This window comes from Malania oleifera, chromosome 5 (genome assembly GCF_029873635.1).
Source record: "Malania oleifera isolate guangnan ecotype guangnan chromosome 5, ASM2987363v1, whole genome shotgun sequence".
In the NCBI taxonomy this organism is placed as follows: domain Eukaryota; kingdom Viridiplantae; phylum Streptophyta; class Magnoliopsida; order Santalales; family Ximeniaceae; genus Malania; species Malania oleifera.
In genome coordinates, this window is record NC_080421.1 from 103538905 (window position 1) to 103610993 (window position 72089).

The 72089-nt window shown below is 34.7% G+C and overlaps 2 protein-coding genes, 1 long non-coding RNA gene and 1 other non-coding gene across 4 annotated transcripts; 3 read left to right on the forward strand and 1 right to left on the reverse strand.

Annotated features, from left to right (window-relative positions):
* Window positions 1-31: 31 nt before the first annotated feature.
* Window positions 32-137, forward strand: LOC131156806 (small nucleolar RNA R71). The gene has a single exon (XR_009137078.1). It is a non-coding gene; the product is annotated as a small nucleolar RNA R71 (small nucleolar RNA).
* Window positions 138-9484: 9347 nt separating this feature from the next.
* Window positions 9485-9955, forward strand: LOC131156086 (secreted RxLR effector protein 161-like). Its single transcript, XM_058109535.1, has one exon. It carries the CDS (start codon window positions 9485-9487, stop codon window positions 9953-9955), a length of 471 nt encoding a protein of 156 aa, XP_057965518.1.
* Window positions 9956-11081: 1126 nt separating this feature from the next.
* On the reverse strand, window positions 11082-14430 carry LOC131156087 (pectinesterase 2-like). The gene is made up of 2 exons (XM_058109536.1): window positions 13542-14430; window positions 11082-11767 (listed from the first exon to the last, which is right to left on the reverse strand). The coding sequence occupies exons 1-2, from the start codon at window positions 14428-14430 to the stop codon at window positions 11082-11084; spliced, it is 1575 nt and encodes a 524-aa protein (XP_057965519.1).
* A 16947-nt stretch (window positions 14431-31377) lies between these two features.
* On the forward strand, window positions 31378-33053 carry LOC131155255 (uncharacterized). Its single transcript, XR_009136774.1, has 2 exons — window positions 31378-31835; window positions 32935-33053. It is a non-coding gene; the product is annotated as an uncharacterized LOC131155255 (long non-coding RNA).
* Window positions 33054-72089: the final 39036 nt, after the last annotated feature.

The following is a 72089-nucleotide window of genomic DNA, read 5'->3' on the forward strand; positions in this document are numbered from 1 at the left end:
ATAGAATGTTTGAGCTAACTGCCACCTAGGGACTTGATGGTGGGGACATTTATGCAAAAGGTCCCTAAAGCGCTCCCAAGTTTTGAAAAATTGTTTACCATCTATCTGTGAGAAATTGGTGATTGCTTTCCTAAACTGGTTAGTTTTCCCAATAAAGAAGTACTTTTTTAGGAACTTGTGTTGCATGGTGGCCCAGTTGCTCATCGAGTTTGGTTCTAAGGAATTTAACCAATATGTGGCTTTATCCTTCAAAGAGAATAGAAATAGCCTTAAATGGAGGGCATCATCGCCAAAGTTAGGTATACAGATGGTGGAAAAAATTTCAAGAAACTCATCAAGATGCTTGTATGGATTTTCGGTCGAATTCCTGCAGTAGTTGGGAGGCATTGAGATGGTAGAGGTCTTGATTTTGAATTGCGCCACCTCAACATCTAGGCATCGGATGCAAGATGGTGACATGTATACATTGGGTGTGAAATAGTCCCTAAGGGGCCAAAGATGTTTCTTCTCCATTGCAGGTCGACAGGGAGCAAGAGGTTCTAGGTTTTGGTTTTGTTAAAGAAAAACAAGAACCAGTTGATGTTCAGCCATAACTTTAGGTTCAAAGGACTCAACTAACTTTTGACTAGAAGTAGATTTCCAAATTGACCTGTGGGGTCTCCTAACCTCAAGGTCTATAGGCACTAAATTGAGATCCAAAGATTGCAAACCCAACACATACAATTTAGCACACAATCAAACCTTCAAATATATAAAAAAATGAAAATAAAATAAAATAAAGGAAAAAAAAATACGTAGTAAATTACACTAGAAACTGGCTCACTACCGTAACCGAGTCTCCGGCAATAGTGCCAAAATTTGGTAGGCTCGCAAAGGGTCCTTAACTACCAAAGAAAATATTCATAAAACCTAATTATTCCCAAGTTCAACAGAATGAGGAGTGAGTCGGGTGTCGATCTTGGGGACTCTAGTGCAACGGTAAACAAACTTTAATCTAGCTTACTACGATTGAACAATAATGAAAAAATGGAGTTTTGGGTTTTTCTATTAATTATGAAAGCAAGTAAATTGAATTAAATTATCTATGGAAAGCAAGTCTCTGGTTATGAATCCACTCTACCCTTGAGTGCGCAATACCTAGGTTCGGTCAATTATTTATATTAGGGGTTCCAGCATAAGTCATTCACTCGAGTAGCATAAGGTAGCCGGGTTCGCACTAATCATATGGAGTACGATTGGGAAAATGAGGCATACCTTATCTAGTGAACATGAATTCCTTTTTAGTGTCATCCACTTGAGTGGCATAGGGTAGTCGGGTTGCACCAATCGTCCGGAGTACGATCGGGAGACAGGGTATACCCTATCCAACGAACATGGATTACTTTGTCAACCCCAAACCCTTTCATGCACAATTGACTGAAACCTAGCTATTGGACTCTAGCCTAGGGTTTCATCACAACCAGAGAACTAAATATTTAGCTACTGATGTTGCATGAACTTAAAGACAAGGTATTAAAATATGGTATTGAAAGCATACTTTTTTTGAAACTTAGAATTGTAATACAAAGCAAGAACTAAAATTGCATTTGAAATTAAACAAAGCAGTAAATTGACAACTAAATGAAACCTAATCTAAATGGCACCATTTGGAGTTGAGGTTTGTCACTGGACCTTCGAAGAAACAAAAGAGAACAACGCTTGAAACTTACAACTTGGATATGAAACAAAGCAATGAACTGAAGATTGAAATTAAATATACTCTAAATGGCACCCAACAACACTCAAGGTTAGTCACTAACCAAAATGAGCCAAAGGGGAACTCTAATCACTATTTGAAGTTTTATTTTCTACCTAAAGGGGTTTACACACGATTGAATTCAAATTAGGAAAGTTTCGCCAAAAATATCACGTAGCAATTTCTAAATTCGATCACGGTCGAAATGGTCGCACCCAAGACATCTCCTGGTCGCACCCTGGTCAAGCTACTCTAGAAAATCTCCAATTAACTCTTGTTCAGCTAAAGGCTTCTTTGACTTGGTCGCACCTTCAAGGCATCTTGGTCATGCCATGGTTGAAGCATTTTGTGATTCTGCTTGTAAATCAGCACTTTGGAGTCCTCTTTTCATGACCTAGTTGCCCCCTTGTGACTGCCTGGTTGCACCACATGGTCAAATAGGGACATGTTTCTTTGGATGGAATAAGGTCTGGGAAACCTAGTCGAGCACTTGGTCAAGCCTTGTGGTTTCCAATTGCTTCCTTGGCTTCTTATATTGCTTAACTCCTTAGTTTAAGCTCCAATTTCCTGAAACATGAAACAAATCACATGCAACTCCGAACTAGGATAAAAGGGATAATTACCAAGAAAATGAGAACAAAGCATAGGCAAATGGGGGCCTAAAATAATACTTTTTAGGAACACATCACTTATCATCAAAATTAGTCCACGAAATCTTGGGGCTATCACATCATAGAATAACCATGGTAATCTTTGTAATTTGGGAATATTGAATGTTTAGATAAGACAACATAACTTACAAGACCAACCAACTAAATAAAATATGGCAGGATGACCAAGTCCTCCAACAAGCTAATTTGGCCCAAAAAGCCCACTTAACGATGCTTGACATAATGGCCAAGTTTAGTTGGTCAAGTCGGTTAGACATGCCCATGTAACCATGAAACTTGGAAAAATAGTCAAGATTAGTAGGTCAACTCAACTTAAATGGCCAACTTGATGAAGTTTGTAGAATGAAAAAGTTCAATAGGTCATTAGTTTGACTATGTTCACTTGGCCATATACTCCTACTTGATTAAGTTTTGGTAGAATTTCCAAGTCTTAAAGGTTCATTTGGCCAAATAACTAGGCCCAATTGATGAAGTTTGGTAGAATAACCAAGTCCAATATGTCTGCTCAACCAAAAAAGTCTACTTGGCAGGAAGCTTAGAAGAATGAGCGAATCTAATAGGTTAACTCAACTAGATATGCCCACTTGGTGAAACAAGATTGAATGTTCAAGTCCAATAAGTCAACTTGTTAGTTAGGCCTACTTGACAAAACTTGGTAGAATGGCCAATTCCAACATGTCATTTGGGCTCGCTGATTGCCAAGTCTTACAGGCCAGTTTGCATAAATAGATCCATTTGATGAAGCAAATAAAATTAAGTCTAAGAAGTTAGCTTGACCAAATAGCCCCACTAAATGAAACTTCGTTGAATTGCCAAGTTTTACAAATCAACTCAACTAAATAGTTCGAAGTAATGAAACTTAGTAGAATGGCCAAGCTATTAGCTTGATCGTATAGGCCACCTAATGTGTAACGACCTGCTTAATTTATCATATAGATTTTTTTTATTTTATTTTTTTTCACATAATGATAATATCTTGGTAAACTATAACCCACCTAAACCCAAGGGTACCAGGAGTAACCCGAAATTCATCACCATTACCTAAGCAACAAGAAACGTGAAATCACATACAGTCAAAAAATATACACATCTCAAAAAATATCCAAAATAGTCCTAGGGTTGCCACCCAAAAATCTGTCTGACCTAGTAAGTACTTATCCTTTAGGTAAGGTAGGACTATCAAACACTAGCGCTGTGGAGCTTTATCCGCTCTTCTATCTGGGCCCCCGGAAATGTTCATATAATATGGGGTGAGACACCTCTCAGTAAGGGAAAATAATCTAATATCAATGTGTAGCAACATGAGTATTTCCGTGTTATACATATAATCGTACATAAACATACTTGGTACAATTATTTATGTCATATCTGGGAAAAACATGTATATAATCATAACATGGTGGAACATACTGAATTTCCATAAATATATTTCATCTCATATAATAATAATAATAATAGAAAAAATCCTGGAAGGTTAGTTGGTTGGTGTCATGTCTTACCCCCACATGATTGGGTTGTGTGGCCCAAAGGCCGGATTCGACAATGGCTGGCCGACCATTGCCGAATCAAAAGCAAAAGTCTGTAAGTACGATGGGTTTGCCTCTACTGGTTCATACATTAGGGGCGCCAACACTACAATAAACCACATCGACTGCCGTTCTTCCGCTGCCCCGTACGGCTAGCGGTAGTACTAACATATCATGATCGTGATCATATAGTTACGATACCGTACTCCATGAAAGCCTAAACCAAGCCAACTAGTTTCTGATAACTTATAACATATTCCAAATAATAATACATGACTATTTCATAATAGTAATTTTCAAATTAATCTCATCATTAAAGTTTGCATCTCATATCATAAAAATCTTCGGTCCGTACGCCGACATTTCATATTTTATCAATCACGGCCTATACGTCGTATTACATATCGGATAAAATCCTCGACCCGTACTCCGACATATCATATAAAAGGCTCAGCCCATACGCCAGCATATCATATAAGAAAACTCTCGGATGTACGCCAGTATATCATAATAAAACCCTCGGCCCATATGCCGACATATCATATAAAAACTTTGTATCATTTAAACATTTTCCCAGAAACAATAAACCATAATAAATTTTACTCATGCCACACAAAAATGGGTATTACTCATATTTAAATCATATCATTATTTACAATAGTATTTTTCCAAACATAATGCTAATATATATATATATATATTTATTTATTTATTTTCCTGAAATTAAATGATGTAAGATTATACATATATTTTCATGAAAACAACTAACTTAGTTTATCCCCTTACTTGACTCCTGAAGAGCCCCTAAAATATACCAGTCCTGCACCCGCAGGGTTTCTCGTTCAACACCTTGAAATCAACATCTCCTAGAACAAAACTTCCGTACTTTTTAGACTACTACAATTTCTACAACTACAGGAAAGTCAAATACTGAATAAAAAGTCTTATCTTAAACTTGGGATGGAGTCCAAGCTAGCCCCACCAACGATCCATTCTAGTAAAACTAAAGAGAACTTCCCCAGAAGTGTCGTGGCGGCTTCAGATCTTCGATCTGACGAAGAACGGACCCAGAAACTTGGAGTGAAGGGTGGGGAATCGAAGAGGACAGAGAAAGAGAGGTTTGTGTGTGAATTTTCAACCAAAAATGAAGTTTAGGCCTATTTATACACTGACCTTTGTTGTTGAGCCACGTCACTTCGTTGACGAGGTCAAGAAGGAAATTTGTCGACGAATGCTTACTTCTCGTCGATGAAATTCAGAAGTGTAATACATCCTCTCAGTATATTCTCATCGACGAGACACGTCCCCATTGACGATCCCCTCATGTGTGCTCATCGACGAATTCCCTATGTTCGTTGCCGAGACCCTATTTAAATATTAAAATACAATTTCCTTTTCCCCATTCTTTCTTTATTTAAATATCATAATTTCTCCGAGTTACTACACAATGACATTTGAAAAAATGATCAAGCCTAACACATTGGCTTAGCCAAATGGGTTCACCTCACATATCTTGACAAAAGGCAACATCCAATAGAACAACTTGGCTAGGTAGACTACCTAGTAAAGCTTGATAGAATGGCTAAGCTCAACAAGTCAACTCCATCAATAAGGTCAACGTGAGAAAGGTTGATAAAATGGCTAAGTAGATCATCAAAGTTCTAAAGCCTTTGAGCAAGCATACATATGTTAGGTGATGAAGAAAATGCAATTGTTTTTTTAAATCTTAAAGCTTCACTCCAACGTCTAGAAGCAGATGGCAATTGATGAGGGTAAAATCAACCCTTCACCTTTGGTATTAATAAAAGAACTTTGACCACCCCCCCACCCGGGGGAAAAAATTGGAATTAGGATAACAATTTAGTGGAGCTAATTAGAAGATGTAATGATCCTTATAAGACAAGGGCAACTAATACATAGTACAAAGGCATTAATTCCTTGAAGTAATATATAAGAAGTAGATATGGGGAGGAAGAAGGTTAGCAACGTCTACTATGGCCATATTCATCCTATTCACTCATTTCCTATGTTAACATAAGCATAAAAAAAAAAAAAAGCACCCCAAAGGCATCTAGGGATCTGATAAGCTTTCTTTTCCCTTGGTTCTAGGTGATTACTAATGGGTTGTGGCGATGATAAGGATCAAAGAGCTGATTTTTTTTGCATAAATAATATCCCTATGTCATAATTTACCATACATCTGTGATAAAACCAACAATTATTTTATAAGAACTATTAAGAATCAAGGTTTGGGTGGTCACGTAGAAAAATAATTCTAGTTTAATGATAATGAGACACATATATATGACTAACCCTCATCCAAAGTTAACCGATTAAGGGGAATATAATTATGTTAGGAATTTTCAAAGATTAACTGATTAAATTAATTAAAAAATATAATTATATGGATATTATATTGATTTTAATATGAGTATATGTTGGTTTTAAATTTGAATATATGATTATATTATCAGGTATATGATTTTGCTGAGTGTTATTAAATTATGATTTTATTATTTAAATGTTTGGCATGAGATTATTTCAGATTATTGTATAAATTAAACCTATTGAGATCACGGGGATTGTTGATAGTAATGTAGGTAGACCTTTATGAATATGGTATCATGGTATTGTGCAATTGTATATCTGAGAGATATGTTTGGTGATATCAAAGCAAAGAGGGAAGCGATCTTGATTATGAGACCCTGATCCCAGGGACTTAGCCGAGGGCTTGCTAGTGGGGGACGGCAAGACATAACGCCTCACAGCGAGTGCCTGGATATGTACTTGATATGATTCAGGGAATGAGGAGATAAATATATTGATTTATGTGATTATTTTATGGTTTATTACACAGCATAGAATGTTATTTATATGAAGCATGTATTAAATGTTATATATATATGATACACTAAAACTCATTGGCCACCTACTGATAATAATTTATTCCATCCTTACTGAGAGGTGTCTCACCGTATCCATATCTAACATTTTTCAGATACAATGTGGAAATGACAGTAATCAAAGTGCGTAGTGGAAGTGTGAGTGAGATAGAAGGTCCTTGGTTAGAATTGTTAGTATTTTATTTATGTTTTTGATGACCTCAGAACGTTATTGTTGTATTGGGATTTTTATTGTAATAAAGATTAATTTTTAGTGCTCTCGTAATTGTTATGGACATCTTCTGTTGTTTTGCTATATAGTATCAGAAATTTATTTTAAATAACACTCTAGACCCCAGTTTCAGGTTCGGGGCATTACACTGAGTTTAGAAGTTTTATACTTTGGTATGATCGTTTTGGCCATCCTGGTTCAACTATGACACGATAAATCATTGAAAATACACACAAACATCCATTAAAGGATCAAAAAGTTCTTTTACCTAGTGATTATTTTTGTATTTCTTGTGCTAAAGGAAAACTACTTGTTAGACCTTCTCCATATAAATTACCTTTAGAATCTCCATCTTTCCGGCAAAGAACACAAGGAGATATTTGTTGCCCAATCCATCCATCTTGCGGACCATTTCAATATTTCATGATTTTAATTGATGCTTTGACTTGATGGTCACATGTTTGTCTACTTTCAACTCGTAATGTTGCTTTTACTAAATTTCTTACTCAAATAATAAAGTTAAGATCAAGTTTTTCTGATCATCCCATTCAAACTGTACATTTAGATAATGAGGTGAATTTTCTTTAAAAGCATTTTATGACTATTGCATATCAATAGGAATAAGCGTTGAACGTTCTATTGCACATGTTCATACACAAAATGGTTTAGAGGAATCCTTCATTAACCGTTTAATTTTATTGCTAGGCCTATGCTTATGCAATCAAAGCTTCCTGCATCTACTTGGGGTCATGCTATAGTGCATGTTGTGTCTTTGATTATAAATAGATCAACCGCATATCACAAGTTTTCACCTTCAAAGCTTGTGTTTAACCACCAACCTAATATATCTCATCTTAGAATTTTTGGTTGCGTAGTATATGTTCCTATTGCACCTATACAACGAAGTAAGATAGGACAAAAGCGTCGGCCTGGTATTTATGTTGGTTTTGATTCTCCTTCTATCATTAAATATCTTGAACCACTAAGAGATGATCTTTTTAGAGTAAGATTTCTAGATTGTCAATTTGATGAATCAGTTTTCCCATCATTAGGGGAAAGAAGAGGTAAAAGATTAAAAACACAAGAAATTTGTTGGAACACACCAACTTTGTCTAATCTTGATACACACACAAATCAATATGAACTTGAAGTTCAAAGATAAATTCATTTACAGAATGCTGCAAATCAATTACTAGATATTTTTACAGACACCAAAAGGGTCACTCAATCACATGTTCCGGCCGCAAATATACCTGCTAGATTGATTGTTCCTGAAGAACACCCAACGAGAATAGCATCTGATGAATCTAAAATATGCTAGAAGCATGGTAGACCAGTTGATGCAAATGATACTGTTCCTCGAAAGAAAAAAGAAATGAATAAAAGTAACATTCCAAAAGAGGTCATTAACACTCAAAAAAAGGTTAAAAGAATATAGATCAACAATCCAATATTTCCACAGAAGCAACACCAGAAGTGTTTTCGATATCGTAAAATTATGAGGTCTCATTAAAATTTTGAAATATGCGGAGAAGAAATGAAATTGTTGTTGACAATGTGTTTACATATGCGATGGCTTCAGAAATAATTAATGATAATAAGCTTGAGCCTCAAACTATAGAAGAATGTCAATATCAAAATAATTGGCCAAAATAAAAAGAAGCAATACAGGCCGAGTTAGACTCATTAGTCAAACGTAAGGTATTTGGACCAGTAGTCCAAACACCTGAGAATGTCAAACCTGTTGGGTGTAAATGAGTTTTGTATGTAAAAGAAATGAAATGAATGAAATTGTGAGATACAAGACGCGTCTTGTAGTACAAGGTTTCTCACAAATGTCTAGTATAGATTATAATGAGACCTATTCCTATGTTATGGATGCAGTTACTTACATATTTCTGATTAGTTTAATAGTTTCTGAAGGACTTGACATTCGCCTCATGGATGTAGTAACAACTTACTTGTATGACTCATTGGATAATGACATATATATGAAAATCCCTCAAGGATTTAAAATGCCTGAAGCATATAATCCAAAACAACAGCAAATGTATTCTGTTAAATTACAAAGATCCATGTATGGATTGAAACAATCTGGATGAATGTGGTACAATCGTCTAAGTGAATATTTGTTGAAAATTGGATATGAAAATAATCTTATATGTCATTGTGTTTTTATCAAGAAGATAAATTCTGAATTTGCTATAGTCGCAGTTTATGTTGATGAGGTAAACATAGTATGAACTCCAGAAAAGATCTTAATGACTACTGACTATTTAATGAAAGGATTTGAAATGAAGGATCTTGGGAAAACAAAATTTTGTCCTGGTTTTAAAGTTGAACATTTAACAAGTGGAATTCTTATTCACCAATTATCTTATGTATAAAAACTTTTGAAACATTTTTATATGGATAAATCTTAACAATTAAGCTCCTAGATGGTTGTTCGTTCACTTGATGTGAAAATGGATCTTTTTCAACCTCAAGAAGATGATGAAGAAATCATTGGTTCTGAAGTACCCTATTGTAGTGCAATAGGAGCACTCTTGTATCTTGCAAATTACACTAAACTAGATATAGCTTTTGCGGTAAATTTGCTGGCAAGATTTAGTTTTACACCAACTCAGAGACATTGGAATGGAGTAAAACATGTTCTTCGTTATCTTTGCGGCACATTTGATATGGGTTTGTTTTACCCAAAAGGAGTAAAGTTTGTGTTGAAAGGATATGCTGATGCTGGATATCTTTCTGATCCTCATAAAGTTCGATCACAAATAAACTATATCTTTACATGTGGTGATACTACTATCTCATGGCGATCTGTAAAGCAAATGATCACTGCTACTTCTTTAAACCATTTAGAAATATTGACAGTTCACGAAGTAAGTCGTGAATGTGTATGGTTATGAACTATAATCCAACACATTAAAGGGACAAGTGAATTATCACTGGAGAATGACAAGCCAACAATGTTGTACAAGGACAATGTAGCATGTATTGCACAAATCAAAGGTGGGTACATAAAATGTGATAGAATTAAACATATTTCACTAAAGTTCTTTTACACTCATGAACTTATGAAGAAAGGAGATGTTGACATTTGCAAAATTCATTCAAGTGACAACGCAACAGATCTATTCACAAAAACATTGCCAACTTCAATTTTAAAAAAGTATATACATAACATTGTAATGCGTCAACTTAAGAACATTTCTTAATTGATTGTATTTTTTAGGGGAAGTATGAATACTGCACTCTTTTTCCTTCGTTAAGGTTTTGTCCCACATGGTTTTCCTTAACGAAGGTTTTTAACGAGACATATTCATAGTGTATAGTCATCTGAAGGGAAGTGTTGTAAAACGTGTATATTATACATGTGGATAACTATTTTGAAAATAGATTATAACTTTTGATATGCCCACATAATGCTTCATTATGGATTTAACCTTTGGGGATGCCAATATAATTTTTGCCTATATAAGGACATATTTTACAATCAAAGTTGATATAGAGATAATTAGTAATATCTAATTCCTGAAGAATTAGAGCTGAATTTTTATAACTTCAAATTTCTTTACTTTAATATTTTCTATATTTCTCTCTTTATTTAATTTACTGCAATAATAATGAAGAGCAATTATATATTGTGATTGGGAGTATGAATTTTCGGTCTCATATTTGAATTTATGTAAATTTAGATATAGTTCAATGGGTGCAATTTTACATCATCTTTTATTTAAATCCGCAAATTTAAACCGAGGCTCAAACTCCAAGTTCCTGAACAAGAGAATAAAGAGATTCTAAGATTATTGAAAGAAAAGAAAATCCGATCAAAAATTCAGTCTTTTTACTCCACTGAAAATCCATTAGACCTCGCTTGCAGAAGAGAGGTAGCCATCTCCAATCTCATGTCCCCCGCCCTCTCCCAATGCTCAAATCCCAAACCTCCATTAATGTACATCAAAATCTCAAGCTCCAATCATTCGGATATCCCACAAGGACCGAACAAATCCATTCTCTAACAGAGAGCACACATCAAAGGCCCGGATTGAAATCTATATTGGTGGATGGCAGCCATGTTTTGCCAGAGATAAAGTTCTCGACGGTGAATGGGTCAGCTTCAATAGGGCTAGTTAAAATATGAAAGCCTTGCCATTTCACTCTATGCGTGGTTATTGACCGAGGTCCCTTGTTCCTGTACTCTGCATAATACAAGTGGCTAAGTGAAGAGCTTCCATCCCATTCCAGCCAGCCCGCCGGATTTACCAACTTATCAAGGAAACTTTCAAGAAACACAGTGCGTGAGAACAGGCGCCACGGTCTTCCGAGGTACGTTGGGGGGCATTGTTTTCCTTTTGCGAGGTCGGCGGCCGCCATGACACTGCAATTTTGTATAGAGATTCCGGTGTTCTGGTCAGGGTTAGACCTACCTTGGGCAGTGATAGTGTTGGTACTATGGCCTTTTCTTACGTAGATGTTACAGTTTTGGAAGACAACGGCAGCATTTCCGAATATGAAGTCTACGGTTCCGTATATGTCACATTCTCTGAAGAACTGTCTTTCGGAATGGACGCAGAGAGTGTCTTGGTACCCTTCGAAGCTGCAATGGTAGAACGCCGAGAGATCGGACATGGAAAGCAGAGCCACAGCTTGGCCATTATTTGGTCCAGCAGTGTTTCGGAATGTGATGTCTCGGCCAATGAATCCATCTCCAAAAACAGCTATGTAGAATTTTAAATGAAAAATTTGTTAATCAAAATCTAATTAAATAGTTTAAATATGATAAATGACGTGCATTCATAACCATTATGGAACTCACCTCACTTTGATAGTTGCCTCTGCCTTTTCAAGATTGGAAAATAGAAAAAATATCACTCTTATTTTTTATTTTTTCAACTTTAACATAGGAAAGTTGGACAAAAAGCAAAAAAAAGATACTCCACAACTCTCTAAAAAAATTTAAAAATAGGAAAAGAACATGACACTTTAATTCTTTAAAAAATTAGAAATAGAAGCTAAAATTATTTTATTTTCAGATGCTAAATATATAGCTCCTCAAATCATTTGAGATTTGTATATTAATCTTCCAATCCAATTAAATAAACTTATAAACTAATATATATATATATATATATATATATATATATAATGTTAAAGTTATTTCCCACAAACCATTTTTGGGGGTTTAACTTGAACTAAAATTTTTTCAAAAATCATTTTGCCCAGAATCTTGATCAAATTATCGTTAGTTGTGTACACGTTCATATTAATTTGATCTCATATTATCAACATTTGATGCAAATAGTAAAAAATAGTGCGAGATTTGAGTAATTTGATCAGTTTGAATTTATTTTAATTGATTAAATAAGAAAAATAAAAATTTTGATCTATATAATTGTTGCTCTATGATATTAATATGACATGATATAAAAGTGCAAATAAACAAATTATGAAAATTCTTTTGTTAAAAAAATCTGTATGTGTGCGTTTATGTCTACACATAATACAATATATGTATAATATCTTGCACACGTAAGCATACATTGTTATTGATTATGCAAATGTTTGTCATTTGAGAAATTAAATTTGAAATTGAATATTACAGTTTTCTGGTGGACTACTTAGTCGTAAATCGATCATATAAAACTCTAATTCATTTGAAATTCTTATATGTTTAAACCGCATGTGAAATGTATAAAAAAAATTAATATTTCATAATTTTAGAATCTTATAGTTGATTGTCTGGTTTAATACAGACACAGGTGCGCACTCACGAACACTGAGCAAGTTTTTTTTTATGGAGAGATGATATTGTAAGTAATAAACCTCTTTATTATTTAGATTAAGTAGAAGAGCTCGTGGATATATGGCACGAGATGCAATGAGTATTGGTTCATTACTTCATTTTTCTAAAGGCTTTTGGAATTTGAGAATAATAGAAAGATTTTTGATGATCGTCTTATATTACTTCATTTCGTTTCGTGTGCAAATACACGTGTGAAAAGACAACCCAATAGTTTCGGCACTAACAACACATGGAGGAGATGGTACAGTATAATTTCTCCCTAAAGTTAACTTTTTTACTAAATAAATACAAATCTTATTCAATATTTCTCTCACCAGCCACTTACAGGCACCACACCTCTTCCTGGTTTATTCGTATGTTTCATAACCACTATGATCGACATGTTAAAAAGGAAAGCCTCTTTTGCAATTTACTTCAAATTTTATGCCTTTTTACCGTTCTGTTCTTACAATTTTACGTGTAATGCAAAATGTTAATTAAATTTATGTGTCGTTTGGATCAGTAAAATATATATCTCAGCGTTGAACTAACGTTGGTGGTATATGCAGAATTTTTCCAAAGACAGTATAGAAACCTTGTATGGATGCATAAAAAAAGGATAGTTAATGAGCAAAATATTATCAATATATGCTATACTGTTTGCATGAATTCTCTAATTAACTTTATATATATATATGTAAGTTACTCACCAACTGTAGCTGAATTGAACGTTGTTGAACCTCCTCTTACGCTTAAGCTATTAGTGATTATTGTTTTCCCAATACCATCTCCCACCAGCATGATGTTCTTCAAGTCACTCCCTATCTCAACTTTTTCTTCATACACCCCAGCCTTCACATAAATCACAAACCTGCTGTCTCCCCTCCGCTGCGATGCCGCGGCAATCGCCTCGTTTATGGTCTTCCGATTCCCCGACCCGCCCTTTTCCACCACAATATTCGCCTGAAAAACTGGCAGGGAAGAACTCGGGGTGCCCTGCCCGTGCTTTCGGTTGCTAGATTTAGCCCAACTGGGAAACTCTTCTGGTTGATTGCCATCCACTGGGTGTGGAACTCTATTGAGTGCTAAGGTGTTGGAGATCAAGTTGGACACATTCTCAATTGACAGTAATGGCAATATGTTGTCGATGACCCCGACCTCGATGAAACCGGAGCGGCACGTCTCAAGGTTTGTAAGGGCGGTGCTGAGCCATGTTTGCGCGTCGCCCTGGGTGCTGTTGGTGGTCGAAATGGTTTGCTGGAGGCGGAAGACGGTGTAGTTGTAGAGTTTGAGACAATCTGCCCATGCAGCCTTTTCGCGATCGTTTCGACACTTGGAACCGAGCGAAACTACGAAGCCATTGGCATCGATGGCGCCTTTGAGAGCGAGCTGCAGGGCCAGTTTGTAGAAATCAGACTTTTGCATGGCCAGATTAGGGTTAAGGTTCTGGTGGCTCAAGGAATGCTTACAGGTTTCTGGGTATGGTGTTTGGCTGCACCACCAATCCGCATCGGCTCGCTGGTCACCGAAAATGGGCGCAAAAAGAAAGATACATGAGAATGATCCAAGCATTAGAAATGTATGAAGGACTACTGCCATTACTGCATACACGACTTAATTGCTGTACGTGACAGAAGCTGACGGAACACAACTATAAAGGATTTGGTTTTTTGAGGCTTAATTTGTATCGAGTTCTTATAAATTATAACTATTATTTTTAAATGGACGGGAAAGTGAGGATGAAGAGTTTACCGTATAATTATTTTTTTTTTTTGAAAGATGAGAGAGCTTTATTAGCTAAAAGAATGTACCCAAAGGGGATAGCACTCGCTGTATAAATATTCTTGTTCAATTATTCACGTGGATGCTCTACCATAGAACATGATGCAACCTCGAAAGAACAAACAATAGAACATGCACATAAGCTCATGTAGACAATTATTAATTAATTGCAATATAACCCTTTAAAATGTTTGTATTATAGTAGAAACCCATGTTTATTATGTTGAGAGCGATAATTAATTAAGGATGGCAGCCCATGTGTCTCTGAATTCCACTTGGGGTGAGTTGCACATACATTAATTTCCGCATTGGGGCTAACTTTTTGGGTCATTAAAGTCAAGGATTAGATTTATAAGTTTCTAAAGTCCGTAATTTTATACTTGGGGGTTTGAATTTTGCCAATGGTAATCTTCAAATTTGAATAATTTCTTAACTAATAAATTGTGCAATTTTCATGTATTTGTCAAAAGGCGCAAATATCATATACTAAAAAGCCTTTTAGAAGTATAGTCTGTAAAGATAATCACCACTTAACTAATTAGCCTTTTTCATATGAACCACATGGTAGACATTGTAAGGGCTTATTCACTTACAAAAACAGGTCTCCTTTTCATTGAAATAATTTTTATTTTTTGATGATTTTTAATTTTTTTTGGGCTGATTTAAACAAAATAATAGAAAAATAAATAAAGAATCTATAATTTTTTTTATTTTAATATAAACATGAACTCTTTTTCTCTTTTTGTATTTCCATTTTTAAATAACAATAAATTATAATACTAGAGCAAAAATAATTATCATATAATAACAATATTAATATCAATAATAATGCCAATATTAGAATAGTAATGACAGTTATTAATATTGATATATAGATTCATGACAAAAGAAATCTTTTCTATATTTTTATTTTTCTATATTTTTTTTCAAAGGTTAGGAGCATCGTAAAAAATGCTCAAATTTGCTTGCAGAATACTTTTAGGGTTAAGGCATCAAAGTGCCCAGTCCCAAATTGCGAGCTCTACTTTGTTTCTTAACAGATGTGAGCACAGCTTGCATTTTTGCAAGGTAGGAGCGCAGACACACCTTCCGACTTCGGAAGTTGGACAAGTGGGAAATCGCTTGCAGCAAGCATCACTAATTGGAGACTTTAGGATGGCAGTAACAAAGGGAGACAAAGACTCCACAAGGTGAAAAATCGAGGGGTAGTGATGTTGAGGTATGGTGGCATAGGACAGTGATGCTGAGGGATCGGTAGGGATGAGCGAGAAATGCGTTGTGGAGCCTTTAGGACCAGTAAAATATTTTGGGGGAGAGGGGCAGAGGAGTGCTTCAGGTGTTTTGTATGATCATAGATCGCCATTAAAATTAAAAGGGAAATTCTATATGATAACTATAAGACTAATTACGCTATACCCAATAAGTAAATATTCTCAAAACGCGAGTGCTGCTATGGATGAGTGATATAATTTCAAAAGATAAATTAAGAAATGAACATATTCGTAATAAATTATGTTTAACACTTGTAAAAGGTAAGATAAGAGAATGTTGACTTTGATGATTTAAGTATTTGAAATGTAGGCCAAGTAGTACTTTAATGAGGATTGAGTTTGTTATTGTTACTAGTAGTAGAAGGGGTCAAGGTAGTGTAAAATAATTTGAAATGAGATATTGAGAAAGCATCTAATAACTCTTAACCTAGTCCAAGAAAATGTCTGTCATCATGTATCAATACCTATTTTTAACCAAGTGTTCTTAGAATTTGGCTATCGTTCTTGTGAAGTTTTTAAGTTTCATTTAGGTCAATTTTGAATATAATTCCTTAATTTATTGAATTAGGACAAATTTTGTGTTATTTATTAGTTATGTTTAACCTATTTTAATCATTCTATGCCTAAAAAGGAAATTTGTAGGTTCCAGGTCAGGAGGAAGTCCTCCTTTGCCTCCACAGGTACTCTTGGAGATAAGAGAGTTTTTAGTAAAACCTTAACTCTTTTATTATAAATAAAAAATTAAGAGAGATGGTGAAAAAGGAGAAATCATCTTGGAGGCACACTCAAGAGGGAGAGAAGGAGCATTTATATTCAAGGGCAATGAGAGCGAAGCTCTATTTAACCTTTGGAGAGGAGATGAAAAAGGGGAGCTTCACATTCAAAAAGAGGGAGGCTCGCATTCATTAGATAAAAAGCTAGACTATACAACTCAATTCATTGAGGACTCATGTTTAATTTTGATGGGAGCACGCGTTCATTATGAAGAGAAAGAGGTTGTACATTCAATCTTGAAAAGCATAAGAAGGATCAAGATTGCACGTACATTATTGAGTCTTGGAAAAAATGGTGATTTTCTTAGTCTTGCTTGTTGAATCCTTCAACAACGGTTTTATATTTGAAGCATGTGAAAACTGAGATGTAGTCCCAAGAGGGGATGTGAATTGAGTTATTTAAAATTTTCTTTTAATTCTTTTTAAGAGTCTTAACCCTTTTTATAATTCTTTCAATCAAAGCTTGATTCTTTATCAATCCACAGCCACACAACACAAGTAAACAATCCATTCATCCAACCAAACTTTAAATCATTCAACCACAATTTAATCAAGAAAACTTTTATAGCAATTCTCAGCTTTTGTTGATAGCCCTATGTAAATAAATTTGATTCAAGTCCTGTAATTAATGTAATTTGATCTTTCTTTATGATAATCAATATAACATCCACACTCTTCCCAAAATTTAGATTTCAAATAAACCTTTTGTTAATAGGTTTTGGGTGTTGATCAACTAACGTATTCCCTTACGGTTTCCACAATCAATATTAATCAACCAACGTACTCCCTTTCGGTTTCCGCAAGCCCAAAAATAAATTAAACTTTAAATTTATTTAAAATCCAAACCATGTTTGTTTTTATGATTAAGAAGTGTAAATTATTCACATAGTTTATATGTATGCTGAAAATAAAGAGAGTAAAGGGAAAGAGAGTGACACCGAGATTTTTACAAGGTTCAGCTTATTCCTAGCCTACGTCCTCGCCTTTGACAAACCACCAAAGGATCCACTAAACCAATTCCTTTGCCGGACGAAACAACACCTTTACACACTCCTTCAATAGGTTAGAGCCCGCCTCTCCAAGTGATACCCCACACTTGGTCGCTCCTTCAATAGGTTAGAGCTACACCTCTCTAAGCGATACCCCACGCTTAGCCGACGATCCAACAACCTGGAATCGTCAAAAAACAATAAGAAACAAGAGAAAATATCTGCCTACGAAAACACTCTCTTAAAGAGCAAATTAGTACAAGTTCAACTCTATATACTTCGGTGTAAAAATATCCATATGAAATAGAATTGAAACTCAAGTATAGAATTTACAAATATCCTTCTTAGATGAAGATTAGCAGTAGGAAATCAAAGGATGAAGGATCAACACTTCAGAATATCTCAACAAAAGAGTTTTTCAATGAGTGAGCAAGAGAAAGCTTTGTAAGAACGAGAGTACTTTCAGCTCATCAATCAGAATTTTCAATTCTTGGTGTGTTTTGATTTACGAAACCATGTATTTATAGACTTTCAAAAGTATTTTCGTGTTGCCCAAGATTACTTGGATTATCTTCCAAGTTTTTAGAAAATTTGGGGCACAAACAACCTTTATTTTGAATTTAAAATATTTAAAAAATTTGTCCGTTAATAGTGTTCAGACGTCGGAACATTCGGGTTTAGTCGTCTGAAGTAGTTTTGCCTCTTTAGAAAACCTTCAAAAAAATCTTCAGTAGTCTGAACTTAATCTTCAGTCTTCTAAAGAAGTTCTTCAAACGTTTTAAGTTACACTTCATTCATCTAAAGTGTTCTGTCTATTGTTTAGTCCTCTGAAGTTCTGTCGTGAATAGTGTTCAGTTTGCTGACAATTTCAACCCCGCTTCAGTATTTTGGTCATAACATTTTTTATACAATTCCAAATTAGATGTTCTGGTGTCAAAATAAATTTAAGATAAAATCCTACAACTTTCATGTTGAACACTTGTTAAAATAAGGTGTGTTTGATAGAGAAAAAAACACCTTAATGAGGATGTAGAAAAAAATGACAGCATTTGGAAAAACCTCTTTTTAGTGCTTTTCATTCCAAAAATAATTTTAACCTTTTTGAAATATCTTTTCACCATATAAAAATATTTTCCAAGTACTGTAAAAGGTATCTAGGTTCAATAAATTAACCTAAGAGCTTCAAAATATTTCAAACGATATTTAAACATTAAAGTACTTACATAAAGACTTCTAAGACATTGACATTCTAAACACTTAAATCTTCATGCTTGCTTTGGCTCTTTCTTTGTCTTCAAGCTTTAATATACTTTAAGTTTTCTCTTTAAACTTCATTTGATCCTTGTGAGCACTTTGACCTTACTTTCTCATATGTGAGCACTGAAATAATATTACTCATAAAAATATGTTAAGTTCCATTAATTTGTTAGCGTCAAAACGGGATTTTAAGCCTTGTAAGACCAACAATCTCTCCCTTTTTTATGATGACAACAATGCAAGTGAAAATTCAGAAATAAATGATAAATCATCTGAAGATAATGACAATGAAAATGAAGTTCAGGAGTTGCCTAGAGATTGAAAATTTATTAGAAACCATCCTCTAGATCAAATCATAGGTGAACCTTCCTGTGGTGTAGCCACAAGATCTTCCTTGAAAAACCTAGTGAGTCATTCCACCTTCTTGTCCCAAGAAGAACCTAATAATATAAAAGAAGTCATTGAGGATGAGTCTTGGGTGATGTCCATGCAAGAAGAACTTAATCAATTTGAAAGAAGCAAAGTGTGGACCCTAGTTCCCAAGTAATTATACAATTATTAAAACCAAATGGGTGTATAAAAATAAGAAAGATGAGAATGGGGTAGTAACTAGGAATAAAGATAGACTAGTTACCCAGGGTTATAATCAGGAAGAGGGAATTAATTTTGATGAAACCTATGCTCCTATTGCTAGAATGGAAGCTATTCGTATGCTACTTGTTTATCTCGCTTTTAAAAATTTTAAATTATTTCAAATGGATGTTAAAAGCGCTTTTCTTAATGGCTATATTAATGAAGAAGTGTGTGTAGAACAACCACCAGGTTTTGAAAATTATAAATGTCCAGATCATGTATACTGGTTGTCTAAAGTCTTGTATGGATTGAAGCAAGCTCATAGAGCTTGGTATGAGAGGTTTAGTGGGTTTCTACTAGAAAATGGGTTTACCTGTGGCAAGATTGACACTACACTTTTCATCAAAACCAAAAATGATGATACGCTTCTAGTTCAAATTTATGTTGATGATATCATTTTTGGAGCCACTAAGGATGAGTTGTGTAATGAGTTTGCCAAATGCATGCAAAGTGAATTTGAAATAAGCATGATGGGCGAACTTTGTTTCTTTTTAGGGCTGCAAATTAAACAAACTAAATATGGAACTTTCATATGCCAATCTAAATATGTCAGGAACTTACTAAAGAAATTTAATATGGAAGATAGTAAAATTCTTGGTACTCCTATGAGTACTTCCATCAAACTTGATAAAGCTGAGCAAGGAATCCATGTTGATGTGAAATTGTATCGTGGGATGATTGGGAGTCTTCGATATCTTATAGCTAATAGACCTGACATTATGTTTAGTGTGTGCATGTGTGCTAGGTTTCTGGCCGCCCGTAAGGAATCTCATCTATTGGTAGTAAAACGAATCCTTAGGTATCTAGTTGGAACTATAGAGTTAGGGTTATGGTATGCTAAGCATATGACCTTTGAGATTGTTAGTTGTACTGATGCTGACTTTGTCGATAGTAAGGTTGATAGGAAGAGTACTAGCAGCACTTGTCACTATCTAGTACAATCTCTCGTTTCTCAATTCTTTTAGAAACAAAATTCAGTTGTCCTATCTATAGCCGAAGCAAAATATATCACGACTGGAAGTTGTTGTGCTCAAACTATTCATATGAAATAATAACTTATGGATTTTGGGTTGCACTACAATACAGTACCGATTAAATATGATAATATTGGCGCAATCAACATTTCAAAGAATCCTATCTCACATTCACAAACTAAACACATTGAGATTAGACATCATTTCCTTTGTGATCATGTGCAGAAAAGGGATTTGGCACTTGAGTTTGTATACACAAATGAACAATGAGCTGACATTTTCACTAAACCACTTCCAAAAGATAAGTTCATACAAATTAGACGCGAACTAGGTCTCATGCATAGTAGGGATGCTTCCTAAATATTTCATAATTTGCTAAAACTTAGGGGGAGTTGTCTAATAAGTTCAAAGTCTAACAATTAATATAACACTTGGTATCTTTCATTGGCTTGGACTTTATGAAATTAGTTATGTTTTACAATGCACAATTCTTATATCTACTGCATGAAAATGATTCCATTTATGTTTTATGTCTTCATCACACTGAAATTGTTTGAGTTGAGTAGTTGTGGATAAACTGTTAGATCTTAAAACTCAAAACAGGTCATTTTTATATAGGAATTTTTGGGAAATGTCTTATTTTCAAACAACATGCTACCGAAATTTTTAAAAATCCCAAACTTCTTTTGTGTACTAATTATCTATACCCAATGCCTGAGGCTATTAATTTCATAGTCCTTTTTTCTATTGCCAAAAGGCGGAGATGTATAAGAGAGGGAAAAAATTGGGTTGACTTGAAAATTGGGTTGAATTGAACTTAAATGAAAAATTATTTGCAGGCAAAAAATTGGGTTGACTTGAAAATTGGGTTGAATTGAACTTAAATGAAAAATTATTTGTATTGATAAAGTTTTACATTATGCAAATTGTTAAGGGGAGCCTTCTAAGGCTATTCCCATTTTTTGCACGATATATTTCTCATCATCGAAAAGGGGGAGAATGTTGACTTTATAGGTCACGCTTGATTTTGATAATGACAAATACTCAAGTATTTGATGGCTTTGAAGTGTATGTGCAAGTTCATTTTAGCAAATCAAGTAATGGCACATCAAAGCAAAGCATGAAGACTCTCAAGATTAGTTTCATGTTGTAATTCATTTTATGTAATATGGGTCTGTAATAGTAATTAAGATATAAGGTCTGTAATAATTACCTACATGCCATGCATATAGGATATATTGTAAGCTCAGTAAGACCCTAGTGAGACCTTAGATCCCAACACAAATACACAATCACTTCCCATAATAACTTGCTCAATCAGGGGATCAAATTGAAATGAATTGAACATAATAAACATAAAATGAGAGACATCGGGCGACCGAACCCCAGGTGTTCAAATCATCTAGAACACCCGAACCGTTAGGGTGTCAATGGTTTGACCAGGTTTCGGGCGACCGAACCTAAAATGACCTTATCGCCCTCGGGCGACCGAACCCTTATAAAGTGACTTTTCACCAACTCGAGCTGCCAAAATTTTCAGTTCAAAACAGGCCTCGGGCGACAGAATCCCTCAATTCGGTTAATCGAACATATTTTCAGGCATCCGAACTGTGTACTAAGTCTTTCTGACTTTTGTTTAGCCAACCGAGTTTTAACTTGGGCACTCGAACCATTCAAAAGACCTTTTTGAGCTGAATCTATTCAAAGTTCAGACCCGAATCCTCTCGGGTTACTTAATTATTTACTGAGGTTAAAAGGGTTAAGCTGGGTTAAAAATTCTAATGTGTTTTAAAACTTTCCTAATAATACCCTACATGTCCTAAACGGTCATAATTTGACCTTAGTCTATATATATGGGTTCATTTGTGTGAATTAGCAACTAATTAAGAAAATCGTTAGTAAAAAATTTTCTCTATTTTCAAAATCCTACCTTGCCCAAATACTCTCAAATCTTCATTCATTTGATACATCTTAGTAGTGTGAGAGCTTATCGATTGTGCTTGCGATTATTAGATATTGCTAATACTTTAATAAGGATTGAGTTAGTTATTGTTACTAGTAGTAGAAGGGGTCAAGGTAGTGTAAAATAATTTTAAATGAGATATTGAGAAAGGATCTAATAAGTCTTAAACTAGCTCAAGAAAATGTCTGTCATCATGTATCGATGCCTATTTTTAACCAAGTGTTCTTAGAATTTGGCTATCGTTCTTGCGAAGTTTTTAAGTTTCATTTAGGTCAATTTTGAATATAATTCCTTAATTTATTGAATAAGGACAAATTTGTGCTATTTATTAGCTATGTTTAACCTATTTTAATCATTCTATGCCTAAAAAGGAAATTTGTAGGTTCCAGTTAGTAAAACCTTAACTCTTTTACTATAAATAAAAAATTAAGAGAGATGGAGAAAAAGGAGAAATCATCTTGGAGGCACACTCAAGAGGGAGAGAAGGAGCGTTTATATTCAAGGGCAATGAGAGCAAAGCTCTATTTAACCTTTGGAGAGGAGATGAAAAAAAGGGAGCTTCACATTCAAAAAGAGGGAGGCTCGCATTCATTAGATAAAAAGCTAGACTATACAACTCAATTCATTGAGGACTCATGTTTAATTTTGATGGGAGCACGCGTTCATTGTGAAGAGAAAGAGGTTGTACATTCAATCTTGAAAAGCATAAGAAGGATCAAGATTGCACGTACATTATTGAGTCTTGGAAAAAATGGTGATTTTCTTAGTCTTGCTTGTTGAATCCTTCAACAACGGTTTTATATTTGAAGCATGTGAAAACCAAGATGTAGTCCCAAGAGGGGATGTGAACTAAGTTATTTAAAATTTTCTTTTATTTCTTTTTAAGTGTCTTAACCCTTTTTATAATTCTTTCAATCAAAGCTTGTTTCTTTATCAATCCACAGCCAAACAACACAAGTAAACAATCAATCATCCAACCAAACTTTAAATCATTTAACCACAATTCAATCAAGAAAACTTTTATAGCAATTCTCAGCTTTTGTTGATAGCCCTATGTAAATAAATTTGATTCAAGCCCTGTAATTAATGTAATTTGATCTTTCTTTATGATAATCAATATAACATCCACACTCTTCCCAAAATTCAAATTTCAAATAAACCTTCCATTAATAGGTTTTGGGTGTTGATCAACTAACGTATTCCCTTACGGTTTCCACAATCAATATTAATCAACCAACGTACTCCCTTTTGGTTTCCGCAAGCCCAAAAATAAATTAAACTTCGGCTTTATTTAAAATCCAAACCACATTTGTTTTTATGATTAAGAAATGTAAATTATTCACGTAGTTTATATGTGTGCTGAAAATGAAAAGAGTAAAGGGAAAGAAAGTGACACCGAGATTTTTACGAGGTTCAGCTTATCCCCAGCCTACGTCCTCGCCTTTGGCAAACAACTAAAGGATTCACTAAACTAGTTCCTTTGTTGGGCGAAACAACACCTTTACACACTCCTTCAGTAGGCTAGAGTCCTCCTCTCCAAGTGATACCCCACACTCGGTCACTCCTTCAATAGGTTAAAGCTACACCTCTCTAAGCGATACCCCACGCTTAGCCAACGATCCAACAACCTGGAATCGTCAAAAAACAACAAGCAACAAGAGAAAATATCTGCGTATAAAAATACTCTCTTAAAGAGCAAATTAGTACAAGTTCAACTCTATATACTTCAGTGTAAAAGTATCCATATGAAATAGAATTGAAGCTAAAGTATAGAATTTACAAATATCCTTCTTAGATGAGGATTAGCAGTAGGAATTCAAAGGAGGAAGGATCAACACTTCAGAATATCTCAACAAAAGAGTTTTTCAATGAGTGACCAAGAGAAAGCTTTGTAAGAACAAGAGTACTTTCAGCTTATCAATCAGATTTTTCAATTCCTGGTGTGTTTTGATTTGCAAAACCATGTATTTATAGGCTTTCAAAAGTATTTTCGTGTTACCCAAGATTACTTGGATTATCTTCCAAGTTTTTAGAAAATTTGGGGCACAAGCAACCTTTATTTTGAATTTAAAATATTTAAAAAATTTATCCGTTAACAGTGTTTAGACGTCGGAACATTCGAGTTCAGTCGTCTGAAGTGGTTCTGCCTCTTTATAAAACCTTCAAAAAAATCTTCAGAAGTCCAAACTTAATCTTCAGTCTTCTGAAGAAATTCTTCAAACGTTTGAAGTTACACTTCAGTCATCTAAAGTGGTTCTGTCTATTGTTCAGTCCTTTGAAGTTCTGCCGTGAACAGTGTTCAGTTTGCTGACAACTTCAACCCCGCTTCAGTATTTTGGTCATAACATTTTCTATACAATTCCAAATTAGATGTTCTGGTGTCAAAATAAATTTAAGATAAAATCCTACAACTTTCATGTTGAACACTTGTTAAAATAAGGTGTGTTTGATAGAGAAAAAAACACCTTAATGAGGATGTAGAAACAAATGACAGCATTTGGAAAAACCTCTTTTTAGTGCTTTTCATTCCAAAAATAATTTTAACCTTTTTGAAATATCTTTTCACCATATAAAAATATTTTCCAAGTACTGTAAAAGGTATCTAGGTTCAATAAATTAACCTAAGAGCTTCAAAATATTTCAAACGATATTTAAACATTAAAGTACTTACATAAAGACTTCTAAGACATTGACATTCTAAACACTTAAATCTTCATGCTTGCTTTGGCTCTTTCTTTGTCTTCAAGCTTTAATATACTTTAAGTTTTCTCTTTAAACTTCATTTGATCCTTGTGAGCACTTTGACCTTGCTTTCTCATATGTGAGCCCTGAAATAACATTACTCACACAAATATGTTAAGTTCCATTAATTTGTTAGCGTCAAAACGGGATTTTAAGCCTTGTAAGGCCAACAATCTCTCCCTTTTTTATGATGACAACAATGCAAGTGAAAATTCAAAAATAAATGATAAATCATCTGAAGATAATGACAATGAAAATGAAGTTCAGGAGTTGCCTAGAGATTGGAAATTTATTAGAAACCATCCTCTAGATCAAATCATAGGTGAACCTTCCTGTGGTGTAGCCACGAGATCTTCCTTGAAAAACCTAGTGAGTCATTCCGCCTTCTTGTCCCAAGAAGAACCTAAAAATATTAAAGAAGTCATTGAGGATGAGTCTTGGGTGATGTCCATGCAAGAAGAACTTAATCAATTTGAAAGAAGCAAAGTGTGGACCCTAGTTCCTAGGCCAAGTAATCATACAATTATTAAAACCAAATGGGTGTATAGAAATAAGAAAGATGAGAATGGGGTAGTAACTAGGAATAAAGATAGACTAGTTACCCAGGGTTATAATCAGGAAGAGGGAATTAATTTTGATGAAACCTATGCTCCTATTGCTAGAATGGAAGCTATTCGTATGCTACTTGCTTATCTCGCTTTTAAAAATTTTAAATTATTTCAAATGGATGTTAAAAGCGCTTTTCTTAATGGCTATATTAATGAAGAAGTGTATGTAGAACAACCACCCAGTTTTGAAAATTATAAATGCCCAGATCATGTATACTGGTCGTCTAAAGTCTTGTATGGATTAAAGCAAGCTCCTAGAGCTTGGTATGAGAGGTTTAGTGGGTTTCTACTAGAAAATGGGTTTACTTGTGGCAAGATTGACACTACACTTTTCATCAAATCCAAAAATGATGATATGTTCCTAGTTCAAATTTATGTTGATGATATCATCTTTGGAGCCACTAATGATGAGTTGTGTAATGAGTTTGTCAAATGCATGCAAAGTGAATTTGAAATAAACATGATGGGTGAACTTAGTTTCTTTTTAGGGCTGCAAATTGGATAAGCTAAATATGAAACTTTCATATGCCAATCTAATTATGTCAGGGACTTACTAAAGAAATTAATATGGAAGATAGTAAAATTCTTAGTACTCCTATGAGTACTTCTAATAAACTTGATAAAGCTGAATGAGGAATCCCCGTTGATGTGAAATTGTATCGTAACATGATTGGGAGTCTTCTATATCTTACAGCTAGTAGACCTAATATTATGTTTAGTGTGTGCATGTGTGCTAGGTTTCAGGCCATTCCTAAGGAATCTCATCTACTGGTAGTAAAATGAATCCTTAGGTATGTAGTTAGAACTATAGAGTTAGGGTTATGGTATCCTAAGCATACGACCTTTGAGATTGTTAGTTTTACTGATGCTGACTTTGCTGGTAGTAAGGTTGATAGGAAGAGTACTATCGGCACTTGTCACTATTTAGTACAATCTCTCGGTTCTTGGTTCTCTAAAAAACAAAATTCAATTGTCATATCTACAGCCGAAGCAAAATATATCGCGACTAGAAGTTGTTGTGCTCAAACTATTCATATGAAACAACAACCTATGGATTTTGGGTTGCACTACAATAAAGTACCGATTAAATATGATAATACTAGTGCAATCAACATTTCAAAGAATCCTATCTCACATTCACCAACTAAACACATTGAGATTAGACATAATTTCCTTTGTGATCATGTGCAGAAAAGGGATGTGACACTTGAGTTTGTATGCACAAATGAACAATGAGCTAACATTTTCACTAAACCACTTCCAGAAGATGGGTTCATACAAATTAGACGTGAATTAGGTCTCATGCATAATAGAGATGTTTCCTAAATACTTCATAATTTTCTTAAACTTAGTGGGAGCTGTCTAATAAGTTCAAAGTCTAACAATTAATATAACACTAGGTATCTTTCATTGGCTTGGACTTTATGAAATTAGTTATGTTTTACAATGCACAATTTCATATCTATTGCATGATAATGATTCAATTTATGTTTTATATCTTCATCATACGGAAACTGTTTGAGTTGAGTAGTTGTGGATAAACTGTTAGATCTTAAAATTCAAAACAGGTCATTTTTATACAGGAATTTTTGGGAAAAATGTCTATTTTCAAACGGCATGCTACCGAAATTTTTAAAATTCCCAAACTTCTTTTGTGTACTAATGTTCTATACCCAATGTCTAAGGCTATTAATTTCATAACCCTTTTTTCTATTGCCAAAAGGGGAAGATGTATAAGAGAGGGAAAAATTGGGTTGAGTTGAAAATTGGGTTGAATTGAAGTTAAATGAAAAATTATTTGCAGGCAAAAATTAGGTGGACTTGAAAATTGGGTTGAATTGAACTTAAATGAAAAATTATTTGCATTGATATATTTTTACATTATGCATATTGTTAAGGGGAGCCTTCTAAGGCTATTCTCATTTTTTGCATGATATATTTGTCATCATCAAAAAGGGGGAGAGCGTTAACCTTATTGGTCACACCCAGTTTTGATAATGACAAATACTCAGGTATTTGATGGCTTTGAAGTGTATGTGCAGGTTCATTTTAGCAAATCAAGAAATGGCACATCAAAGCAAAGCATGAAGACTCTGAAGAATAGTTTCATGCTATAATTCATTTTATGTAATATGAGTCTGTAATAGTAATTAAGATATAAGGTCTGTAATAATTACCTGCATGTCATGCATATAGGATATACTGTAAGCTCAGTAAGACCCTAGTGAGACGTTAGGTCCCAACACAAATGCACAATCGCTCCCCATTATAACTTGCTCAATCAGGGGATCAAGTTGAAATGAATTGAACTTAATAGGCATAAAATGAGAGAGGTCGGGTGACCGAACCCCAAGTGTTCAAATCATCTCGGGCGCGCAAACCGTTAGGATGTTAATGGTTTGACCAGGCTTCGAGCGACTGAACCTAAAATGACCCTATCGCCCTTTGTCGATCGAACCCTTATAAACTGAATTTTCACAAACTTGGGCTGCCGAACTTTTCAATTCAAAATAGGCCTCGGGCGACCGAATCCCTCAGTTCAGTTAATCGAATGTATTTTCGGGCACCCGAATCGCGCACTAAATCTTTCTGACTTTTGTTCAACCAACTGAGTTTGAACTTGGGCACTCGAACCATTTAAAAGACCTTTTTGAGCTAAATCTATTCGGGCGACCAAACTAAAGTTCAGCCACCCGAATCCTCTCAGGTTAATTATTTATCGGGGTTAAAAGGGTTAAGTTGGGTTAAATATTCTAATGTGTTTTAAAACTTTCCTAATAATACCCTACATGTCCTAAATGATCATAATTTGACCTTGGTCTATATATATGGGTTCATTTGTGTGAATTAGCAACTAATTAAGAAAGTCATTAGTAAAAAGTTCTCTCTATTTTCAAAATCTTACCTTGCCCAAATACTCTCAAATCTTCATTCCTTTTATATACCTTCGTAGTGTGAGAGCTTATTGATTGTGCTTGCGATTACTAGATATTGCTAATACTCTTATAGTATTGATTGATTATTTGATATTGATTTTGGGGAGTTTGGCTAAGTTTTATCTCACAGATTTGAACTTTATAAATCTTATGTTGGGATAAACTAGCAAGCTTAAGGATCTTTACATTGTCATTGCAAAATTCCTATAGCTTTGTTTTTGTTATGCAAAATTATTTCCTACAAGTGATAATATTTTTCAAACTACTCTTGTGCTCATTGTATTGAAGGAAAATATTTTTTGAGATAGTTTGATTATCTAATTAGCATCTTTGAAATCCTGATCTGTTATTGAGATTTGATATAACTTGTTTCAAAGATAGAGCTTGATTAGAATACTTTTAAACATTTTGGTGATCATATCTTGTTGAGTGTTGTTTGCATAAATATTCACATCACTGAACTTACATTTTTTATATTGTTGATGTGCATGTGATTGATTACGTTTGGTATATATCTACTTTATTGAGAAGCATAATCATTGTATCGGTCATATTGTGAAAATACTGTTGTATTCGAGGCATGGCTTGAGGGGGCGGTAATCCAGCCTAATAAGGATTGGTTATAAAGGTTAAGGTCAGTCATGTGTTAATTGACCTGGTTGTTTTGGTACTGCTCCACTCATTAAGTGAGCCTTATAGTGGTAATCCTTGTGCTTAGCCAAGGAGAGATGTAGGCAGTTTGCCAAACCTCGATAACATTTCTAGGTGTCATATCTTATTTACTGCTTTTTGGTGCATGTTTGATCAATTTTATTGTGCAATTTAAGTTCCCCTGCATATTTAAATTGATTTAATTTATCTGCATTAGATTGACCATAAGGTTGTGTAATACTGCTGTTAGGGGATTAACTTAGGGCATTAATTTTTTAAAATACCAATTCACACCCCCCCCCCCTTCTCGGGTTCATGGTAAAGCTTACACTTACCCAATGGGCTTAGATAAAGTACAAACTTAGAGAAGTGGTTCACACACCCCCCCAAAGACATTTTCTCATGGGAGCTAATAGTACTACACCCCTATCTATTCCTAAAAAGGAAAAGCTCGGGTAAAAAGCTTGTGAAAGTGTGTGCATTCAGATTGATTTAAAAGCCTATCCCCTAATCCCAATATATCATCAAACATGCATATAGGAGTTCTATACACAAGCAAAATATTTACAAGTACACAACAATTATTCATATTCACAAGTAAAATATCATGGAGTAATTGAAAAGACCATTAAATTCATATTTTGGATAATCACATTTCATTAATGGTGCGACTCTCAAAGTCCTGAGTGGAGTCGCCAAGTTGTCGCAACATCTCGAAGAATGGCTCAGAATGGTAAGGAATAATAATAATAATATAAGTTTGATGGAGTTGTCACTAACTTGTTAATTTCCTTAGTGCAGTTAGTTCACCAAATTACTACTTGTTGATTGGCTTCTAGACTAATCCTAAGGCCAAGGAACCAATAGTCTTGGTCTACTTTTATTAGAGTTGGGATTGGAAGTTCAATTACACGAGGGGAAGGTACTAGCACCCCCTACACACCCTTCAACAAATGGTACCAAATTAATCATTAATTATCCCTAAATTGAATATAATGGTTTTAATTAACTCCTTTAAAAAATCAAAAGAATATTAATATTTTAAAATAAATAAATAAATAAATAAATAAGTGTAATTTAAGAATGTCTAATAAGACTTCCAAAGGAGGAGATCTTATTAGATAAACCCCCTTAGAACTAATATAGGTGAGGTCTAAAATATCTCTTTACCTATTGTTTAATCATTGGGATGCACACACACAATAATAAAATATATACAGATAATAAATTCATCAAAATTCATAAAATTTGATCTAAAAGAGTCTTTAAAATATTCCCACATTTAAAAAAGAAAAAAGATTTTTTTGAAAAATTTTCAACATTTTTCTTAAATTTTCTAGGAATTTTAAAAACATTTTCTTTATTTTTGATATATTTATTTTCTTATTTTTTTTTATCTAAGTCAAAATAGCTCAAATAACTTTTAATTATTCTTTTCTAATTTGTTTACTATTTTTTTCAATTTTTTAAAATTAAACTGAGACGGCAATTCAAAAAAAGTTAGATTGGTCCAACCGGTCTGAATCGGCTAGAAAGAGAGGCACGTGTTAGCTAAAGGTGGCAACACGTGTTCCTATTTTTTATTTTTTTTTAATCTACTATACTAGGGTGGCGTCAGTATGACCTCACCCACCACGTGGTAATATTTTTCCTTTTTTCATTTTTATTTTTTATTTTTTTAAATTTTTTACAGTAAGGTGACGTCAACATGACATCACTCGCCATGTAGTAGCCTCTGGTTGGTTCTAGAGATTTGACATGGATTGTTGATGTGGCAGAAATTCGATCATTTAGAGAAAGCATATATTTGACGGCTAAGATTGTGCCACATCGCTTTTCGAAGATGTGGCCTTGGTTGTGCCATGTGACACCATACAATTGATTGCACGTGTCCCACTAACATGTATATAAAAGTATTTTTCTTTCGCTCCATCTTCTTTTCTTTGCTTCTCTCTTTGTCTCTCTTTTCTTTTTATTTCTTTCTTCTTTCCCATAGATTTTGCCTTGTTTCTCCTTTTTCCAGATCTCTCCCTTTTCTCTTTGTTTTCTCTTTAATCTCTTCTTTTCTCTCAGTTTTTCTTCCTTCTCTCTCCTTTTTCTACAAATCTCTCTGCTTCTTCTCTCTCTCTCTCTATATCTTTCTTTCCCCGATCTTTCTAACTCTTTCTTTGTCTCTTTCTTCTTCCCCAGCAAATTTTCCCCTCTTTCTCTCCTCTATTTTTTGTAGATCTCTCTACTTATTCTCTCTCTTTTTCTTTCTCTTTCTGTTTCTTTCTTAATTTTTCATCCGATCTTTCTAACTCTTTTTTTTTTTCTCATTTTTCTTTTTTACAAGTTTAGTGAACCTTGCAAAGAGCAAAGAACAAGAGCTCTCTATTAAATCCTTGGAATCTCCAAACCAGTAGATCCACAAGGGAATCCAAAGGTAGATAATAATCTTCCTTTTGAATCTCTTTTTGTTCTTTTCTTTTTTTAGGTTTTTTTTCTTATTTGATATGCTTTCTTGGATTTTCATACGATCTAAATAGGAATTTAAGGGTTAATAAACCTAGGTTCTAACCCAAGTTAAGTTCAAGCTTAGGCTTAGGTTAGGGTTAGATTTGGGCTTCAATTGATTGTGGGCTCATTTGGGCCTAGATTCTAAATTCTAGATTGGGCTGAACCGAGTCGGGCAAAATTGGGCTTTGGGTTAATTAAATTATGAATTATGCTGAAATGTTTCAGGTCCAATTGGTCTTTGCGTTAATTAAATTCTGAATTAAGCTATGGATTTAACTAAATTTTGTATTTGGCTTAACTATCTCAGGCCTAATTGGGTTTTGGATTTAACCAAATGGGCTATAGGGCAAGGTCAAAGGTCAATGGACCTGGGTCTCGGGTCTACAGGTCGACGAGTTATATTTGGGTCAAGTTGGCTCGAATTCAAATAATTGGTTATGGATATTCCTAATTCAGTCTAAATTATAAATAAATAAAAAAATTGAATTTAAACACTAACTACAGAAATTCAAAACCCATCATTGGTTAGAGATTTGCAAAATCAAATTGTACTTACCTCTGCTTTCGAATTCTCCACTCCATGCCTCTTGAATTTCCTTCTATTGCACTTGCCTTTCAAACCCAAGCTTCTCTCCTTCCTTTTCGCCTGAACATTTTAATTTCAAGCCCCTACTACAATTCAAACCCTTCAATTTTCAATATTCCTTGATTTCTTCGATCTCAGCCACTCAATTTCTCAACAACTCACTCTTAATTTTTCAACAAAAACAACTCCTTTCTCACTCTCTCCCACTCTCAATAGTCTGTCTGTCCCTCCCACTCTTTGAAGGCCTCTATTTATAGGTATAAGAGAAGCAATTGAATTAAATTTTATTGATCAATCAATTTTAAATTGATCAATCAAACTTAAAGCTAATTAGTTAATCAAATTGATTAACCAATTTAAGTTGCTCAATGACATTTAAAATATCATTTATCTTTCACTTTTAATTTCATAACTAATTCTCTTTTGTGCACATGTGTAGGTACCGGCATAGGGAATTGGAGTCTCTGACCTTTTTTTTATTTCATTCTTTTTTTTCTATTTTTCTTATTATAATGTAAAAAAATAATTCAATTTCCCTATATATTTTTTTTTATTTCTTGTGTTTTCTCATTTTACAAAAAAGTCTTACCCAATTTTTGTTATATAAGTTCGGACAAAATGGGGTGTCTGCAATTGTTATATGTGATTTTTAAATGCCAACCAAGTAAGAGAGAGAGAGAGAGAGAGAGAGAGAGAGAGAGAGAGAGAGAGAGAGAGAGAGAGAGAGAGAGAGAGAGAGAGAGATAAGTTAGATATTTTGGAAACATGCATTACCATTTCAACTAGCATGTGAAAACATGCTTGTCCTTTTTGTCTTTCTAATGCTACTAGCAAATATATCACATGCTTTTTAATTGCAAGCAAATAATCTTCTAATGTAAATATATTTAAACTAACTAAATTTTCAAATTAAGAAACAATTAAAAACCATGTTAGATAATTTCTATTATAGTTTGCTTCTTAAACAAATTGATATTACCTTATCAAAACTAAAAGTTCAATTTTATTTTGTTCCTTTTTGTCAAAAAAGTGTATATTCTTCTATTTGGTTTGATGATGATTTTTTTCATGATTTTAAACTATTATATTGTTTTGTCAAAATACATTGAAAGGTATTATTGCGGCTATTAAAGATTTTACAGGTATTTTAGTCACGTTTAGTAACTATATATATAGAACTGTACTAAAATATATATTGTAGTAGCAAATTTGTGCACGAAAGTGGTTTGAATTTTTTACAAGTTTAAAAATATATGGGCTGTCTTAAAAATTGGGAAAATAATGTTGAGACTCTAATAGTACACAACTAAGTTGTGATTGTCTCAAGATTTAAAAATAAAGCTTAATTTTTTTTCTTTTTTTATTTATTAAAAAGTCACTTTTATGAATTGTAACATTTTTCATCATTATCAACCTTCTTTTAATAATAAAGCTTCGTAATTAGTTTATTTCTTCAATTGTACATATTTTTCGAATCATGTGCATAACACATGGATAAATATTAATATACCAAATTTGTTTACTCCTTTTTTTTTTTTTTTCAGTCTACCCAATAATTTTTTTACTTCAGTCCCATACAAAATGTAAAATAAAATCATCCCTATGCGTTCATGTGCATAGCATCGGGTTTGTATTTTGCAATAAATTAAATTTGAACAAATTCCTAACCAATAAATTAAGCAATTTTAGCATATACTTTTTTTAGAAGAAGGTAAAGAAGATCATATATTAGCTTAAAAGGGATATGGTACAAATTACATATCCGCTAAATCTCCTTAATTTAGAAATCCTACATTTGGCATCCTCGAAAAAATAAAACACAATAGAGTCATAGTTCAAAACAATATTTTTAAAGATTATTTTGTTTCTACTCCTTCAAATATGATAAACACTAGAAGCAAAGGAGATAAGGCACAAATCTAATTTAGTCAAAAACATAGAGAAATTAGCCTTTCCAAATCCTTTCCTAGATGAAACCAGGCTTAGGAAAATTAAGATACTAGGCCACTTTCCTATAAATCCCTTATGAGTGAGTAGCTACAATGGAAAAAATAGATGATTTCTTGATCCAAATTTAGATTGCTAGAAAGGCAATGGTCCACTTGAGAATTCCATTTAACAATGTTACCTTTGGTCTTTAATTTATTTCAAACAGTTAGCTACATAATGAAGGACTGCCTTGGGATGCAATGCTAAAACTAAAGGATTTTGCGCCAAGGGATAATTGGATTTTTCTCTCTTATAGAGCTTTTGTTCAATTTACACTATATGATCAAATAAAAGCAACCTTAGGATTTTTACCCTCGACTACAAATAGGTGTATATCACCCTATATGAAAGCCCTAAAATCCTCTCATATATATAGCCTTATATGAAAACCCTAAAATCCCCTCATATGATAACATAATTACACAATGCCCTAGTCCAAACATGCTATATATGCTACCACTGTAAATCTTCTTGTCCTTCGCGCAAAATCTCCCTCTTGTAATAAACTTCAAGTGGTTAAAATACTTTTAAAATATAAGCTATAACCCAACAATCTCCACCTTGACTAATATTCATCTCTTTGGAGCTTTTAAACCTATACCTCCACCTTAAGTTGCATATCACTGATTCAGAAACAAGAAATTTGGAGTAAGTTCAAGCAATACATGAACTTTCCCTTAATAACAACCTTCATTAACATATTATTTGTATTTTATTATGTAGCCACTTTAACCAATTGAATCTCCTTACGTCCAATCTACTGTTGTATCTTGTGATGTCTCATCACAATATATTTTTTGTTTTTTTTTCTAGTATGATAGTCTTAATTTATTGTTAAGTGAACGGTACAATGATTGTCACAATGCAAACGAATAGTCTGCTACTCTATGCCAAGTTCAATTGCATATCCCTTCAACCACATAGCCTTTTTTGCAACATTTATCGCTGTCATATATTTTGCCTCATATGTAGATAATGTGACAGCTAACTGTAACATGGATTTCTAGCAAATAGTTTTGGCTACCTGTGGTAGACCTCTTGTCATCCAAATTTCCTGTATAATCTACATCAACAAATCCTGGTACTAAAGTTGAATAATGTTTTATACCAAACTCAATGCCAGAATCTACCATGTGTTTCAAGTACCCAAGGACTCACTTCAAAGCACTCTAATGCTCCTTGCCTAGATTTGCTATAAACTTACTCACATACTAACTTTATGGGCAAGATTTGAACTAATACACACCATGCATAATGCATACATAAAGCAACCCACTGCATTAGCATATCCTACCCATGACATCTCTTCTATATTCTTCTCTAATTATGGACAGTGTGTTGAAGATAGTTTAAAGTGATTTGCCAATGGGGTAGATACTGGCTTAGTATTGCTTATGTTAAATCTCTCCAACACCTTCTCTATGTAAGCCTTTTAAGAGATTCGAACCTTCCAATCATTTTTGTATTTTTATATTCAACCATTGACATCACTAATATTCTTCGCAGCAATCAACATATAATAAACAAAAAAATTGCAGAAAGATAAAAAATAAAAAAAATAAAAAAAAAACCATCAGATAGACTTCTAAAGTAAACATAGCAATTATACTCCCCAATGGCGATACTCAATGCTCATCATCTATAAATCAAAGTATTTGTACAACTACCTTGGTGATTGCTTCATATCATACGAAGATTTCCTCAACCTGCAGGCATAATTCTCCTTCCTAGGTTTCCCAAACCTTCCAATTACTCCATATAGATTTTCTCCTCTAAGTCAATATAAAGAAATGCTTTTTTTTTTTTTTCAAATCCAACTTACTCTAAACTCCAAATCAAATTGAGTTGTCATGGCCAGGAAAACTCAAATAGAGGTATGTCAAATAACTTGAAAAAGTACCTAATTATAGTCTATCCCTTCCCTTTGAGATTACCCTTTTTCCACTAATATGGCCTTCAAACCTTTACTTTCTCTTTCTGAAATATTATCTTTCTTTTTGGCTTCCCTCCTCCTCTTCCTACTGCCGCTTCTTTTTCTTCTTCTTTTTCAATTTTTTTTTTTTTTTTTTTTGGTTTTTTTTCAATACACAACCAACACCGATGAGTGGTGTCCACGCTTATTGGCAATGGCAAGCACAACTAGATGTTGATGTTAGGTGACTAAGTGTTGCAGCGTGGAGAAGGCGCTTCAAAGCTAGGGTTCACAAAGCCCTAGTATTCCAAGAAGATAAATAGTGCGCCATGAACTGATCAACTGATCTTTTATTTATTTATTTTCTATTTCATGTTCCATAGATAAAATTAGTTTTGAAATAAATAAAAATCTCTAAAATAATGGAAAAATAAAAAAAAGTATGATTTTCTATTTTTCTAATTTTAAGTGTTTAAAATAATAAGCGCATAAATACATGAAGAGGCAAGTCAATATAATTCTTCCTTTCAAGAGACTCCATGTGTTCTAGTATAAACATAGTGAGAGAGAGAGAGAGAGAGAGAGAGAGAGAGAGAGAGAGAGAGAGAGAGAGAGAGAGAGAGGCAAGAAGAGGAATGTACGTACCAAGGGAGAATGAGAAAAGCAAAAGAGAAGTGGGTGGTGGGGGATTTGTCAAGCTGGTCAGCAAAGGAAATGTAGATGCATCACCCAAGAAGGCTGGCAGTTATGTGTGTCACTGTCAAATAAGTAGTGGCCATCAACCCAAGCTCATACGCTTCCTCCCTCACTACTCTAAATCTTGGACTCCACCCCTCCCCCCCCCCCCCCCCCCCCCACCCCAATTTCATTCACCTATGAGACCCCTTTTAATCCCATATCATCCATTTATTGATCATAAAAAATTCACCATTATTCATTACTAATTCATGCTATATATAAAAAGGTCAACCGACATTGATGGATGGACAAGTAGGCGAAATTGACAAAATATTGAGTTATGTTCCTAATTAGTACTCTTGTAGGCCCCCAAACATCATTGTGAACATATTAATATAAAATACATTTGCTTTTCAGGAAGAACAACTCGAATATCACTCTGCACTTTTTACAAAAACACAATGCTAAAAAATCAACTTTGCAGTCCTTCAACCCCTTTAGATATTTCCTCTTATGGAGTTCCATTATACCCTACTCACTTATATGTCCTATGCATATATGCCAAAGTGTAGTGTCAATTGTATCTGTATCCAATGAAGTAATCATTGCATTATAGATAAATGTACTACACAACAATCGATATAGAGTGTTATTGATTTGTTTACCCTTTATAACAACCACTAATAGCTTTAGGGTTCCACTTTCGAAGACTTTAAAAGTCCATGCAAAGTCGTTTCTACATAACCTAGAGAAAGTAGGTTCTTCTTCAATCTTAGAACATGTCTAACATTTTGTAATGTTCTAAAAATTCCATTTAACATTCTAAATTTCATATTACTAATGCCAATTTTAGGATAAGGATGATCATCTACAAGAACTACTGGACCACAATCACATTTTCAGTGGGTATCAAACCACACCTTATATGGCATTAATGAAAGAAGAAAACAAAATCCATAGTCCAAGAAAACAAAAGAATTCTTGCCTAAATTAGCCAACAAGCGCTCTTCATCATCTGAACTATTTTCCACCACACTTGTAGAGCTTGATAGTTGGTCTTTTTTATCTTCCTTTTCTTCCAAAGAGGGCAATCCTACTTAAGTTCCTATATTGTTTGCACTTGAAGCACTCGATGTTCTTGACCCTTGATATGAACTTTGATATACCCTTCTGCTTATACTTCTACTTGGATCTCCTTCTGCTATGCTTGGCATTGGCAATGAAGCGCTTTAGGTCATGGTCCCTTTTGTTAAGTCTCTTCTGAGACTCGTTTGACCCCATAAACCTCTTCATAGCTTAGAGTGGATTTCCTATAAGGATGTATTGTAACCAAGTGTTCAAATAAAGAAGAAAAAGAAGATAACAATTGAATACTTTATCTTCATCCTCAATTCTCATATCCACTTTGAGCAAACCACTCAGAACCTAATTGAATGAATTTATATGTCGACTTAGATCCCCCACCATCAAGCATAAAAAGGAACAACAATGACTTATTTAAGAGCAAATTGTTAGTATTTCTCTTAGCCATATACATGCTCTCCAATTTCATCCATAAGCCCTTGGTAATTTTCTCCTTCATTAAAACAAATACAAAAATTCTTCTAAAAGAAAGTTGGATAATATTGAAGGTAATATCTTCTAATTCCATCCAATCATCTTCGTTCATCTTCTCATATTTTTCTTTTATCAAAGCTCTATAAACCTTTTGTCGATCCAACAGATTAGCTACTAGCATTTGCCATAGGCCGATGCTTCCTTTGCCATTGAACTTGTTGAGTATGGTATTCACCTCGCTGATCCTTACTGGTGATCAAGATGCAAACCCTTGAAAACCCTAACAAGAACTTGATGCTCTAATATTGATTGTTGTGAAATTGCGTTAGGGTTTTGTAGACATAGGCACACTGCTAAACAATGTAATTAAATACATTGTATTCTTCTTTATCTATTTGTATTTCTCTTTTTGCAGATGGGCATGTGTGTATGTGTGTGCATAATCTTTGGGTAGAATTTCACAATATATGAGTCGCCCACTATGATTTTCTCTTAGTTTGAAACCACGGGAGGGAAATTAGGATCTCCTTTATTAATGGCTTTCAAAAGTAAACATTCTCCTTGTCCAATTCCAATTCTTATATTGATGATGCTAGTTGTTTGGGGAAAAAAAATATATAAATGTTACTGCCATCACCAACTCTAGATTTAAAGAAGTTACCAAGTTTTTCTTCTAACATGGTGTAGCCTCTTCTTGGAGAAAGTACTAGAAGAAGGAGGCTTAATGGCTCAAATACTCATATTTTAAACCTATAAACCTTTATCCAATACACCTAAAGATATTAGGAATAAGAGAAAATCAACCACAATATTTTCAAGGCAAAATATTCCTTAGTGTCTTTGAGCCTTTTAATACCAATATCACCCTTAACCAACCACAAGCCTTGTTCTAATCCCTAGAATAGCTAGAAAAGGACATTTTAGAATTTTTCCCACAAAATGATTTTGAATATTTACTCCAAAGCTTTGATAATAGAAGGAGGAATAACTAGAAAAGACCCCTAGAAATTGTGATGAAGCATCAAGAAAGAGTTAAAATCTCCATGGATAAGGTAAATTAACTATCATTAACCTAGCGCTTCAGCTTGCTAGAGATCTTTTGAACCAAGCAGTAGCAATTATCCTTTTTTATTAGTCGACCAATGGATTTTAATCCAAGTATCTGTCCATGGATGGGATGCATGTATGTATGGTGATCCTCAATATTTAAATCAAGGGTGGCTAAGACTCGATAAAATACAAAATTGAAAATGTGGAGTCACTACCTTTATTATTATTATTATTATTATTATTATTATTATTATTATTATTATTATTATTATTATTATTATTTAGGGAAAATAAAGGAAAAAATCCTAAAAAGGTCAACAATTCAGATAACAAGGGTTCGAGAGTACATTTGTGTGTAAGGAAAATGGTAGACTAACCACTCTAAAGGGGAATAGCCAACCAGCACCCGTCCCATAAAATGATTACCACTATGTGTGTGTGTGTGTGTCCTAACTATGAATAGAATAAAGGAAGGAAAACCCCATTTTAGGTCATCTAGTGAAGAATTACTATCCAAGAGTACAAACAACAAAGCTGAAAGCCCTGCATGATCATGTTTTAAAAAGGGAAATCTAGCTTTAGATAACCGTAAATTTTGAAATCAGAGAAAAAATGATAAAAATAAAGATAAAAAAAATGTTTTGATTTACTGTCATGATTAAATTCAAAGATGACTATTCCCTTTGAAACAAAAGCATCAAAATATCTTAATTCAATAAAGGAATGAATGAGATGGATGGGGTTTGTCGATTAAATTTTGAATTAAATGAAAATGTTGTCCCAATCCATGATTGAAATTAGAGAATTAAATTCTATTAGAGTTGAAAATATCCTAATTGACATAAGGTCTTAATGGAGAGTTGATATAAATCAGTCATTAACAAATTTGCGAAGTCTTCTAATTGGCAAACAGAATTTAGTGCTTTGATATTTGAGTTAACTCTTAATCAAAGACTTGAAAAATCTTCTGATTAACAACTAGGGTTTTAATATTTTGATTGAGTCAGCCTTTAACTGGGGATTTTAAAATCTTTGATAATAATTCAAGGTTTTAATACTTGATTGAGTCAACTCTTAATTAAAAATCAAAAAATCTCTAATTGTTAATTACGGGTTTTAATGCTCTAGTTGTGTCAATTCTTAATTAAAGACTTGAAAAATTCTAGTTGACAATCAGGGTTTTAAAGGTATGGTTAAGACAACTATTTATTGAAGATTTAAAAATCTCAAATTGTTAATCAAGGTTTTAATGGTATGATTGAGTCAACTCTTAATTGAAGATCTATAAATACTTTATTAACAAGGGTTTTAATGCTTTGATTGAGTCAACTCTTAATTGAATATTTGGAAATCTCTAATTGTCAATGAGGATTTATTGCTTTGATTAAGTCAACTCTTAATTGAAAACTTAAAAATCTATGATTATCAATCAGGTTTTAATGCTTTGGTAGAGTCAAATGTTAATTGAAGACATTGAAATATCTAATTCTTAATTAGGTTTTAATTCTTTGATTGAATCAACTCTTAATTGAAGACTTAAAAATCTCTAATTGTCAATCATGTTTTAATCCTTTGATTGCTTTGAGTCAACTCTTAATTGAAAACTAAATCTCTTATTATTATATTTTAATATTATGATCAAGTCAATTCTTGATTGAAGTCTTGAAATCTCTAATTTTCAATTAGGTTTTAATACATTAATAAGGTCAACTTTTAAGTGAAGACTTGAAAATATTTGATTGTACACCTTCTTTTATCTTGTCTTGCAGTGATTTTGATGATTCCAAGGTATTTGGATTGTTGGCTAAGTGAGGGGATATCGCTTAGAGAGGCGGGCTCTAGCCTAATTGAAGGAGTGACCGAGTGAGAAGATATCACTTGGAGAGGCGGGCTCTAACCTACTGAAGGAGTGTGTAAACAGTGTTGTTCTGCCCGGCAAAGGAATTGATTTAGTGAATCCTTTGGTGGTTTGCCAAAGGCAAGGATGTAGGCTGGGGATAAGCCGAACCTCATAAAAATCACAGTCTCACTCTCTTTCCCTTGCTCTTTATTTTCAGCACATATAAACTGCGTTGATGATTTAATTTCTTAATCATATATACTACATAAATTTGGAAATTAAGTAAACTTAAAGTTTAATTTTGATTTGGGATTACATAAACCGAAAGGGAGTGCGTTAGTTAATCAATACTTTGTGGAAAGCTCAAAGGGAGTACGTTGATTGGTTAAACACCCAAAGATAAATTAACTAAGAGTTTATTTGAATTTCGAATTTTGGGAAGAGTGTGAATGTTTTGTTGAATATCAAATTGAGGAACAAATTACATTCTCTACCGGGCTTACAAATTCATATGCACAAGGCTGCAAACAAACTAAATATCTTGATTGAATATTGTGTGGTTGTGGATTGAATAAGAATTAAGCTTTTGTTGTATGATTGCTAAATCAACAAGAAATCAAGAATTTGTTGAAAGAATTAATTAAAAAAATTTAAAATAAATTTTTTAAACCCAATTCACCCCTCTCTTGGGACTACACTTGAGTTTTCGATAAGTTTGGCCCAAACTGTGCATGTATTTATTTCAATGGTCTTTACGACTGCAGCTTTATTCCCGTTTTGTTTCTTCTTTAATTCCCAAAAATACTCTGCAATAATTGAACACAAGTGCATGTAAATTTACGAGCAAAAATAGAACAAAAATCTTAATGTTATAAATTGAGCTCCATTTAAAATAATGTGCATAACTTGGGCATTTAATCCAATTTGCAATAAACAATAAACACATTTAAATACCTAATTATGCAATAATTACCACTTAATCACACCCCCAACTAACGTTTTGCTAGTCTCTAACAAATAAAGTGAAAGAACTTATACAAGGGGGATTATCAACTACAATTCCAAATATTCAAAAATCACATGCCATGAAATAAACTTATTGAGTTTAGGAACAGTAGGAATAGGTTAATCTGAGTTTAAGTATCAACTGAGAGATTTACCATTTACTTAATCAAATAAGGTAATTGAATGTAACAAAGTTCGCGTGCGTGGGAATAAGGTTAGAATTTTAAGATTGACTACCAAAAGGCATTCACAGTTTCAATCACAACAACTAATATGAGATAACCACGTAGTCTTACTCTTATTTAAAATCATTGTAGTGGCGGCTTTCATGTTATAAAAGGCATTTATTTTCTTATTTAGTAAGGACCCCAATAATAGCTAGCCTTTTCCCGTACACAAGTGTATAATGGTAACTTTCATGCTATTACACTTTAGAAAGCACCTACTTTCTTATTTTATTAGGAACCCAGTAACATGTAGTCTTTTCCAATGAACAAATGTTTTCCTTTTTTTTCTTTTTTTTTTTCTTTCTTTCTTTCTTTTCTTCTTTTTTTTTTTTCTTTTTGCAACTGATCCCTGACTTGTTTCTAATTTTAATTTGCTTCAAATTTTTTTCTAATCCATTAGGAAATGGTTCATTAGAATCCCAAATAACTGAAGTGTAAATCAACAAATAATAACACAAGGTAGACTTTCCAAGTTTTCTGGTTTGTGTTGTATGTGTTTTAGCAAAATTTTTAATATCTTTCCCTTGTTTAAAACTAAATGAAATGGATAAGTTTCCTTTTTGATATAAACTCTGATCTGCACTACATTCTACACGTTCCATGACCTCCAAAAAAAATTTCCATCATGTAAAAGTTAATAATAAGGAATTTAGTATGCTTTGAGCTTATTACCAACACTTCTCCAAAGTGGACCAACATATATCAAGGCATGCAAACAGAAAAATAAATTATCTTCCACCCCCTAACTAGAATGTGGCATTGTCCTCAATGATTTAAAAAGAACAACAAGATAGTGATAATGCGAGAAATAGAAGAGTACATGTGTAGAGAAGTAAAGACCCAGAAAAAAAATGAAACTAAAAGAAAATGTACATGGAAATAAAACTAAAAATAAAACAAAATAATGCAAAATGAAATAAAGGATGAGTAAAAAAATAATAGAATGTCTGGAGGCTTGGGATCAAGTGGTGGTTTCAAAACCAAAGATGAAGGAATTTTATTTGATGGTTGCGGATTTATGGATTGAAATGGCAGGTCTTCAAATTTGAGTCACCACCACGCGTCTGTTTTGTTACCTGCAACAGGATTCAGTGCATTAGCATAAGATAAGCCAATATTCTCTAAGGTCTCATACAAACCATGTTTCAATTGACTATCTTGCTTTAACAAAAAAGGATCCTTATCAATTAGAGATTCCAAAAAGTTCACTTCGTGACATTCTTCCAAATTTTGGAGTTGCCTACAAGTGTTAAACACATTTAGTTCCAATGTCATATTCCCAAAAGTCAATTTAAGGATACCACTTCAAAAATTTATCAAAGCATTGGACGTAGCCAAAAATGGCCTCCCTAAAATGACAGGTGTCTGAAAAACAGAGTTAGGAATCAATTGAACATATAGCACTACAAAATCAACAGAATAGTAAAACTGATCTACTTGCACCAACACATCCTCGACAACTCTCCTAGGCTTTTTAATTAAACGGTCAGCCAATTGTAAAATGATTGAAGTTGATTTCAACTCTCCAAAACCAAGTTTCTTAGAAATGGTGTAATAAATCAAATTCACAATAGAACCTAAGTCTAGTAACGTGTGTCCTATTTGAAAAGTAAGGTGTATACCCAAAAGGGGGGTGAATTGAGATTTTAAAATTTCTTTGATTGATTCTTTCTTAACTTATTTTAAGTTCAGCCACCACACAAGAAAGGTTATTTTTCAATGACAAGTTCAGTGGAAAGTTAACTTATTTAAAACCTTTATGAATGAATATATTAAGTTGAATATTCCTTTCAACAATTTAATACAATCCAACCAACACAATCACAACACAATCCACAATAAGCAATAATCACAGCAATGCTTTCAAAGTTTCAGCACTTTAGTAACTCATGGTAGAGTTTATGCATGTTGTTGATAAAGAGCCCTGTATTGGTGAACCTGTTTTCTCAATATGAAGTATAATTCAAACTTCCAACACTCTTCCAAAAACTCATTATTTAATTAAGCTTTCAATTAATGAGTTTTGGGTGTTAACCAATCAACGTACTCCTTTATTGTTTCCGCAATTAGTATTGATTAACCAACATAGTCCCTTTTTGGTTTCCACAATCCCAAAGCCAAATTAATTTTCAGTTTATTTATAATCCAGTCCACTTAGTATAACTGAAAAATTAAAATCCAACCACGCAATTAATATGAACAAAAATTTACATGAGAGTAGGGAAGAGAGTGAGACGAGAGTTTTTACGAGGTTTGGCTATTCCCGCCTACGTCCTCGCCTTAGGCAACACCACCTAAAGATTCCACTATAACCACTCCTTTACGGGCATGAGCAACCTTACAATCTCTCCATCAATAAACCTTTAATAAACTAGAGTACGACTCTCCAAACGATACCCCACGCTCGGTCCAACAACGATTCAAGAACCTGAATTGTCTACAAAACAAGAACAAGTTTTGGTGTACAAAAACACCCTCAACAAGAGCAGATTAGTACAATAATTCAGCACTAAAATATACTTCAATTCAAAATAATAATTGAAAGAGTTTTAAGCCTTTAGAAGTATATCACCGTGAGCTTTCTTTCTTGATCGAAAGAATTCAAAGTATGCTCAGAATTTTGTGAGAGATTCCCAGCAAACCTCAGTAAAGAAATTTAGAATTTGATTGCACAAGAGAGCTTTGAGAGTTTTGAGAACAAGAGAGCTTGAATGTTGTATTTTCTTGGTGTTTTTGAATTCTTAGCCTTAGGGAGGTATTTATAAGTGCTTATTCAAGCGTATTTTGTGTTCCCCAAGTGACTTGGAGTGTTTCCCAAATTTACATAACGTTTAGAATTCAAAAAGTCAAATTTGGAAAGTTCCCATTATGGTTCAAATTTAAAATCTCAAAGAGTTAGTCGACTGGGAAAGTACCAGTCAACTGGAAACATTAAAAAACAAATATTTTCAAATACAGAAGGAATCAGTCGACTAAGAAATCACGAGTCAGTCGCCTAGGTCCTCTCGGGTTGTTTCAAAATCAGGTATTTTATTTGTCAGTCACCTAGAAAGACCAACAATTGATTTTTTAACTTATTTCCAAATTTATTTTGCTCTTTTGCTTTCCCAAAATTATTTTAAGACTTTTGAAAAGAATTTTTCGGCGTTTTCAAAACATGGTCCCTAATTCAATAAATTTTGTAATGAGCTTCAAACCTAATCAAATCGTCATTTGAATGAAGTACTTACATAAAGACTCTCTTAAGACTTTAAACACATTCTAAGCTTTGGAATCTTCATGCTTATTATTTGTTGAGTCATTTTTGTCTTTGAGCTTCAAATCTCTAAGCTTTCATCAATTCCTCTTTGGTATTCATGCTCTCATATTCTTTAAACTTTCATATTCCTTTCACATGAAGTCTTGCAATGAGCTTTGCTTATACTTGAACTTGAGCGTGAAACACTTGTTTCCTGAAGTATTTTACTCACAAAAAAAACATGTTAAATAACCTTTGATTTTTTATTATCAAAACAAGATTAGTAAGTCATGTTAGGCCAACACTATTTTTGAGCTTCCTATGACACAAGTTATTTTTGGAGAACCTAGATCCTTGTATTTAAGAGGAGTATTAGACTGGATAATTGCACTGACTTGTTCTGTGAGGAATGCCTTCTTTTTCACATTAAGCTTCCTCTTGACCATACACAAATCCTTCAAAATTTTCGTATATGCTAGGATTTGCTGAATGACATCAAGAAGAGGATGTTAATGCACACTTTTCTAAAAATTTTTAAGATATTAGCAAGATGTTTATTTTTGTGCAGTGAAACCAATCTTTGAGCAAAAGGTGATGGAACAGTTACCTTTGGCTCTTCAAAAACATCAACATCAAAATTTTTACCTTGTTCTTTGGAAGTGGAACTTTCACCATTTTGGTCAGCTTCTTTATTCAGTGTGCATTATACCTTACCACTACGGAGAGTTGTTATGACCTTGCAAGCTTGGACATTAACTCCAATAGAGGATGAAGGCTTCATGGTTGCAACCTACACTTGAGGATTTGATTGGGTTTGAAATGGGAATCTACCTTTCTCTAGTGCACTCAAGGTTGTGTTTAGCCTAGTCAAATTGCTCCTTAGGTCATTAATGGCTTGAGAGGTTTGGTTGTTGATGGTGGTTTGACTTTGCCTAAACTGTTGAAGAGGAGAGTCCATTTTTTGAAGTGGATCATCCATGGGTTTCCTAGAAGCTAGAGGTGGTGCATTTTGTTGAGTAGGAATTGAATATTGAGTTGCACCAGCTTTGGGATGTGCTGAATTCATGGGATGATCATTTCTCCAGATGAAATTGGGATGATTTCTCCAACCTGCATTATAAGTGTTAGAATATGATTCAGAAAAAAGCTTAGAAATCATAATAACTAGGTGAGAAGATTTAAGAAAAACTTCCTTAAAAGTTGGACTAGTGGGGCATTTGGATATCACATGACTAACATCTTCACAAATATCACTTTTTTCTTGCTTTGGAATGCCCTGAACTTCATGCACTTTCTTTAATTTAATTTCCTCTAATTTCTTGACAATAAAGCAAATTTAGCATGTAAATCATCTTCCTCAATAAAAGTATACTTACCTCCCCCACTCATGGCACTCAATGGTTCAGTTTGATCATAAGCACAAGATGTGTCTCATGGTTGAGGATTTTTCAGCCAAATGATCAAAATAAACAAATGCTTCTTCGGGTTCTTTATTAAAAAAATTCTCCATTACATATGGTTACACTATTCATGTAGAGACCCAAACCTGTATAAGTTGGGTTTGTTGACAAAGGGTCGCGTTCGTCGACAAACTCCTTTAGATCCTCGTCCACGAAATTCAGAGCCTCGTCGACGAGCAAATACCGAGCGGATCAGAGAAATATCCGGAACTTGAACTCAGCGACGAAGGGATGGCCTCGTCAACAAGCCGTGTGGCGGATTCGTCGACAAAGACGCCGCCTCATCGACGAGTTCGACTTGGTCAAAGGCCCTATAAATATCCATTTTTGTTGCTTAAGGGCTAAGTTTGCTCCCAAAAACTCTCTCTCTCTCTCTCTCTCTACGCACAAAATTTCTCTCTCTCTTTAAGGATCTTCGCTGTTTGATGCTCGTTTCTAAAAACGGAAGTTCCTGCGAAAATTAGAGGAGGAAGTTCTACAACTTTAGCAGATTGGATCATCGTTTTGAGGATTTTTTGGTTTTTCCAAAAATCGAGGTAAGGATCTGATCTTAATTTTGATTGGATATTTGGATAGTAGTCAAATTTATAGTAAGGTTATGTTCTGTGGTTTTAGGTTTTCACAATCCCGGGTTGTCGGCTTGGATTGTTTTCATACGAAGTTTCGTTTGGAGTTTAAGGTAAGGGGAAATTGATTACAACAAAATTTTTGGAAAAACTCAAATCGCAAAAGTTAGTTTATATTTATATGTATGATTTAACTGCTTATTTGCAAAATTCTACAGAGAAGAAATGCCAGTTTTACGATTTTATGGTTTTTGGTAAAAACGAGGATTTTAGCATATAATCTCCAAATCTTATGAAAATTACTTATTTTCACTTATATTGTAATAGGAGATGCTTCAATCCTTTTTTTTCTTTTTAAGTGATGGTTACTAGATTTATATCATTTAGCGGATTTTTGGACTAAACTCGTGTGATATATGTTGAAATGGAAATGTATGAATTTTATATACTATTGATGTAGATTACGGGAACGGAGTTCCAATTTGTTATATTGAAAATGTGGAAAACAGAGGTCATTTATATACCGAGCTGTATATATGTAAAAAGGGTAAACCGAGTGGATAGGTGTTGGTTTGAACCCGATGTGATTATTTGAATTTGTGAAAATACTGGAATTGCACAAGTTACTATATTTTGTTATAAATTGTATATATGATAAATGGAACCACAGCTTGCTACCAAAGGAGTTGAAAGATACTCCAATAATAGGGGTTGAAAGATACTCCAATGGGAGAAGTTGAAAAAACTTCATTAATGGAGTTGAAAGATACTCCCAATGGCAGGGAATATTCCTCAGCTGGAAGGGTACAGTGCAACCATACATGTAAACTAGTGTGGGTACACAGATAGTCGGCTAGCAGGTGTAATGAAACTACTAGTGAAATAATAGACCAGATGAGGGTAGTCAGACTATATTAGATACTCGACAAATGTCTGCACGAAAAGGGCATTGTTGGAGATATCAGTGCACAACCCGTGCCACGGGGTAAATAGGCAATACATGTATGACAAGCTAGTCGTTGTTCTAATAATCATATGCATGATTTAAATACTTGATGTGTAGATAAATGTTATTTGATACAGTATTATAAACAAATGTTTCAAATGTATGAATTGTATAAAAATGTGCATCTATGCAGTCACACACTGTTGTAATACTTTCTTCCTTAATGAGAGGTGTCTTACCCTATTATACAACCTTTGTTTTTAGGTCCATCAGTACATCGGTCCTAATAGTTAAAGGGTCTGGGGAGACTATTTTTGGGTTTAGCTTACGTAAGCATTTGAATCCTGTATTAAACTTAAATGAAGTTCTTTTATGGAGGATTGTAATAATAGGATTTACTATATGTTTGGATTTATGTAATCGTGGATGTATTAGTAAGCTCTGGTATAAGACTAATAGAAATCCCAATGGATGTTTATTTTTTTCTGTGACATTTACATCAAAATTATGTATGATTTATACCCGTATGTCCCTGGTTAGGGCGGGTTGTTTACGTATCTTGAACAGGTACATGTATTGTGATGACCCAAAAAATATATATATATATATATATATATATATATATGATTAAAGTACAATAATAATAAAATAATAAAAATAGTCATTAAGTTAATATCAATACGGAAGTGTTTTTCTGTAGGATCCTTGATTCCATGTTTGCTGCCTAAGAAAGACCTTGTCTTAGCGAGTGCTCAGAGACCATTGCGGCTCAGTCGCTCCCTGGAGGTCGGCCTGGTCAAAATGGAATTTCATAGGATAAACAGGATAGACACTGTTTGTACACGTAAATAAGTATGTATACATAAAATAGTGTTTTGACAGACATAATTTGTAGAAATACATAATAAGATGATAATAATATAGGTATCATATGTGGGGCCCACAAGACTATGTGGGGTCCACATGAGTCCCGGAGCCACAAGACACTGTTTATATACGTAAATAAGTACATAAAATAATGTTTTAACTGATATAATTTGAAGAAATATATGATAAAATAATAATAATATAGGTATCCTATGCGGGGCCCACATGAGTCCCGAAGCCGTATGGAGGTTTACACGAGTCTCAAAGTTATGTAGGATGCATAAAATCGTATAAGAGTTATTCGAGTTACGTAGGGTTCATTCGGGTCTCGAAGTTGTGTGGGGCCCACAAGACCATGTGGGGCCCACATGAGTTTTCAAATTTTAAATTTAATTCTTGTTCAAAAATAAATAATAAAATAAATAAATACTTAAAATAGTTTATAAGTAATAACAATGATAATAATAATGACAATAATGATTAAGAAAAATAATAAAATAATAAAATAATTAATTAACTAATTGATTAATTAATTAGGTAAGTAGTTAATTAAAAATTTATTTAATGGGAATGGTGGCAAGCACTCCCACATGGCCTCCATCCCCATCCCATACTCAACCCATACCTTACCCATCCCTTGCCCATTCTTTAATTTTAAAAAATTATAATTTCACCCATCTCCCCACACTTTTATAAATTCTATTTCTTCCCCAAAATTTTCCTATAAATAGGGAGCTCTCAACCTTCATTTTTCACAACAATTTTCTAAGGAAGAGAAGGATTAGTGAGTGAAAGAATTTGTGGTGGAGTGAGAATTTTGAGTAAGTTCTCACTCACCCACTCTTTCCGATCTCATATCTTAAAGATAGTTATTGTGTTCGTAGCACACGGTAAAAGAAGAAGGTAAGTAAATTTTGATTATGTTAGTTTCTTTTTATTTTAAATTCATACCCGAGTTTATTATGTATGTAAATTTTAATTATGTTACTTAGTTCCACAAAATTTCCATGAGTTTATTTTTACGCATATTTAATTATACCAGTTCTATCTTTAATATACTTGCATCTATTTTTGGGTTAAGAAATGTTCCAATCCCCTCGGGTAAATTTTCAGCATTTCTTTCTATTCAAAAATAAAATTATATATATTTTTAACACAAAAATTGTGTGGCATGAGTTTATTTCTACGTTACATTTTTTTATGTAAATATGAGTAAAGATGAGATTTTCACGATATTATTTTAAATTGCATAAATTATAATAAGATAATTTTCAAACCCCTTATGGCAACGAAAGTTCAAAGTTACAGATGTTCGGTACCGCAGCTTAAAGTTTATACGGATCAGAGTGCACCCACACTGTTTATAGAGTGGTTATTTATGTTAGTGGATTTCTCCTGAGTGCACACCTAGTTTCGGACCAGGACTTAATAAGGAAAATCTCACTTAAAATTTACGTACGTTGATTTAATTTGGTCGGCCAGCCAGCTAAGTCCAGTCTTCGGACCGCACAACCCAGTCATGGGGGTAAACATGACTTACGGCAAACAGGCCTAAGGGTGGTTTTTACAATATATGTTTATACATATTTAATTACGTATACAAAATTACTGATGATTTGAAGGAAAAGTGTAAGTTTACGTGAAAAGAATCATTTTGGTGCTTAAATGACGATCTAAGGAAAACGTATAAGGAAAAGTATATGTATGTTTATCATTAAATATTTTTACAGTTTTAAAGTTAAAAGTTTAATTTAACAGTTATAGTATATGATTATAAAAATTTACTGTTAAAATTGATGACAAAAGTTTTATGCAGGAATTTTTAAATTTATGTTTATTCTAAAAGCAGTTTTGAAGTTATAGTATTAAATATTGTTTTACGAAATTCTTTAAAAGCTCATTTTGGCCACACACTAATAATAATCTTATTTACTTACTGAGCGTCGTCTCACCCCAATCATATTTTATTTCAGATAACTCTGAAGGACATGTCGGAAATCAGGCTTAGCAAGCATGCGGGTGGGGATTAGAAAAATAAAGATTAATTAGAAATATTAGTATGGTTTCAGATATTTATGTTTGTGTAATTTTCCTTCTTTTGAAATAAATGATTGTAATATGGAATATTAGTGCTCTGGTTTAATAAAAATTGAGTTTATTTGCTTCCGTTGTAAATCAGTAGTAAAAAGTTAATATCCCAGGCCCCTCGGGGTCGGGGTGTTACATGTATTTAGTATAAGTGAGTGACACCTGAGTACGTATAAAGGGTCGGATCGTTACAATTCATCTCCCGAAGGTTACATATCCTCAATCCTTTTGAGTGAGGGAAGTGAACTTTGATTTATCCTCCGTCATATGTCTTGAACAACCGCTGTCCAAGTACCATTTTTCTTTAGATGGAGTGGACATAAAGCAAACCTACAAGAAAGGATTTATGTTGTTACTTTTGGAATCAAAAATTTTTTAATTCTCTTTAAGTCTTGTTTAGCTTTAGTGTTTATCTTCAATTCATTTTTTACTTTGATGTATTTTTTCTTGAGTGGACAATTAAACATTATATGTCCTTTATTTTTACACATGTAGCAAGTAGTATGCTTATAAATGTTTGTCGATGAAGTACTTGCATAGTGTTTAGATTGATTTACAAAATATCCCATAAACAAGTTTTTCTTTCTTTTTTTTGGTGTTCCATTTTAACCAATTCCTTCTTTATTGTTAGCGATCCTTTGTTGTCCTACCATTTTTTCAAAGTTTTCTTTACCTATAGTAAAGTTGTAAATAATCTTTTCCTTATCTTGAATTTGGTTTTTAAAGTCAACTATTTCCAGTTCTTTCTCGCCATCTTCATTCACTTGAGACTTTGCCAATTTTTGAGACATGTCATTTACTTTCTTCTCAAGCTCATCAATTTTTAAGTCTTTCTCTTTTTCAACAATTTTTGAAGATTCAAGCTGATTTCTAAGTGATTCATTTTGTTGTTTCAAGATTATATTCCTTTTTGAGACCTTGATAAACTTATTATGAAGAGAGAATAATTTAGCTTGAAGTTCTTTATAAGAGGACATACTTTCACATGAATCATTACATGATCCATCACACGAATCTTCCGAGAAGGAGTAATAAGAGTTTACCTCTTCATTGTGTGCCATGAAGCACATGTTTGCTACTTCTTGTTCACTAGATTCACTCTCCAAATCACTTGAACTTGTGTCGTCCCATGTTGCTTCTTTTTCTTCTTTTCCTTCTTAAGCTGATGGCAGTTTGGCTTGATGTGTCCAACCTTTTTACAGTAATAGCAAGTGGGAGGTTCATTTTGGCTCTTGTATTCCTTTTTACTATTTTCACCTTTTTCAGTTTTTGACCCTCTATATTTTCTAGTGGAGTTCTTATTTCTTTTGAAGAATCTTCCAAGTCTTCTAGTTATGAAAGCTAATTCTTCATCGTGTAATTCACTGGAGTCATTATCTTCTTCACTTGAATGTTCTTTTGAGGCTTTTAGAGCTATAGACTTCTTATTTTTATTTTCAGTGTTTCTTTCTTTTATAGCCATTTCATAGGTTAGAAGTGATCCTATGAGTTCATCTAATGAGGTTGTTTTGAGGTTTCTTCCGTCCATTATGGTTGTGGCTTTCGGTTCCCAAATAGGTCAAAGTGCTCTTAGAATTTTGCGAATCATCTCATGGATGGAATATGTTTTTCCTAAGGCACTTAGTGATTTTATGATATGCGTGAACCTAGTGTACATGCTTGTTATGGTTTCATCGGAATTCATCCTAAAAGCTTCATATTCACTAGTCAACATATTAATTCTACTGTCTCTAACATCTACTGTGCCTTCGTAGGTTACTTCCAATTTATCCCAAATTTCTTTTGCGGTTTTACATGCCATCACTCAATTGAATTCATTAGCATCAAATGCACAATATAGGGATTTTATTGCACTAGAGTTAACTTGCAGCATTTTGTGATCTATTTTGGTCATCTCCTTGTCTTCCTTAGGTACTTCTTTTCCATCTACTAGTTTAGTAGGGATTAGGTTATCATTTTTGACAACCTTCCATGCCTTCCAATCCATTGTTTGAAGGTAAATTCTCATACGTTGTTTCCAGAAAGTGTAGTTGAGTCAACAAAAAATGGGTCGTCTAGTTAAGGATTGACTCTCACCAAAAGGAGCTACTCCTATTTGTGCCATCTAGATCTTTATATAGCTTCTTATTAGGATTTACTATAACGATGCTCTAATACCAATTGAAAACAAAGGTGTAGCCCCAAGAGGGGGGTGAATTGGGTTATTAAAATTTCTTGTAAATCTTTTTATGAATTCTTAACCTTTTATAATTCTTTCAAAGATTTCTTGACTTCTTTTAACAATCACACAAAGACTTAAGTCTTTTATTCAATCCACAACCACAACACAAATAAACAATCAATCAACTACTTAAACCAATCAACCATAATATAAGTAACCAATCAATATATTCTTTGCAATTATTTTGGCAATATTTAGCTTGATTGTTTGCAGTCCTGTGTATATGAATATGTAAACCCTGTAGAGAATGCAATTTGCCTTTCAATCAAAATAACATCCAATCACCCTTCCCAAAATCAAAATTCAAATAAACCTTCAGTTAATAGGTTTGGGATTGTTAACCAATCAAGTACTCCCTTATGGTTTCCGCAAAATATTGATTAACCAACGTACTCCCTTTCGATTTCCGCAAGCTCGAGAACAAATTAAGCTTTGGTTTATTTAATTTCCAATGCACGTTGTTTTTATGATTGAGAGAATTACAACATCCACACAGTTTATATTTTTTCTGGAATTTAAAGAGAATAAGGGAAAGAGAGTGACACCATTGTTTTTACGAGGTTCGGCTTATTCCCAGCCTACGTCCTTGCCTTAGGCAAACCACCTAAGGATTCCACTATTCCTATTCCTTTCCAGGTGGAACAAAACCGTTACAAATAACCTCTTTTTCAGTAAGAGAAACCTCTCCAAGCAATAGCCCACGCTTGGTCCAACGATCCAAATCAATCTTGAATCGTCAAAGAACTACTAAACAGAAGTAAGAATCTGTGTACAAGAACACTCTCAAAATAGAGCAAATTTGTACAAGTTAGAGCACTTAATATACTTCAAAGCAAATACTAAATAGAAAATACAAAACTTAAGATTTAGACTTCACCAAAGGTTCTTTCTTATAGATAGAGAAAACTTAGTTGTAAAATCAAAACCAAGGCTTTTGATCAACCAGCAATTTCGTAGAGTTCTCCTAGCAAGAGTGTAAGCACGTATGGATTTAGGAGAGTATGAACGTAGAATGTTTTGTATTTCTTGAGCATATATTTTTTCATTGAGCAAGGGAGGCATTTATCGACTCTTTTGTGGAAGAGTTTCCTTATTTACCAAGTTGACTTGGAGTATTTGGTCAATTTCACAAAAGATTTGAAATCCTAGAATTAATTTTGAAAAACTTCCCAATTAGTTTGAATTTCAAAATCTTCATGGAGTCAATCAAGTAACTCACTCAACTGGGTCAAATTTTGTGCAGATCAGTAGGCTGGACAGACAGCTGACAGTATTCTATCTGTCCAAAAATTATTTCAATAAATAGTTAGTCGGCTGACTGAACTTAGTTCAAAAATGGTCAATCGGTTGGGCAGACTAAGGTGTCAGTCAGCTGACTAATCCTAGTTCAAATTGTCAGTTGGCTGGGTACGTTTTTCATTCTTTATGCTTGTCAGTCGGTTGGCCAATCTTTACTTCAAACACGGTCAGTCAGCTAGACAGGCCATTATTTTTCAAATATTTTCATTTTTGATTTTTAAACTCTAGTTTATTTTGAAAAACTCAAATACAACTTTTTCAAAATCATTTTCAAGGGTTTGTTTAAGAGATGGTCTCTAAATCTTTTGATCCTAAAGAGCTTCATATATCTAAATAGTATTGGATTGAAGTACTTACATATATCTTTCTAAGCATGAACTCATTTAGCTCTAAGTCTTCAAGTCTTTTGAGGTTCAGCTTTACTTCAAGTCCCACTTGGCCTTTAAGCTCTTCAGTTGTCTTTTATTGCTTCAATACTCTAAGAAGCTCTCTTTAATTTCCAGCTTGCTTCCATGATCATGAATGCGGTTCTACTTAATCCTGAAATAAAGTCACTCAACAACACATGTTAAAATATCCTTCATTTGTTATCATCAAAATAAGATTAAAAAACCTTATTAGGCCAACATCGATCTTGGAGAAGACTTGTGTGCCCTGTAACTGGTTAAAGAGATCGTCAATCCCTTGGTAATGGGTATTTATTTTTTTCACTGTCACCTTGTTAATCTCTCTGTTGTTGATGCACATCCTCATCGAGCCATCCTTCTTCTCCACAAACAGCATCAGTGCTCCTCAAGGTAAAACACTCAGTCAGATGTAGCCCTTATCAAGTAACTCCTATAGCTGCTTCTTTAACTCCCTCAATTCTACTGGAGCCATTTGATATGGAGCTTTCGATATCGGTGTCGTCTGTGGAGTTAACTCAATAGTGAACTCCACCTCGTGGTCAGGAGGCAATCCTGGTAAGTCCTTTGGGAGCACATCTGAGAACTCCCTTACTACGAGAATATCCTCCAATCTAAGCTCCTCTATCAGTGTTTCTTTTACAAATGCAAGGTACCCCTGGCATCCCTTCAGAAGCAACCTCCTCGCCTGAATGGCTGAGAGGATCCGTGGTGCAGAATGCACACACTACCCCACATACTTGAATTCCTACTCCTTAGGAGGCCTAAATACTACCTCCTTTTTATGACAGTCAATATTTGCATAACTAGCCACTAGCCAATCCATTCCCAGAATGATATTGAAGTCATGCATATCAAACACAATTAAATTAACTAGCAGTACACTCCCCTAAATCTCTACTAGAAAATCCCGAATCACCCTACTACATACGACTATTGAACCTGACGCTATAGCCATTGCTAATTCACCATCTAATAGATGTACCTCTAACCCACATAGTTTAACAAATCCCTGGGAAATGAACAAATGTGTTGCTCCTAAATCAAATAATACAGAAGCTTTATTCGAAAGCATATAAATATTACTTGTCACCATATCTCCTGCATTCTTAGCATCACCACGAGTTAAGGAATACACTCTTTCCTGAGTCGTACCCCTCTAACATCCGCCGTGTGGTGCCTGATAGCCTCCCCGGTATAACTATTGTGGAGGTGCATTGCTCCCTAGCATGCTGCAATCTCGCGCTAGATGCCCTGGCTTACCACACAGGTAGCAAACACCTGAACCCATCATGCACTTCCCTGCATACCGCTTGCCACAAGTAGGATAAGCAGAGGAATATGTGGTACCCTAAGATGTACCACCACCCATCTTTCGCCGCTAACCTCCACCACCACCATATTTCTTCCAAGGACCCTGCCTCGCACCTAAGTAAGAATTGGAAGGCATCAACCTCTTCTTCAGATTTTGGACCTCTGTATCTCCCTGCAGACTCTCCTCTGCCACAATGGTTTTATCCACCAGAGTAGCAAAGTCCTTTATCTGCAGTATCGCCACATGTTCAATATTTCCTTCTTCAGACCCCTCTCAAACTTCTAAGCTTTCCTCGCCTCATTTGGTACCATAAAAGAAGCAAAGTGGGACAGCTCTAAGAATCGGGTGGCTTACTACTGAACTGTCAATTTCCCCTGAGTCAGGCTCATAAACTCCTCCATCTTTGCATTCCTATTAGATTCCAAAAAGTACCGCTCAAAGAACACCTCTCTAAAATGGCTCCTCTTCACTAGTACCGATCTCCGCTCCTCCAACATCCTTACCAATTCCCACCACCTCTTGGCTTCTCCACTCAACTTAAATGTCGCATAGAGCACTTTCTGCTCATCCATACAACACAGAACAACCAAAATCTTCTCAATTTCCTGAGTCTAGTTCTTCGCACGAATCGGGTTTGTACTCCTCACGAAGGTAGGAGGCTTCAGTCGGGTGAACTAATCAATAGAACCTCCTAACTTAGTCATGGGACGGTCTTGCCCCCAAAAATTCCGCATAACCTCTACCATAAAATGCTGGGCCAAGTCCCAAAGTACCACCATAAAGTCACTACCAGCCTTATGGCCAGCCCCCTTACCGCTACTCCCTCCAACATTAGCAGTATTGTCCCTAGACTCCATCCTAAAGAGACAATCGAGAAAGTTGTTAAAATCTTGGTACCCTCCATATCTGCTACAACTAAAATACCATAAGACTTACTTTAATAAATTAACGTCCCTAATGACGAAATACTCCACCAACTTATTAGTCCCATTCTAGCTCAAGTTCCGTCTCTCCACTCAAAAACAAAACCGTCAATGGATTTCCGTGATTTTATGAACCTGTTGACTAATCTAGCAAAACAAAGAAGTCCGTTAATGGAATTTCTTCCTCCAAACTTATGAAGCAAAACTCAACATTCCTATTCTACCTGTTCCTATCTTCCTATACTCTGGTATGACCTCCTAACCTTGTCTAACCAAGTCTATAAGACCTAACAACCTGGTTAGCTCTGATACCAACTGTAGTACCCTGACCCTCTAGGTGAGCCAAGAGGGCTACTAAACATACATAACATACATTTCTCTGATACCATACATAAACAACACGCCCAAAAAGGGAAACGGGTGTTCCATAGTAATCTGTACAAACTTACACAGTGAAAAAACATACATCCTCTAAAAATTTACTAGAGTATCTAATTGTTTCCCAACATACATACATACTCTGCTATGACAACTCCAAAAGGAACATAGCTACTGTCTATGATTCACCGGCTCTGACAAACCAAACAACAATCAAAACCAGCCCAGTGGTATGGTAAACTCGATCTTTCAAAGGACCAAAAACATGATTTGTATAAAAGGGTGAGACACTTCTCAGTAAAATGGATTATATTATCATCAGTTTGTGGTTAACATGAAATTTTGAGTGTACATAATACTGCTAACTTTTTAAATCACTTAATTGGCATTTTAAAACTATGCTGAACTGTATATTTGAAAATACATGCTACTGGCTCAATATAGTCCTTTCTATAGTAAATATGCTTATATATGCCTAGAAGATGCAACATGTACTGCTAACTTAGCATCATCACACTAATCATAACATACGACATGCTTCCCCCCATGACGAGTTGTGCGGCCCGGAGGCTAGACCTAGCATATAGTCGGTCGACTATAGTTAAGTCAAACATAAAGTAGTACGATGGTGCCTACCCTATACCCAAATGCAGAGTCATTCAGAATTACAGCATCGGATGGAGCGCCAAAATTTCTGCATCGGGGAGTACTTTACCCAGGCCACCAATCGCCTTTCCCATATCCACACTCTATCTCAAACGTGTTGTTGCATATATATATATATATATATATATATATATATATATATATATATATATATATATATAAAGCTACAGTATCGTGCTCATAACATAACATCATATCAACAGTGTTCTACAGTCATATATGACAATTTACATCATATAAAACTGAAATCATTATTCATTTTCACGAAACTACGTAAAATAATAGCTGTTCGTAGTTCTGTAAAAATATATGTTGTATATTGTGTAACGACCTGCCTATTTACTATAATCATTTTTTTCCATAATTACATTTAATATAATAATCTTATTATCATGTTCAGCTAATATAACATAATCAACCTGGACCCATGGGTACTAGGGATTTGCCTAAAATACAACTCGGATACCTAAGCAGCGGAAAACATTAAAACATATACATAACAAGTCATCCAACCAATACAATACCAGAGTTTTACTAAAACTGTTATATACATATACACATCCCAAAATGACCAAAAAGTGCCCTAGTCTCACAACCCAAAAATCCATCAGACCCTAGCATAACAACTTTCCTTCTGACAGGGTAGAAGAGTCGACCTCTAACGTTGCGGAGCTCTATCTGCTCTTCTATTTAAGGTAAATTGACAATTGCCCCTTTTTGACTAATGTCTTCTTATGAAGGCATTAGGAAAATAAAAAGATGTCACATCTTGACCTAGCAAACGAATTCAATTAAAAACCACAAGCAATTAAAGGTGTGCCACTCATGAGAATTACCAACCCAGATTGAATAAAGCAAGAATGTGGTAGCATAGTTGAGGGAGAGCCTAAAAATCTAAAAAAATGAAATCATGAGCCATTACTTACACTGAGGCAAGACCTGTGTGCAAATGTGTGTGAGTCAGGTGCCATTACTTGTCTAAGGCATGACCTACGTGCAAAACATCTAGAATAAATTTGAAAATTAGGAGCCCTTATATGCCAAAGGCAAGACTCATGTGCAAAGGGGTGGGAGTCAAGAACCATTACATGTCTAAGGCAAGACCTGTGTGCAAGATTTGGAAAAAATCTAGAAATTGAGAGCCATTACATGTCTATGACAAGACCCATGTGCAAAAGTGTGTGAATCATGAGCCATTACATGCCTAAGGCAATACCTGCGTACAAATATTGGAATAAATATGGAAATCATCTATGCTCAAACTGACTTGCTTATAAGGGTTTGACAACCTCGAATTGACTTGTTCTTAAGGGTTTGGTAACCCCAAACTAACTCATCCTTAAGGGTTTAGTGACCTCAAACTGACTAGTCCTTAAGGGTTTGATTACCTCAAACCAATTTGTCCCCAAGGGATTGCTGACAATGAACTGATTTTTCCTCGAGAGTTTATTGACCTCGAACTGACTCATCCTCAAGGGTTTTACAAACCTCAAAATAACTTGTCTTCAAGGGTTTAATCACCTCTAACTGACTTGTCCTCAAGGGTCTTGTGATCTTGAACTGACTCGTCCTCAAGGGTCTAGTGACCTCAAACGGACTTATCCTCAAGGGTTTGATTACCTAGAACTAACTTTTCAAGAGTTTAGTCACCTTGAATTAGTTTGCTCTCAAAGGTTTGGTAGCTAATCAGCTAATTTTATTAAATTCTAAGCGCAGAAGCTGTCAAAGTAATATACAAGAGTGAGTCCCATGATCGAATTCACGGGGATAATGGGAAATATGTAAGCATTAATGTCTCCATTATAACCCAAGAAATCAAATTATTATTTATGGTGACAAAAATTCCCAAAACAAATAATTAACTAACGGGTTAAAATAATAATCAGGAAAACGAAAGATAAAAACAAAACATGTTAAATAATCTTTGATTTGTTAATATCAAAACAAGACTAGTAAGCCATGTTAGGCCAACACAATTTTTGAGCTTCCTATGACACAAGTTATTGTCAGAGAACCTGGATCCTTCTATTTAAGAGGAGCATTAGACTGGATAATTGCACTGACTTGTTATGTGGGGAATGCCTTCTTTTTCACATTAAGCTTCCTTTTGACCATACACAAATCCTTCAAAATTTTCGCATATGCTAGGATTTGCTGAACGACATCAAGAAGAGGAATGTTAATGCACAATTTTCTAAAAATTTCTAAGATATTAGCAAGATGTTTATATTTGTGCAATGAAACCAATCTTTGAGCATAAGGTGATGGAATAGTTACCTTTGGCTCTTCAGAAACATCAACATCAAAAATTTTACCTTGTTCTTTGGAAGTGGAACTTTCACCATTTTGGTCAGCTTCTTCATCCGGTGTGCTAATTACCTTACCACTGCGGAGAGTTGTTATGACCTTGCAAGTCTGGACATTAACTTTAGTAGAGGATGAAGGCTTCATGGTTGCAACCTACACTTGAGGATTTGATTGGGTTTAAAATGGGAATCTACCTTTCTCTAGTGCACTCAAGGTTGTGTTTAGCCTAGTCAAATTGCTCCTTATGTCATTAATGGCTTGTGAGGTTTGGTTGTTGATGGTGGTTTGACTTTGCCTAAACTTTTGAAAAGTAGAGGTCATTTTTTGAAGTGGATCATCCATGGGTTGTCTAGAAGCTAGAGGTGGTGCATTTTGTTGAGTAGGAACTAAATATTGAGGTGCACCAGCTTTGGGATGTTCTGAATTCATGGGATGATCATTTCTCCAGATGAAATTGGGATGATTTCTCCAACCTGCATTATAAGTGTTAGAATATGACTCAAAAAAAAAGGCTTAGAAATCATATTAACTGGGTGAGAAGATTCAATCAAAACTTCCTTAAAAGCTAGAATAGTAGGGCATTTGGATATCACATGACTAACATTTTCACAAATATCACTTTTTTCTTGCTTTAGAATGCCCTGAACTTCATGCACTTTCTTTAATTTAATTGCCTCTAATTTTCTTGACAATAAAGCAAATTTAGTATACAAATCATCTTCCTCATTAAAAGTATACTTACCTCCCCCACTCATGGCACTCAATGGTTCAATTTGATCATAAGCACAAGATGTGTCTCATGATTGGGCATTTTTCAGCCAAATATTCAAAATAAACAAATGCTTCTTCGGGTTCTTTATTAAAAAAATTCTCCATTACATATGGTTTTGACAAATTGGCACATCTTAGGTGTCAAAGCTTCATAGAAAAAACTAATAATACGTCAATCCTCATAACCAGGGTGTGGGCAAGCATTTAAAAAATCTTTAAACCTTTACCAACATTGATAAAAAGTTTCAGTTTCCTTTTGAGCAAAATTCATTATTTGTCTTTTCAAAGAATTGGTTCGTTGCATTGGGAAAAACTTTTTCCAAAATTCAGTTTGCATTTCTTGCCATATGCCAACAGACCTTGGTCTCGGTGCATTTAACCATGTCTTTGCTTTATCCTTTAAAAGAAAAAGGAAACAGTTTCAATCTAATCATCTCCTCAATGCAATTTTGATTAAAAATATAGAACATACTTCCTCAAATTCCTTAAGATGCAAATAAATATTTTCATATTTCATCCCATGAAAATGTGGCAACAAGGGTATAATGTCAGGTTTAAAATTAAAATTGTGAGCATTCAAAGGTGTAATGATGCATGATGGAGTGGTGGTCCTAACAGGATGCAAATATTCTCTAAGTGTTCTATTCGGACTACCCCGCTGCATGTTTACATTCCCAGCCATGATGCTACAATTTTCATATGAATGTTCAGATGCTGAATCTAATGATACCGATGCTAACACAAATGTTAAATTGCAAATATCGGAATCAGAGTCCACAATGTATTGATTTCTAACCAAACAACCACAACTATTTCAAAACCAGACAAACATAAATAGTAATACAAATCATATAAGGTGGACGGAATCAACAACAAAAAATAAGAAATAAAAAGAAAATAGAGAAAAAAAAAAAAAAGGGTTAGATGTCACCACATTTGTAAAGAGGTTCACAGTATTAACACTCTGACTTCTTCAATCCAACAAATAAAACCTCATACAATGTCAATTGTCCCCAACAACGGCACCAAAAACTTAATCAGCTAATTTTATTAACTTTCAAGCATAGAAGCTGCCAAAGTAATATACAAGGGTGAGTCCAAGGATCAAATTCACAGGGACAATGGGAATTATGTAAGCATTAACATTTCAATTATAACCCATGAAATCAAATTATTATTTATGGTAACAGGAATTCCTAAAACAAATAATTCACTAACAGGCTAAAATAATAATCAGGAAAACCAAATATAAAAATAACGAGGTTCACGCACAAGTAAGATTTGAAGGTGATGATGAGTCTAAAGATCTAAAATTACCAATAACTAAACAATTCAAAGGGAACACATAGAAATTAAATTTCAATTAAAAGAAATAATTAATTAAACACTTGAGATGCACATTTCGCCTATTTCCGATTTGGTAATGGATATTCCTCTAAGTTTCTCTTCTCTCAATCACTTACCCATTCCTGGAGATCATGACCAAATAATATAACATCCAAGCCCGTAATTTCAGTATAATTCAAAATACTAAACAAATTGTATAAAAAATTCAAACAATACTAGTTCAAACATCAGTTGTGCCTTCACGTCTACAACTGATCAAAACCAAGAACAGAGAATTTGTAAGGAATTATTAAAATCTTGTTACCAGTTCAAGCGTCAATTATGTCTTCACGCCTACAACTAATCAAAACCCAGAACAGAAAATTTTCAAGAAACTATTAAAATCCTATTACTAGTTAAAGTGTCAATTGTGTCTTCATGTCTACAATTGATAAAAACCCGGAAGAAAGAATTTTAATATTTTCTTTATATAAAATACAATAAGCAAGCTGCTGCGCACGACCTCTTGGCCAAACCACACACAATCTGCTGCTGTATTTTCTCCTTAATGCCCACGGCTCGCCCACTCCTTAAAACCCTATTTTATTCTTTTTATTTTCGAACTAAAGACTTTAATTCCCACTTTTTTTGTTCAATTGCACGGCTACCCTATTCCTTCAATACGTGCATGGGCTTTAAAATGCATGGCCCATGCATTTTTGAAACCTTTCATCTACTGCCCTCTCCAATTTCATTCCCTTCAATTGGCCCACTCCAATTCCAATTTCAATTTCATTCACAAGCGTCCATGTTGGCCCACTCCAATTTCAATCCCTTTAATTAGCCCACTCCAATTCCAATTTCCATGTTGCATGCAGGTGGCCTCCTTTTGCATGGCCCATGCATGCACCTTTTTGCTCCCGCCCACATTTATTTCCAATGAAGCTTCACGGTTATTATAAGTTTGGCCCAAACTTTGCATGTATTTATCTCAACGATCTTGATGGTTGCATCTTTACTCCTTTTTTATTTCTTTCTTTAATTCTTAAAAATACCTTACAATAACTAAACACAAGTACTCGTAAATTTATGGACAAAAATAAAATAAAAATCCTAATATTATAAATTGAGCTTCATTTAAAATAATGTGCATAAAAACTTAGGCATTTAATCTAATTTGCAATAACCAATGCACACATTTAAACATCTAATTATGCAATATTTTACACTTAATTAGCGACCTCGAACTGACTCATCCTCAAGGGTTTGATGACCTCGAACTGACTTATCCTCAAGGGTTTGGTGACCTCTAACTAACTCATCCTTAAAGGTTTGGTGACTTTGAGTTAGTGCTCTCAAGGGTTTAATGACTTTGAACTGACTTGTCCTCAAGGGAATGACTACCTCAAATTGACTCGTCCGCAAAAGTTTGGTGACCTTGAATAGTGAACTTAAGGGTTTGGTGACCTTGAACTGACTTGTCATCACGGGTTTGAGTACCTCGAATTGACTAATTCTCAAGGTTTTTTTGACCTCGAATTAATTTGTCCTTAAGGGTTTGGTGACCTTGAATTATAAAAGGAAAAAGAAAGGTCATCTAGGATTAGATGACCGAGAACTAGCCTATCTTTAAAAAAAATTGATGATGGTTCTTAGAGATTTGAAAGACACTGAACTAACTTTTCTTATTTGAAAGAGAAGAGGCTATAGAGATTTGAACTAGATTTCTTAAGAAATGCAAAGGATAAGACCTAGGAGATTTGATGGTTCTAGAGTAACTTTCCTACTAGGAATATGATAGACCTCAAAAGTTGTATGGTTCTGAATTTACTTGTCTATAAAAGGAAGTATATATATAAATAAAGTTGAAGGATAGATCTCTAGGATTTGATGACCTAGAACTAACATATTCTAAAAAAAAAAAAGGGGGCAAACCTCAAGGATGGATGACCCCGAATTGCTTTGCCTTTAAGGAAGTATAAACAAGAGACCTCAAAGACTTGAGACTCCAAACTGATTTTCTTATTTAAAAAAGGTGAAAGATAGACCTCCAGGATTTCATGACCTAGAACTAACATATCCTAAAATAAAGGTGGTAGACCCCCAGGATTAGATGACCTTGAATTGTTTTCCCTCAAAAAATGACGTACCTTGAAGATTTGAAGACGTTGAATTGATTTGAAACAACAAATAATGTGCAGCACAAGTGATAGAATGAAATAAAGGTTAAAAAGAAAATATGTACAATACTTACCCAAGAGACTCATCAACTATTGCTTGAAACCTCATCATTACCCATGAATATTGATCATACCCATAGCTATGTCAAACTATGAGGGTCTAATAAAAACTCCTAAATGAACATGTAAGGACTTGCTTTCCTATCAATGTTTCTTTTAAATTTATGAAAATCTTTGAAACCTTGGAGAATACATGCATGGTCTTTCTTCAAATCAAGACCCAAAATCCATTACCCCCCAGTATACAAGTAGGTGAGTGTCAACTGTGAACTTGGGTTTAGTTCAAAATCATAAATTTGTTATTTTCTTTTAAAATATAATGAGCCAATATGTTATGGGGATTGGTTCAAAAAAGTATGCACATAAGCGAGAATTATTTACACATGTAGGCAAAGCATATACTCATTAGGATTTTCATGTCCCAAATGCTATCAAAATGAAATTGATTTGGGAAAAATTTTCCCCATTTTATAGCAAATTCCCCATGGCTCTTATCTACTTAACTCCAAAATTTACAGACGAGCATTATTGTGAGGACCTTTATGGAGCCATGGAATTTTCCTACACCACTCTTTCTAGGTATGATTAATGATAAAAAAAAAAATTGTAAATTGATTTAATTGAAATAAAACACCAAATGGATTTCAAAAACCTTTCTTGCAAATAATAAATAAATAAATAAAATTAAAAAATTAAAAAAAAAAAAAACACACACACACACACACACACACACACCAACTGCACTATAAGATTGGCAATAATTGCACATCATACCCTATTGACCATACTAGGAGAGTACAAAATTTTGGTAGAATATTAGTCCAAGCTCACGACAACCTTTATAAGAGAAACAGATGAAATTGATAACCCATTTAAAAACTGCCCTTGTATCGATAATCTTCACTTTATCTCTTTTTTTTTCTACTTCCTTTGCAAACAAATCGATAACTCCTCTGCTTCCTTCCAACATTGTCCTAGTGTTGGCATTTACTGTGAAAAACATTGTATATATCCAACTCAATTACGCAAGAAGGGTCGTGTGTAAAGGACCTTGTGAGTAGAACCAAAACTTATACATAAAATCACAATCTTGGGATGGACTTCTCTTAGGACGAAACATGGTTATGCATGGTTTTCAAAGTACTCTCAAAAATGGAATAATAGATTCAAAACCTCCCTTTCTTTTTTGATTCTATTTGACTACAATGAGCTAAACTAAACCTACTGTTTGAGTCACAATTTGCCTATATACCCTACACAAGGATCAAGTTTTTGCATAATTCATCTTCCTGATTTGACTAGAAAAAAGATGATAAATCTTATCCAAAAAGGCTTTGTTTTTGGTTGTAATGGGGCTAAGGTTAGGGGTAAAACAAAAGAGAATGTAATAGGCTCAAAATTGAATGTTTGAGATATTTTGAATGGTTAAGGATCATTTCACTTTCACCTCTTATCAGACTTGTCTTGCATCCTCTTTTCATCTTTCGGGTTGTTCTCTATTTTTGATCAATTTTTTTTTTCACAACCCTTTTTCATTTTCTATCGATTCTCATTCTTTTGCTTTCCTTTATTTATTTCTTTTCATCAATTTCCTTTCTTTATCCATCACTAAAGGTCAAATCCTAATAACAGAGGAAGTTTATAAAAAATAAATTAAAACCTAATTAAAAATTGAGACTATTTCATAACATTAAAAGTCAAATTTATTATAGTTAGTAAGCTTGCCTGATACGTATATGTCATATTGCTTGATAATGGATGACCTTTGTCTAATGACTTAAGGGACCATCATTGTCAAATATAATGGGCTAACTTCGGCTAATGTCTTACGTGACTATCATCACCTGGTGATTGCGTGTTCTTTTTCGATTGAGTGGTACTTACAACTTCTATCCACCTGAGCGATAAGGGATTCCGTCCCTTTGGCTATTTGTACTTCGCCTATAGTTTTAGGTTTACACCTTTTTTGAGCGATTTTTCACTTAGTCACTTAGGTGACTAGACGACATATGGTTTACTTTACCTAAATGACCTCGATTGAATGATCACCATCATGTTCTGAGAAGGTGCACAGAGATGGCATAATTATTGAATAGAAAATCTTATAAAGAAACCCAAATTTGAGAACTATTAAAATCCCTCAAGAATAGCTAACTCCATAAGTCACAAAGCAACAGGCCTAAAAGAAAAAGATCGACAGTCTTCAAATTGGCCATAAACTCAAGAAATCTTGAGAAACAATCCATATGCATACCATACATTCAAATTTGATGAAATACGTGTTAGGACCGGAGGAGCCCATGGGTGGGCTTGATACACATGAGTGAACACCAACTTGACCCAAACGCTTAAGCCTATTTGGGTCTTGGGCCCAACCATGTATATAAGCATCCATCATCCACTCTAATTTTTCAATGTGCGACAAGCTCACAAGTGGAATTCTCAACAATCTCCCCCTCACTTGTGAGTTCCAACTACTCCCCCTTGAACGGAAACTATCTCCCTTATGGGAGCAAGCCCAATTCCCCAACGATTGCTCAAGTGGGTCTTTCCACTGGCGTCTTACGTGCGTCAGATTGCATTCCACGTGCCTCCGAACCAATCCTACCTCGCACTTATTGACCCTATTCGGATCCATCCTCAGCCTAGATGATCCTTATTATGTCACACCGCGAACCCCGAAATAGGACCCAAGGGTGAAAATATAATTTTACCTGTCCCTATATCTGATAAAACATCCAATGATACAGTACAATGAATAAGGGTCCGACCCCGTGGGGTTCCCAAGCACCCTAAACACATCCAACCACAATCATATACGTAGTGAAAAAAGGTCATTCTATAACATCATATACAGTACCATACGAGAGTCTATACAAGAGCAGAACATAGCTCTATCAAAACGTACAAACGGGTGCCCAAATACATCTCAAAATAGCAACCCACCAAAAATACAATCCTAGCACTTACCGAAGCGCTAAATGCAGTACACCGACCACTACACTCCTTACACCAGGATGCTAGTTCCAGTTACTCGAAGAACCTATAAAAATGTACGTACAGCAAGGGTGAGACACCTCTCAATAAGGAAGAACACAAGTTATATCGGTGTGTGGCATTTGAGTGTTATCATGATGCAATATACACGCAGGTGAATTCAATCCAGTACTAATTTACACAATGCATACACACACACACAATACATGATCAGCAATCTCGATGTCGTCACACCCTTGGGCCCGAAGCCTGTTCGCGACAATCCGGCGTTGGCTCAGCCAACCCACGAAGCACGGCGGCACCGGCACATGGCTAGTCCCCGACTCCCATGGCATCGTACCGGCGCTAACTGATGGATCCACACCCTTCGGCCTGATCTGTCAATATAGGCTCACGCCCTCGGATATAGAGCCGGACACTCTCAGTACCTGGAACAATTTGGAACCCCGTTCCTACCAGCATTTCAACATATCACACATACATGCATACTCATATAACCAAACAAACCACACCTATTTGGTAATCTAAACCATGGTTTTTTAAACAAATACAGTTTAAACAAGTCAAGGCATGGTCATCCCAAAATCACAGTATAAATCACACATATACTCGGTTTTCAACAAAACTCAAGATTCAGCCCGTCACCCCCTTTTTTCCAAAACTGTAATAATGAAAAACTCATAGTTTTTCCCGTTAGATCCCCCCAAATGAGTAGCCAAAACACACACAGGACCGTGGACCACAGTTCCACCAAGTCCGATTCAAAAATAACCAATATAAATGTAGTTCCCCTTACCTTTTCCCTGGATAACAAATCCCGAACTCCAAGGTCCCTAAACAGCGAACAGAGATCCAAAACCCACAATCAACAGTACAGAATATACTCACAACACAGTTTCCTACAAAACTACAGGATCAAAACTGAAAACTGAGCCTTACCTCGATTTTACGCCGAAACCCAAAAATCTCCGAAATGAGGTTCTGATCCGTAGAAATCGTAAAGAATCCTTCCACGATCCTCGTGGTAACTTCAGATTTCCGATTCCATCAACGATCGGCAAAGAAATCTAGAGAGAGAGAAAGTAGGGAGAGGTTTAAAGAGAGAGAGAAAGAGATGAGATTGAGTCTTCTTAATGAAGAAGAAATGAAAATTCCTTTTATAACCCTTTGACCCAGCCCAATTTCGTCGATGAAATAGTGTTCTCGTCGACAAATCTTTCATTGACTTCATCGAAAAATCGGTGGCCTCGTCGAAGAATCTGAGATCGCCAATTTTTCCAAGACTCCTCGGCTTCTCCTCGTCAATGAGTATCTGAATTTCGTCGACGAGAAGAACACAGGCTTCGTCGACGAAATCCGACTTGGTCGAAGAATCTTGCTCTTTTACCAAAATGTCCCTCTCTTTAGAATTAAACCCATTTATCACGGTTCGGGTTCTTACAATCTCCCCTCCTTACAAAATTTCGTCCTCAAAATTTGCCATCTCTTGTTCATAAAGTCATACCCAAAATACACATAAACGAACTACCAACAAGAAACTAGCGACTACTACAGCATAGTCCCACCTTACTCATGCACACACATACCCTCACTTATGGCGGAGGAATACTGTGATTACATATACAACAGTCTCAGGAGTTCACAATACACACACACTCCCAACGACTAACCACCTATCCCAACCCACAGTAAGATCATGTACAAGTATTCAAAACAACTCTAGATACTTCTGGCGTATTTCCGTTTCCAGTTCCCAAGAAGCTACCTCAACCTCGTGGTTCCGCCACAATACCTTCACTAATGGTATCTCTTTGGTACGAAGCTTCCGAACTTTACGGTTCAAAACCTGAACAGGTATCTCCTCATATGCTAAAGTATCCCCAATTTCCAACTCATCATAACTAATAACATATGAAGGATCCAACACGAACCTCCTTAACATGGATACGTGAAACACGTCATGGACCCTCGAAAGTGCCGGAGGTAATGCAACTATGTAGGCTACCGAACCCACTCGCTCAAGTACCTCGAATGGTCCAATATACCTTGGCATCAACTTTCCTTTCCTCACAAATCTCATCACTCCTTTCATCGGAGCAATACCCAAAAATACCTTACCGCCCACTTCAAACTCTAACTCACAATGGCGAACATCTGCATAACTCTTCTGCTGACTCTGAGCTGATCTAATCCTCTCCCGAATCAAACCCACCTTCTCAGACACCTGCTGCACGAGTTCAGGTCCTAACACATGACGTTCACCAACCTCATCCCTACACAAAGGAGATCGACACCTCCGACTATATAAAGCCTCGAACGGTGCCATCCCGATACTAGACTGGAAGCTGTTGTTATAAGCGAACTCCACAAGTGGCATAAACTGTATCCAGCTACCACCAAAGTCTAACACACAAGCTCGCAACATATCTTCCAATATCTGCATCGTCCTCTCCGACTATCCATCAGTCTGGGGATGGAATGCTGTACTGAAAGTAAGCTTCGTCCCCAATGCCTCCTGCAAGCTTGTCCAGAATCGAGAAGTAAACCTCAGATCTCGATCTGACACAATGGACATCGGTACCCCGTGCATTCTCACAATCTCATGCACGTACAACTCTGCTAGCCTACTCAAAGGATAGCTAACTTTCATCGGTATGAAATGAGCATATTTAGTCAATCTATCCACGATCACCCAAATAGCATTCTTTCCTTGAAGCGATGGTGGCAAACCGATCACAAAATCCATGAAAATATGCTCCCATTTCCACACCGAAATAGGCAAAGGCTGCAATGGCCCTACCGACCTCTGATGTTCAACTTTCACCTACTAACACGTCAGACACTGCTCCACGAACTCAGCAATCTGTCTCTTCATACCAGACCACCAGAAGGTCTCGCGCAAGTCCCAATACATCTTCGTACTACCAGGATGTACTGTCAACATAGAACAATGCTCCTCCTCTAGAATCATCCTTCTAATCTCATCATCGTTCGAAACACACAGCCTGGTACCAAACCTCAACACACCTCCCTCAGAAATGTTAAACCCTATAGCCAGTCCCTACTGTACCTTTTCCATAACCTCTGCCAACTCTACAACACTAGCCTGCGCAGCTTTTATACCCTCAAATAGGGTCAATTGGACCATCAAACCAGCAAGATAAGCCTGATGATCACCAAACACCAACTCTATACCCGAGCTTTCCAAATCCCGTTTGATGTGACACTGAGTTACAACCACAGATACAGCCGTAGGCCCTGACTTCCGACTCAACACATCAACCACCACATTAGCCTTCCCTAGGTGGTAACTAATTGTGCAAT

Excerpts from the sequence above, each read along its gene's own strand:
- LOC131156086 (XM_058109535.1), top strand. The coding sequence starts at position 9,485 with ATGGTTGTTCGTTCACTTGATGTGAAAATGGATCTTTTTCAACCTCAA.
- LOC131156087 (XM_058109536.1), bottom strand. The coding sequence starts at position 14,430 with ATGGCAGTAGTCCTTCATACATTTCTAATGCTTGGATCATTCTCATGT. Across the intron at positions 11,768-13,541 it reads GTTCAATTCAGCTACAGTTG|CTGTTTTTGGAGATGGATTC; the intron begins GTGAGTAACTTA and ends AATTCTACATAG.